Genomic DNA, 72,089 nt, shown 5'->3' on the forward strand with positions numbered 1-72,089 from the left:
TGCAATGAGACAATTGCCAACCTACTTATGGTCAATCAGGTTACTTGTAATGAAAACTAAATTGACTTATTGGATTAATATTAATGGTCTTAATAGTTCTGTACAGGTCGTTAACATACTGAAGATGTCAAATTTTAAACATGGATGAACAGCTAAGATGCCTGTAATGTTTAAATAATGACGTAGGGTTTCTTACACGACAATGATTGTGTTGGCGCAACTGACTTCTCTTGATGACTGTAACAGCTGATTAGTTAGTGTAACTTAAGGATAGCTGTAAGACAATACATTTAGGTCAGTGTTCTTGATAGCTGATATCAGGGTGAAATCACAAGTTACTAGACTTAGATTACTTGAATAACATTGACTGGTTAATTTTGACTTCACTAAACACAGACGACGTCACTGACACATACTTTTATGCTACACCATTTTTCATAATATTGATTTCGTCTGTAGTTAAAGATATTTGGAAAATGATCACGAATATGGCATGCTGACCATTTGTCAGTGACAATTTTCAATATTGGCGTGATGAAATATTTAAGAGTTAATGTTTATTCATAGCATAGATATTTAATGTCATCATTTGATTTTACGAGACAGATACCTACATTCCTTTCAGATAGGAATACTTATGTTATAATTTAGTTATGTACACGATGAATCGGGTATAACTTGGTCAACATTAAAATATTCTCCTATTTATATTTCTTTATGTTCAACTTTTAAATGCTGCAGATATAAAATTCCTAGCAAAGTTCTTTAGACCTGAGAATTCTATTGATGACTGTACTTGTCTGGTAGTGTTAATGAAAATAGAGGGGGCCCGAACAGTACGTTATGGATGGTCATATCTATCAGTATGATTGTGTGAATGATTGAAAAAGACTGGCCAGTCGAACGAATGTTTGTGATGTGATTGAGAAGTACACAATTCAATAGCCAACTCAGGATATAATTATTCTACGATTCAATTTTCTAATTATCTGTGATGTCTCTCTTTGATGTCATTTATTCATTAAAGTACATGTTGACGAAACAAGTATATCTGGTTCGGAATTTGAGATTTTAGCAATCTTAGTTTTCAAGGGTCGTATAAATTTTACATTTCTAACACTACATACGAAACAGCATTAATTGCTTCTTAATTACTTCTTCTTTTCAATTTTCCTTTATGAAGGGTAAATTAATTTTTTTAGATATTTTAGTCTGTAACGAGGGCGTTACAAATTTTGGAAAGAGGGGAAAGTGTCACAGATGACATATTTATATTTTCAGTAAACTTAATATTTTAACAACATCGCATGGCCTAGTTTGACTGAAAGGTCAAAAGACTGTCTCAAGGATATCGGATTTAGACCACACAGGATTCCAAGCATACTCGAATACATGAGACGACAGTCTGCATTTCATAAATATCTAGGATTCATAGTGATCATTCATCAATGTTTTAAAATTACTTTTAGGGCATCATAACGCCCATGAAAACTCTATATGGAGTGCATTAATTATTTGGCCATTGGCCATTCGTTATGTATATTTAGACTTTAAGGACGTCACAATAAAGCACACTGAGACAGGCACTTCAGCTCAGATTTGGCAAGAGGACTTGGCTTCGCGGGAAGTCAATGAACGAGGCACTATGCTGGGTGTTTGCCTTGTTTTCCAGTGTAGATCTTTAAACACTGTGTGTAGTCTGAGCTAATTCCCTTTAAAGTTCAAGTGTGATCCTGGTACGTACATACAGAAGTTGAGTCAGATATGAGATATGAGAGTGATTCGGGCGTTATTACTTGGTCTATCAGCTGTGTGCGAAGATCAGTAGTAATACAAGTGTCAAGCCATAAGGAAGAGTTTTACTCTAATATTTATGAAACAAATCTGCCTACATACAACATTTATTTCTGTTTAGTCTTTCTTTGGTGCACACTCATTATGTGTTTCTCAGTTTTAAGCTAATCTTTCTCTTTATTGCAGATGATGTTAAAGAGACAAAGTGTTTTAAATGGGGAAGAGGAAAGGATCTTTTGGAAGGGTGTAGTGGCAGACATGATGTCCGATGAAGAGGAGGAGAAAGATGGTGCCATTCCCATATATTCACAAACTTGGCGGACGGACAAATTTAATGAATTGATTCAGACACTCGATACAAGACTCACATTAAAACCAAAATCCAAATACTGAAAAGAAGTTGCAAGGGACCATGTCCAAGGACGTTGGAAGGAACACATCCCCCCCGCCTAGTAGTAGTAGAGGATTAAACAGACATTGTTATAATACTACTAGTAGTAGAATTGAAGGATTGAAGAGACATTGTGTAGAGCCAAATTTATAACTTTATTTTTTATTCCTAAGCTTAATAACCTTGCTTAAAATGTTCACAAATATGGGTCAGTGATGAAGTTATGATTGTGGGTAAGATATTGTACAGTGTGGTTAGGTGGATTTTCTTTCATCGTATGTCTTCCATCTGTCAACTTGTTGTATTTCAATCTTCTTCAAAACATAGTGTACAGGAAACATTTACAAGACAAAAAACAACAACAAAATCGTGCTGGGATAACACAGAAAAGTTAAAAACTTATTTCCACTGTGGTCCCACATAAAAAACAATCAGTAAAACACAAAGTCATCCATTACAATACGGTCCATTAAATCATAAAAATATCCCTTTAACCATTTTTAAAAAAGAGCATTTGAAGTTATGCTCTGAATAGTATTTGGCACTCTGTTCCATTCAACACTTGCACTGTAAGCAAAACTATTCTGATAAAACCTAGCCCTGCCTGGTATAAAAATAGAATAGGGACCGGTTCTATGAACATGATTATTATAAACAAATGGATCAGATAAATACTTCGGGGCCAGTACTGTTCTAACTCTATGTACATGGTTGAGTTTAATATATGAAAGCCTGTGGCTGACGGGTAGCCATGCCCATCCCAATTTTTTGTAATGGACCGGTTCAATGAGTCCATGGTGGCATATGCAGGACAAACCTTATAACCTTATTTTGAGAATTTTGAAGTTTTTGTTTGCTTTTCATATTTAATGCACTATACCAATATGAACTGGCATAATCACAATGACATTGAACTAGACAATTGGCGAGTAGTTGTCCGATAATTGTTAACTAAGAATTTCTTATTGCGATATAAAAACTTCAGACGAGATTGAGATTTTTTAACAACCTTGGCTGCCATAGTTCCACCTGACAATGATTGGTCCTTAGTCAGCTCTCCAAGGTATTGTACACGTTTCCTGGCAGCGATGTTGACACCCCCACATGAAACTTGCATCTCCGAGCATTGTTTGAGTTTTCGATTAGGGCCAAATTATGCATCTTTTCTGTAAAGAAATCTTTAATTCTTTAAAAAATACTTGTAATTTTTATCTATTTATTTTTTATTATGAAAATGTGAATTTTATTCTTTAATTTTTTGTAGTGGACCGGTTCAATGAGTCCATGGTGGCATATGCAGGACAAACCTTATAACCTTATTTTGAGAATTTTGAAGTTTTTGTTTGCTTTTCATATTTAATGCACTATACCAATATGAACTGACATAATCACAATGACATTGAACTAGACAATTGGCGAGTAGTTGTCTAAGAATTTCTTATTGCGATATAAAAACTTCAGACGAGATTGAGATTTTTTAACAACCTTGGCTGCCATCTCCGAGCATTGTTTGAGTTTTCGATTAGGGCCAAATTATGCATCTTTTCTGTAAAAAAAATCTTTAATTCTTTAAAAAGTACTTGTAATTTTTATCTATTTATTTTTTATTATGAAAATAAAAACCATGTGAATTTTATTCTTTTGTGTGTTAAGTCTGTAAAGGCAATGAATTGTTGGATGATTGTGAGAGAACACTCAGCAACAGTATATTGGTAATGGTTGTTCTGTGGAAAGGTTGTTTGTTATCTATCTAAATTGTTCTTGGGAAAGCAAAATGTGTATGACACACAAGCCTTTTGGTGAACCCTGATCAGTTTAATAGTTACACTTGATGAACAAACTATTGTAAAAATCCAGAGCTGTATAACCAAGTATTGGAAAAAGCTGATATATCAAAATTCCCTGTAAACCCTGAAAAGCCCAACTGCTACTGGAAGCATGTAGAATTCACTACCATATGTAGTCTCTAGCATTATGAATTCTACTTAATTCCATCATATTTTAGAGGTATCCACTACTAGAACCAAATTCATATCCTGTGTAGATACACAGTATCCAGTAGTGTATTCCACATTGGATTCTGCTGGAATACATTGGAATCCTGTTGGCTGGATTCTGTCACTGTATTCTGATGTTCCATCTCCAGTGTTATACAGTGTCTTTATTCTACATGGATTCTGGTAGTCTCCATTATGTATTGTGTAGAATTCTACTGGATACTACCAGTATCCATAACAGTATAAACCACAATACACTGTGTATTCTGGGCCATTTCACACAGTGACATCAACCATAATAAGGACGCATGTCGTATAAACCCTGTTGGTATAGTTGTTAGTTTTTATGAGTAATTTTCATAATTAATTTTTGTTCATTATTTGGTTATATCTTATGAATGCGAACTTCACATTTCATTTAAATTGGTACATACATCAGCATAACAAATAACATGTGTTTGGTGTATTTTTTAATGTAGTTTTTCATTGTGATGTGTAATTTACATAAATAATCATTTTTGATAATTTGGTAATATCTTTTTTAATGCAGATTTTTCAATTTCACATGATTTAGTATATGCATTGATGGTAAAGAAGTGCATTTCATGTTGTATCCTTTAAAGCTTGTTCACGTAGCTTATAATCGTACTGTTTAATTTGCATAATTTAGGACTTTTTGATAATTGGGCAATATATTATCTATACAAGCTCTAAATTTCATATTGGTTCATATAATTAATGTTCCAATTAATGTATACTACTTATAGCTCAACATTTTGCATTCCAACAAAGTGTGTAATGCAACGAAAAAAGTGTGGTTATGCCCTTAGGAGGCATTCAGTTTAAATCTGGGAGTTTATAATATAATCAACCATTGACAGGTACCTGTAGGATGTCATCATATTTTAGTAGTGGATTACTAATCCCAACACATTGGGTTTATAAATGGTCACTTGTACAAATTACAATGTATTTATGATGAACTTGATAAACGACAACAGGTATGTTTGGAACTATGAGTGTTATTAAGTTACAATGTAACCAAGTAAAGCACTAATATTAAGTTGAGTCTCTTGCTTAAATCAAGTAAAGAGTTTGGTTCTCATGCATTGGAAATTCAGTGTTAAGCGCCTTGTTTTTTTTTTTTTTTTTTTTTTTTTTTTTTTAAATTGTTTCTTTAGGTCCAACACGCTGCTCCACAGCATCGTAAGCTGTTTGAGGTCAGTGTTTCTTCAATTCTTACGTGTACAACTGATTATGTCTCTCACAAAATCCTCTTCAATATGTAACTAAGAGACGATCGCACACTGACCATCGCACAAACTCAATAAACGAACTTCATTTGTGAAGGACAAAACCTCTCCCCTAATTGAACACTCACAAGTGTGATATCTATACGTACGTTTTTATAGGATGAAAATTGTAGCAGTCACACCACTACGATCGATTCAATGTGAAACATGATGGTAAACACATTAAAATAATGGAAACCCAGTACTTTAGATTTAATGAATCACAGTAGTATAGAACCACGGCCATGATTTGAGATTTCACAGATCACAGTAGTATAAAATCATCATGATTTGAGATTTCACGGATCACAGTAGTATATGATCATTATCATGATTCGAGATTTCACGTATCACAGTAGTATATGATCATTATCATGATTTGAGATTTCACAGATCACAGTAGTATAGAATCATGCCCATGATTTGAGATTTCACAGATATATATGTATGACATACGTACAGAAACATGGAAAAGGGTATGATGCACATCATCACAGACATTGTGTGGGGGATGAGAAACAAGACACTCTTTTGTTTGTGCTAAAATAGAACAAACGTGGGGCTATTTTTTTTTTTATCTTAACTGCATTTCTTTATGCTTAAAGTACTTTCACCAATGCTTCATGTGATCTCTCTAAAATTTGAAAGTACATTACATTGGCATAAACTAGACCTATTATACACTGGAGCAAGGTATTGTGGGAACTACAGTTGGGCGTTTCACACCTCGGTCTTAATTACCATGTACTGCCGCACATTAGCTACAAGTATAGTGTTTGCTGTGATTTGGAGGGTTTCTTCTTCGATTTTTGTGGGGTTACGTTTTTTGATCCGATGTTTTACTGGAAGTAAATGCTACAATTCCTGTTGGGGAAACTCAAATAGACAAGATTACATTGAAAACGCGAGCGAGATGTCAGCCTACTACCCGTTTCAAAATGCTGCAGTGCGTTGCTACTTTTGCCGATTTGGACGGGAATGGGGTACCTCTGAACATTTTTTGACCTTTGAGGCTCCGTTATTAATGCCGGAATTAGGAAATGTCTGATTTTTTGGCAGGTAAGGCGTAATTTTGCAGAAAAGTCAACCCAACTTTGCGATTCACATCTGAATCGCTTCCGTCTATTTGCGTTTACATTACATGAATGGTAGCGTTTGCTTCCAGTTAAACATTGGAACGAAAAAAATGCACAAAAATGAAAGAAAAATATCAAAATCACAACAATTTCAAACGCTACAATTATTGCAGCTAGATTCGAGTGTAATTTGTTTGGTACTTGGGACATCTGATTTGTTTCTAACTGTTTGGTAATATCTAAAACAAATTACAATTTCACCCCCCCCCCCCCCCCATACCCCACATCAACGCGTGGATGTATGATTTAAAGTGAACCTTCCTTACAGGAATGATAGCACTTGCTTTCAATTAATGATCGGAACGAACAAAAGGACAAAATACGAAGAAAACCCCCTAAAAATCACAACAAACGATATAATTATTGCAGCTAGATTTGCGTGGGTTTTTTGAGGTACTTGGGACTTCTGAACTCATTCTAATTGTTCGCTACTTACAGGTTCTGCAAAACGTGCTAGGTATTGTAGTTTAGTTAGCTGGAGGTCTTCTTTGTCTTTAAATTGGAGACGACGTCAACTCGAATTGTGAAAGGAATCATTCAACTTATACCATCACTATCGTAATCGTTGATGTCAGGGAAGTCAGGAAATACGTGCATCCTGACTCAAGCCTGAGCAAGAATGGACGCTCTCATTCAATGTTGACTAATAAATGAAAGACAACTAAATAATTATATGAATAATGTTATAGAATGTCCACCTGGGTTACAAGTTTTAACTAATTACGTACACCTGATTAACATACATTATCTCTACGATGTTCGTAAGCGACCAATCAGCATTCACCATTCAAGACACATCCGTACGTTCATTGTTGTAGTCCACTCACCACCACTCTTTCATGTAGATGAGTAACCATATCGACTCAGTGAGAAATTTCACAGAATATCTAAAACAAAATAATATTTTCATTCCTTTTTCGTTGTACAAGTCGAAAATTCAACTCGGTGGCGTGAGGTAAACCCCACCCTTTACCGTCGGAACAAGGTAAATTATCGCGGCGCTACTACACGCCGTGATAATTTTACAGCATTTCTATACAAAGGTTAAGGTTTACACCCGATACCCTATACCAACTCGTTGGATTGATGACTTAAAATATACCTAAGCGGCTTCCTTAAAAGTAGTATAAAATAATGTAATGAATTATGATGGATGTGATAAGCGACGAATCAATCACCCATCCATCAAAAGAAAAGAAAATACACGAAACATGTAATAACATGTTATAAACAGGACAATTCTTATGCTTGTGTTTGCAGCGGGATGTACGTAGTTAAATTTAATTCTCCTAAAATAAGTATTGAAATATTCCGATACGTGTTTTGTTATTACTCATCCACGTAACTCATGCAGAAAGTGATAATTATACATATCTGGTGATACGCTCAAAAATGTTCCACGTTTCGATAACAGATTGTCATCAAATGGACACGCTAGTTTCCTCCTCCTACAACCTCAACTGATCTTCATCACCAGAAACATTGCAATCACCTGAAGTAGACATATATGATACACTGTCATCGTTAGTAATGATATGCACAGATACAGGATAGTACCGAATTTTTTGTCTGGTAATACGGAGATGTTCCACAAAACGATCGCCAAGACGACTTGCAGTCGAATCTATACATAAAAAATACCTTCGTGGAAGGTAATACAATACACTACATTAGTAACTGATTGGTATTAATAATAAACCGACATGTACTACATCGTGAACGATCGCAAGGAAATAAACCAGCGTTAACTTCTAATCCATGTTGTTCTGTATGGATAAACTATTCTCTAAGATTGGTATCACGATGCCAAGCTGTTAAAGGTGCTTCACAAAATAATTAATTGGTTACTCTGTCAGAACGTGAGATATAAAATGCTCGCATATAATGTTCTTAACTCTGGTGAAAAGGGTGGTATGTCAGAGCCAAGATAGGTCGTTTATGATTACTCTTCTGATCACGACATGTGAACTAATACAAGCTTCCCTAGACAAAGATGACACCTTCTTCAAAACCGCATTGGTAAGTGAAACAAGATATCCACGTTGATGGAAGTACGTGCAAAATTTAGGAGACCTTTCCCTGAAATGCAAATACGACGTAAACGAAGTAATTGTGAATATGGAAGGGAAGCTCTAAACTTATTAGCATGTGATGTAACCATATTGCTAAGAAGAATGTGAATCAGTAGACTTAGTATAAACAGATGTAGCTATGTCATCATCATCAATCCTAAGGGATCCTTAGTTTAGAATTATCATAAGTATAGCAGGACTAAAAATACATATGAATCAATAAATTGCATCAGTTCCTCAAGTTTGAGTTAGGCTGCACCAACACCATCATCAATAATTTATATAAATCAGGTGAGATCCCCTGATACGTGCTGAAAATAAGGTGTTCCTGATAAGACATAGATAAAAATAAACAAGCATAACTAGGACCAAGGCAACTTCCCCATAGCTGCGCCGCATTTCTGTACAACATGTACAAATAAGAAATATTTCATACAGTTTTTGTTTTTTTGCAATGTACAATATAGATTAAACAAATATAAATTTGATCGTTGTTGTTTTACATTAATTTTTCATATAGGAAGCCATGGAAAAATGCACACACACACACACACACACACACACACACATACACACACACACACACATACATACATACATACATACATACATACATACATACATACATACATACATACATACATACAACACGTACTGCATACTTAGTATGTGCGTACGTACGTACGAACGCACACACACATATTTACATAAAAATGTACATAAATACAGACAGACAGTGTACATTTGACGTTATCGTACGTTAAATAAACATTGTATACATTTATTAATCTTTTTGCAATATATTGAGTGACAAACAAGGACTTGGCATAGTGATAAAATTGTTTTAAAATTACTAATCCGAAATAAATACCAACTCCTCATGAATATGGCCATTTTAAACCTACTTCATGAGTCCTATTACAAATCTATTATAAATATTGCCATGACTACCAGACTAAACTCGTAGTTACTTATTTCAAGTGACTATGGAAAGCATTTTTCATTTATGGCAACACAGCATTTCGCAATATGTGCAACCGATGAAAATCCACCTTTTGTTTTGTCTGTCGATAACAAAAATGTTCAAACGTATTTGCTACAACTTTTCATCGTTGGAATCACATAATGTTAGTTTGAATAGCATGTCTCTGTACATCTCATTATTATCATTGCTATTTTGGATTGTATCAGCTACCTGCTTATGACTTCACTTTGAAATACAGGTTATTGCATTGCGTACATCAACTGAGTATGTTTCAGATAAATGTCGACAGATTTTGCAGGGTAGTTAGATAGTACAGGGTCAAGGCTTCCACAATGGAGTATACATGTAAGTAGTTGTAATTAATCTCTCGCTACAAAGGGTCTCACATATTGGTCGATGTAGATATTATTTAGGTAGCATCTAACTGACAAAGAGTCGTTAATCTTTCCTACATACCAAAGCACTTGACCCTGTGAGGAGTTTACCAGGTGATCGGTGATTTGCTTTTGTAATCTATGTTGTTTGTATGTCATGTAGAACGAACTAGCTGATTTGAATCTTAATGGAACTTAATCGATAACCAAGTATATAGCTGTCTCCCATTATCAAATCAGCTAGTTCGTTCGACACGACTTACAATCAGCAAAAATATATTGTCCGTTATGGTTACTTCTGTTGTGAAAGGAAAATCATGCAAAGTTGATGACGTCTTGGCTTTTCTCGAAGCAGCTTTCCGATTTTGCATATGAATAGGAAGTGATTAAAAGGCTGCATGACACAGTTTGAGGTCACCGTTATTAAGAAGTGCTAAATAGAATTACAGTTGTTTGTCATATATTAATACATGGATTAATTAACCTACGTCATCCTAATGACTTGGTACGGAAAAGAATTATGTAAATACGAACGTACACACACATTTACATAAGTATAGACCAACCTATATGCATATGAAATTATTCATTCCGCAAAAACCGTAATAATGCATCAAAATTGGCAAGTACAGACAGATCTCTCTCTACAAATAGTACTAGAACCAATCATGTGAACTTATGGTGCATTTAAAGTAGACATATGGATAAGGAATTGGTATTTATTTTATATATTTAATTTACAAAACAATTTTATCGGGGCTTCTTATATGAAAAAATTATGTTTTTGTAACTCAGTACATTGCAAAAAAACAAAAACTGTGTATTTTGTAATTATGTACGAAAAATAAAGAATTTACACATTTATTAATCTTTTTACACTTTATTGAGTGACAAACAAGGACTTTGCATATGTTGTTTCAAATTGATATTTCAGTGGTAAAATTGTTTTATTAATTAAAAGTCGGAAATAAATACCAAATCCTCAGAATATAGCCACTTTAAAACTACTTTCAGGAGTCCCCTTACAAATCTGTAATGAGTATTGCCATGACTACCAGACTAAGCCCACAGTAACTTATTTAAAGTGATAGTGGAAAGTGGTTTTTATACATGGCAGCATAGCATTTCAAAATATGTGTAACCGATGAAAATCCACTTTTTGGTCTGTCTGTCGAAAACAACAATGTTTAAACGTGTTTCTTGATGCTAACGCTTCTTATCTTAACTTTTTGATAATGTCGATTTGAATATAGCATGCTTCGGTATGTCTCATTATTATCATTGCTATTTTGGATTTTCAGACAGATAAACGGGCTGCATGACACAGTTTTAGGTCATCATTAGTACGAATTGAAGTGCTAAACGTTTATCTTAATACATGTATTGATTAACCGACGTCCTCCTAATGACTTAGGTGCGGAAAATTGACGATATAAGATATCTACAACTCAAGCCAATGTCTGTCATAACCTACGGTTGTATCTTCTAAGTCGGTTCATTTTAGTGAAATTTGGGTAATAGAAGTTAAATTTTGTCATAATATTGCCTACAAATAGTTTCGCAAAGGTTGTCATCATTAATGGTCTATTTTAGGTGTAGTATTCTTAGAATTGTGACGAGAGTGCTAACGGGGTGCCTTTTATGCTATAATATGAACATTCCTTAAAAGTAACATGGCCACATAATGTAATGATGTATGTGGTTAGTGACGGGTCAATCATCATCCATCCATCCACCTATTATCCACCAAGCCAATAAAGTAATTAATGGTACCTAATAAACTATTTGCTTAAAGAATATAAAATGTCACTATCCACTCATGTGTAACTTCGAGGATAATATTTATTTCCAGTATAAAGTTAAGCTGTACATTCATACTTTTTTTTAGAATTACCTTATTTTAGCCACCCCGTTTTGCTGTGAACTATCAATAAATGTTCGTAAGCTTAAATACTGGTTTTCAGTATGATATAATATAAAATAATGTAATATAATATAATATAATATAATATAATATGATATAATATGATATAATATAATATAATATAATATAATATAATATAATATTTATATAGTAAAATGTTAAATAATATATGTAATAAGTATATTGAATTATTTATACGAAGTTCAAATATATTGGAAAGCTTTAACAATTGTATTGTTTATTGATTAATTAATTAATTAATTTATTTATTTATTTATTTATTTATTTATTTATGTATTAATTAATTAATTAATTCATTCATTTATTTACTTATTTGAAATTTCTATGCTCCGGCTTCAAATTGAAAAAAAAAATACAAACATGTCATAAACAGGACAATTGAAAATTTTAATGTATGGTTTTGTACAACGTGAATGTGTAATTTATGTATCCTAAAATAAATATTGAGATATTCCGATACGTTCTGTGTTATTACTCGTCCACGTAAGTGATCACGCTGATACCATTAACTATAAATTGCTTTGTCCACCTCATCAAAAGAGAAGTGTTTGCCAGAAGAGAATCGGAGACAGGTAAGAAAACACTTTCAAGATGCTGTAGACACTTTTTTATTTTTAAGCTTTTGGACAGATATCCAAATTTAATGCAACTCGACAATCAACATTGCCACCTTATAGTAATCTGATTAAACCTGCACTGGCTGCAACTTGAGTATTGTTTTTTTTTTTCAACTTGACAACCAAAAATGTATTCACTGAAAACTGTTGAAATACCAATAAGTAGATATTTTGCATGCCAATTATCGGTCTATATTATCTTTATCTTATATATTACTAACTTAAACTCGGGATCTATTGAGAACGGTGATATTTGGATTCGCTTCCGAAAATCAATTTTAACGGACACATTGCACTATATTATATGTACTACTACACAAATATGTTAACCCACATGTAAACTGCAATGTTTGTAAAATGTTTGTTGAGCCGGGAGGCGTTCTGTTTGAGGTGAAATGGTTTTATATTGTGGCAATGACCATGAGTGATTTTTTTTCAGGATGAAGTTTTTGGTGTTAGCAGTCCATACCATTTTAATTTCTTTGTCCGTGGAAGGAGGTATGTTACCTTAATCTGTCAACAAAAAAATGTAACATAGTGAGACATGTCATCTCAAATATTGGTTGAAGTAACTGAAAAATAAAAAAGTTAAACCAAGGGGTTTGGTGAGGTGACGAGTATCCACGGCGACACCGTGGTGTTGTGTAATTCCCCATACCCCACAATGGCGTTTTTTTCAAATTTCGACTTATAATTTTCAAATTTTGCATCCATTTTCCGAGTATATTAGGCAAAATTCGTATAGTTTTAGAATTTGGAATTAATACTCTATATTATTGTAATCTGTATTTGAGTATGATTTTATCGACGAGTATTCTTAGGGGCGAAATCAATAGTTCAATGTAGGATAAAAAACTAAATTCCTTTAGTTAGACCTCAGACCCCCCCCCCCCCCCTCTAACTAAAGTGGCCAAAATTGATGTTTCAGCCAGCGCAATTAATATCAAATGAATATGTAGTAGTCGATAGCACTATGAATACAAGGCCGTGTGCTTTGAGAAAATTGCTCTTTTATTAACACTTTCTTGTCTTTGCAAATGGCTAACAGCATTGCAACATTATAATAACAGCAACAGAAGAAAACCAGTATACAACTGTGAACATTCTGCTAAGATCTCTTGGACGGCCTCAGAAATACTTTTATGGACGGCATTACTCTGTTATTTTTTAATATTGATCTCCCAGAGCTTGTTTGTTAGTCTCTCAAAATCACTAGATGGCGTTTTGTACATTGTGAGGAGAACAGAAATTATACATGTACATGGAGACTGGGACTGGCCAAATGACTTACCAAAGTTCCCTAATCGTCCGTCGTCCGAACATAGACACAGCGAAAAGTCTTTTAAAAGATTGGGACGTGTGCATGCATACACACAGAGAACGTCATGGATTTTGACCTTGTTCCCAACATGTCTTCAGTTTTCATGCATTTACTTGGAGTGAAAATTCTCACATTTCCTGATTGGACATTTTTCCGAATTTCTATTTCTGTGCTAGCATTGGGCTTAATAGCCACATTTCTCACATTTGGCTAATGTTGTCCACTTTCCATTAGCTACATGGAAAAGTCATTAGCCACAAACTTTAAACTTTGAAAATGTTACATTGTTTTTGCATTGCCTTAATTTATGATATTTGTCTTATTTAGTTATTATTGTTGTCATGAGCACTAACAGTCATACTAAACTTTGCCTACGTCAAAATATTGACACTATCATGCTAAACTAAATTTTGCCAGTTTTTTCTGCGTGTATTTATATATATACTATACACACGAACTTTCCAATGTTACTTGACAGTGGACGTATCAATACTGGAAATTGATACAATGTTACGACATGCTGGGTGGTCGTCTTTGAAAATAACGGCGCCAAAAATCCAAAACGCAGTGCAGACATAAATAAAGGACTTTTGCAAGAAAGTTATCCAGTTTAGGCATTTCCTTGATTCATAAACATTAATAAACTGGCACAATACTATGGTGACTGTCGCCATACATGTATATTTCGTGTGCCAGACGAAAAAATCGTTGTAAACCAGACGGTAATATACTGCCTTGTGAATTCATTAGTCGCTTTACCAAATTTGACCTCGGCGGCCGGCTGTTTACCTTTGGCGCACAGTTCGCGGAACAGGAAACAACTAGCTACCGCGGTTCGTCCCGCAGTGTAGTGCAGGTGGAACCATTGGAGTCTTGCCCGCAAAAGTGGCCTTAGAGGAAAATAGTGTACATCCATCCAGACAGTTGTTATAAAATTGAATTATATTTAGATTTCAATTAAGCTGGTATTTACCGATGGAATAAATGCTTTGTAAGATATGCGAATATACCGAACCGTATGACAACTTTAAATAGAATAAGTTAAAATGATGGTATAACGACCTTTTAATATTCTATTTAAAGTTGTCATACGGTTCTGATGAATAATCGCATATCTTAACACATTATTTTCTTATGTTACACCATCGGTCGAACTGATGTTGTACCTACTGGGGTCCTGGAATGAGATGCCTTGGAAAAAGTGTCGAATACAATCGATCATCAATTTCATTTCCTCGACAATTTGTCTCATTCCCTCAACAATACATCTTGCTCTCAGTACAACAATGTCATACTAAAACTGCTAGACATCACCGTAATCACATGTGGATAAAGGTTACTACTTTCAAGTGAATTGTTGTCTGCGCAAACTGCCGGGGAACAATTTGGCATCCAAACATCCAAAGCGAACACAATAGAGTGGGTTCTAGGCCTGTTTCACCCCCCCCCCCCTCACTCGGCCTTTTACGGTCTGGCCTGTTGGCCCCTTGCCTCACGGTCATTTTGCCCCCCCCCCCTCGACAATCAACATTGCCACCTTATAGTAATCTGATTAAACCTACACTGGCTGCAACTTGAGTATTGTTTTTTTTCAACTTGACAACCAAAAATGTATTCACTGAAAACTGTTGAAATAGCAATAAGTAGATATTTTGCATGCCAATTATCGATCTATATTATCTATATCTTATATATTACCAAGTTAAACTCGGGGTCTATTGAGAACGGTGATATTTGGATTCGCTTCCGACAATCAATTTTAACGGACACATTGCACTATATTATATGTACTACTACACAAATATGTTAACCCACATGTAAACTGCAATGTTTGTAAAATGTTTGTTGAGCCGGGAGGCATTCTGTTTGAGGTGAAATGGTTTTATATTGTGGCAATGACCATGAGTGATTTATTTTCAGGATGAGGTTTTTGGTGTTAGCAGTCCATACCATTTTAATTTCTTTGTCCGTGGAAGGAGGTATGTTACCTTAATCTGTCAACAAAAAATGTAACATAGTGAGACATGTCATCTCAAATATTGGTTGAAGTAACTGAAAAATAAAAAGGGGTTTGGTGAGGTGACGAGTATCCACGGCGACACCGTGGTGTTGTGTAATTCCCCATACCCCACAATGGCGTTTTTTTTCAAATTTCGACTTATAATTTTCAAATTTTGCATCCATTTTCCGAGTATATTAGGCAAAATTCGCATCGTTTTAGAATTTGGAATTAATACTCTATATTATTGTAATCTGTATTTAAGTATGATTTTATCGACGAGTATTCTTTGGGGCGAAATCAATAGTTCAATGTAGGATAAAAAACTAAATTCCTTTAGTTAGACCTCAGACCCCCCCCCCCCCTAACTAAAGTGGCCAAAATTGATGTTTCAGCCAGCGCAATTAATATCAAATGAGTATGTAGTAGTAGATAGCACTATGAATACAAGGCCGTGTGTTTTGAGAAAATTGCTCTTTTATTAACACTTTCTTGTCTTTGCAAATGGCTAACAGCATTGCAACATTATAATAACAGCAACAGAAGAAAACCAGTATACAACTGTGAACATTCTGCTAAGATCTCTTGGACGGCCTCAGAAATACTTTTATGGACGGCATTACTCTGTTATTTTTTAATATTGATCTCCCAGAGCTTGTTTGTTAGTCTCTCAAAATCACTAGATGGCGTTTTGTACATTGTGAGGAGAACAGAAATTATACATGTACATGGAGACTGGGACTGGCCAAATGACTTACCAAAGTTCCCTAATCGTCCGTCGTCCGAACATAGACACAGCGAAAAGTCTTTTAAAAGATTGGGACGTGTGCATGCATACACATAGAGAACGTCATGGATTTTGACCTTGTTCCCAACATGTCTTCAGTTTTCATGCATTTACTTGGAGTGAAAATTCTCACATTTCCTGATTGGACATTTTTCCGAATTTCTATTTCTGTGCTAGCATTGGGCTTAATAGCCACATTTCTCACATTTGGCTAATGTTGTCCACTTTCCATTAGCTACATGGAAAAGTCATTAGCCACAAACTTTAAACTTTGAAAATGTTACATTGTTTTTGCATTGCCTTAATTTATGATATTTGTCTTATTTAGTTATTATTGTTGTCATGAGCACTAACAGTCATACTAAACTTTGCCTACGTCAAAATATTGACACTATCATGCTAAACTAAATTTTGCCAGTTTTTTCTGCGTGTATTTATATATATACTATACACACGAACTTTCCAATGTTACTTGACAGTGGACGTATCAATACTGGAAATTGATACAATGTTACGACATGCTGGGTGGTCGTCTTTGAAAATAACGGCGCCAAAAATCCAAAACGCAGTGCAGACATAAATAAAGGACTTTTGCAAGAAAGTTATCCAGTTTAGGCATTTCCTTGATTCATAAACATTAATAAACTGGCACAATACTATGGTGACTGTCGCCATACATGTATATTTCGTGTGCCAGACGAAAAAATCGTTGTAAACCAGACGGTAATATACTGCCTTGTGAATTCATTAGTCGCTTTACCAAATTTGACCTCGGCGGCCGGCTGTTTACCTTTGGCGCACAGTTCGCGGAACAGGAAACAACTAGCTACCGCGGTTCGTCCCGCAGTGTAGTGCAGGTGGAACCATTGGAGTTTTGCCCGCAAAAGTGGCCTTAGAGGAAAATAGTGTACATCCATCCAGACAGTTGTTATAAAATTGAATTATATTTAGATTTCAATTAAGCTGGTATTTACCGATGGAATAAATGCTTTGTAAGATATGCGAATATACCGAACCGTATGACAACTTTAAATAGAATAAGTTAAAATGATGGTATAACGACCTTTTAATATTCTATTTAAAGTTGTCATACGGTTCTGATGAATAATCGCATATCTTAACACATTATTTTCTTATGTTACACCATCGGTCGAACTGATGTTGTACCTACTGGGGTCCTGGAATGAGATGCCTTGGAAAAAGTGTCGAATACAATCGATCATCAATTTCATTTCCTCGACAATTTGTCTCATTCCCTCAACAATACATCTTGCTCTCAGTACAACAATGTCATACTAAAACTGCTAGACATCACCGTAATCACATGTGGATAAAGGTTACTACTTTCAAGCGAATTGTTGTCTGCGCAAACTGCCGGGGAACAATTTGGCATCCAAACATCCAAAGCGAACACAATAGAGTGGGTTCTAGGCCTGTTTCACCCCCCCCCCCCTCACTCGGCCTTTTACGGTCTGGCCTGTTGGCCCCTTGCCTCACGGTCATTTTGCTCCCCCCCCCCCCATATATCAACATACTCCAAATCATAAATTTGGATTGATCATGAATGCCGTTACATGTAATACGTCCATGGATTGATCTCGAAAGCATTGTCAGGTCGGTTCATATTAAAAATCATAATTTATGATTCCTTGTTGTACTGAATCTAGTCCTGTATTGTTGTTGATCAAAAAGGTGTTGTCATTTTTATTCAGATGTTACCGCCTGTGTATTGTTTTAGTTTTGCAGACATGTCGCCTTTCCTGCTGACAACTTCACAAGACACTTGTTATGAAATAATTATGGCCATATCCCCTTTCATGCCAATGTAACACTCCAAAGAAAACCGATTAGACGGAATGATTCTTTGTTTTAAAGAAAATTATCACATGCAATCATTCAGTTTCTTTCACCAAGGGATAAGGCACGAATCGATTTTTGTTATGCTTTGTGGTTGGATTGGGTACATATCGTCACACTTCCTTCATGTAATGAAACCTCAAATCAGCATAATGGTTTGGTTTGGTTTTTACACAATTTACGGTAAAGTATTGCAAGTTTGTTCAGTCTGCTAGGATATGGTTACTGTGGTTACTATACGAGAAGAAGGGGTAGATAATGTAAATTAATGAAATACACACTGAATAAAGTAGAGACATATCAGCAAGATTTAGAAGAAGAAAAACGTTCTCAGGAGCAAAAGTAATCGGAATAAGTTAAAGCAAGAAAATATAAAAGCAAAACAAATTGTTTAAGACTATGTAGAATTTATTTCTTTGACAGAAAACGTCCATATCGGGTAGATTAGAAACGAAATGTTTGTAAACAAAGGCATACACCAGTCAAGTTGAATACATAGCCGACGCTATATGGTGATCATGAGGCATAATTTCCATAATAAAATCGAAGATTTGCAAAGAAGCTGCATACAGAGAAAACATGAAATTTAAGTGAAATTTCAAATTGGAAAGTAAATAAACAACTCTACCAAGGCTAGAAATAAACTAACCGACAATTTCTGGTATGAATGAATTGAATCACCAATCAAACACTTTATATTTAGTGTATTTCCTATCATCCAGTCAGGGCATGTGCATGAGGCAACAATTCCAGTGAAATCCGAAAATGATAATGATATACAGGTAATAAAGGCCCAAGTTAGATGAATATAATTATATGAGTCACATTTACATACTTACTTCTTTATTTATAGTATATACATATTTGTTATGGGTATAAGGCCAGAAATGGACTGGTTAAAAAATGTTATATTATATGTATGTACTTGTGTGCAATTTCTGGTCGTTTAAAAAATGAAACATTTTTAATAATCGCAGAAACTCCAAAAAAAATAAAGAAAAATAAAGTATAAGTATGTAAAGCGGTAGGCTCGAACACACATTTTATTCTGGCCGGGGTCTATATTCTTGTCATAAAATTACGTAAAAATATTCAATAAACATTATTCGTCACATCTGTGTCTCTTCAATATATACACTTTAGATAAAGGAGAAAACGTTACAGCATCATTTTTACTGATTAAACAAGTACTCGTGTTTGCCCAAAACAGTAATCGTCCGTGAACGAGGGCGATGTAGTATCACGCATATGTCGAAAAAGAAGACGAAAGTGACCCCCCCCCCTTTTTTTTTTCTTTTAGCAAATGAGCAAATTGAGCAAATGCTGAGCTCATGGAGGTTGAGTTTTCAAATGCCAGTACCCCATGGACGTTTGCCAAGATTCGAATCATTGGAGCTCGAGATCGCGCGACAAGACAGGGAAGTAAATTATACGACCATAGGGGGCGCTATTCAATCGGTACACGGGAGCTGCGCAGGCGCTGCGTCTCGTATGCATGCTTTGACAGCGTCCCATTCGTACCTTATACTCGATTTATATTCCAGCGCGATTCGATCGAGTTAATATAATGTATTTCTCTGTGCATTATAATTAGATATTAATTATCAGTTCAAGATACTGAAATACTTATAAACAAGAACTTGATAGAGCTTTTTCATATTGTCTAGTTTATGTTATTCAATATAGACACCAGAATTGCTTTGAGTTGCGTTCATTTCTCACCGTCTGTTGTGCATGTTGAAGCAGGCGCCTCGGCAAATTAGCATGAAGCATGTGTATTATAATCAAGTGACGGAATGGCGGATACCTAACATATAAAAGCTCTTTACTCGCTGCCAGATCCGTTACAAATCTTTTTTATGTATGGCGTGCGGTTTATTTAGCAGCTAGTCTCGCTGCCAGACTCGTGACTATCGTCCCTAATCTGTTTATGTATACCGAGCGGCGCAGCCGCGAGAAGAGAGGGACTAGTCCCGAGTCTGGCTGGAAGCGTTTGGATAAAAATACCCGCCAATGAAACTAGCGAATCGACAGATTGTTTAAAACATACTAGCTACTGAATATTCTATATCCAGGAGGAGTCTGTTATAAATAGCGACTAATCATGTGTTGAGGATTTATTTACTTCAATGAATGACAGCGTCACTCATTGTTCATTGCGTAATGTCAAGAGCTAGAGGAAGAAAACAAGCTGTCGCATAATACCATAAACACATAATTGCAACAGGCAAGTAACAAACACAACGCATGAACATGGAAAAAGTTACCGAGACAACCTGCCTTGCGATTGAATATGGTATGCAGCAAATGACGCTCACAGAATTGAAGCCGAAGCAAGTAGAGGCGATTGCGGGTATGGGAAGTCCATCATTTATCAGATTGCACCGTTTTGTCATGAATCCTGCTACAACAGAACACTTGGCAAGTCTGTAGCGATAGTTGTATCCGTTGGTAGCACTGACGACCGACCAAGTGAAATCGCTACAAGAGAGGCAAATCGGTGCCGTGTATGTCTCGCCGAGACTCGGCTGGCTGAACTGAAGCGACGCTTACACAACGGTGAATGTCAGCCCATCCTTGCGAGCCCGGAATCACTGCTACAAAACAAAGATATTAGACAACTGTTGCAGACACAACCCTATAGGGACATGGTTTGTGGCGTATTCGTTGACGAAGTTCACTGTGTGGCGAAGTGGTAAGTTTTTACTATATTGTATCGTTTCCTGATCTGAAACATTTTTTATGCACGATCGACGATTGAAAATAACATGCGACCATTTCCTTACAGTGCAGTGTTACTTTGAAACAAAAATCAACTGTAGCATGTATCATTTACTAGTATTTACGTAGGAGAAAACATGGGGGAAGGACTGCGCGTGTTGAGGATGTGAAGTCAACGGTGTACATTGTACATCAGTAATGTACATCTGAATGAAAGACATAGAAATTGGTATACTAAGATAGAACAGAAATAGAATTTGTATAAATAAGCTTACAAAAAATTCACATGAAATTGTTGCCTGCAGTTTCGTCTCTAACAAGCACGGTGCTCCTGTAGTCTCGTAATCTTAATGTGGGAATACATTGTATGTATTTCGAATTCGAAACGTAAACAGGAACATCATCAGAAGTGCACTATATATCAGTCTCGGCTATTTTAGTACATCGATGATTCTGTCACGGACCTTTTCCGCAACAATGTAAATGTTCTCTGAGAGATTGTAGATGCAAAACGGAGCTAAAAACTTGATTATCTAGACGTGTACGGCAAACTTTCAATTAGTGCTAATATAAGAAAGAAAATATACTTTACCTTTTCCTAGTATTTTGAGTATGTGTTACAGTATAGTTGGACAAAAGGTTACAATTGGTCACTTGTGAACCAATATTGCATTCACACCAAGGATCTTTTTATCTTCAGGTATAAAATAAAGTATTGTAGATATCGATTGGGATACATAACATTTACTGTACAGACTCTCTAGATCTGTGCATAGGGTTTACCATTTCATTTTAAAGGTTGTTGTTTTTTTTTCTCGGGGGAGGGGTTCTGTCAAAATTTTAACAGGGGCGTGCAGGGACCACTATGTTTTTTGTAATAGTCCGAGCTTTTATTTTGTCTAGTACATATTAGATTACCCTTTACAAATACAACTAAGTGCAACAATTCTCTCTCTCTCTCTCTCTCTCTCTCTCTCTCTCTCTCTCTCTCTCTCTCTCTCTCTCTCTCTCTCTCTCTCTCTCTCTCTCTCTCTCTCCCCCTCCCTCCCTCCCTCCCTCCCTCCCCCTCTCTCTCTCTCTCTCTCTCTCTCTCTCTCTCTCTCTCTCTCTCTCTCTCTCTCTCTCTCTCTCTCTCTCTCTCTCTCTCCAATCTGCACAGATTATTTTTAATTATACACAATATAGCATTTTGTCTAATACATATCAGATTACCTTTACAAATGCAACTAAGTGCAACAATTCTCTCCCTCCCTCCCTCCCCCCCCCTCTCTCTCTCTCTCTCCCTCCCTCCCTCCCTCCCCTCTCTCTCTCGCTCTCTCTCTCTCTCTCTCTTTCTCTCTCTCTCTCTCTCTCTCTCTCTCTCTCTCTCTCTCTCTCTCTCTCTCTCTCTCTCTCTCTCTCTCTCTCTCTCCAATCTGCACAGATCATTTTTAATTATATACAATATATCATTTCCACATCAATTTTACCATGTAGCAATTTAGGAGAAATAGTTATTAGTTATTGTTTTTAATAATGTGGAACAAGTTGATTTGAAGAAGTCTTACACATTTTAATAATAGTTGTGTTCATTCCAATTTCCCAACAGGGGCATGAATGACTCTAAAAGTAGATGCAACGCTTTTCGAAAATGGTATGGTCGGCTATCGGAATTAAGGTCACTGTTGAGTGATAAAGTACAAGTTGTTGCTTTTACAGCTACGGCCACTACATCTGTACAACGAACTGTCATTGAAGAACTAAATATGATGAACTACACCATCGTCAATCAGTCCCCCGAGAGAAGTAACATTCGTTACAGCATCATTAGAGTGAAGAACGATATAGAAAGAAACATTAGCTGGTTGATCACTGACTTAATGAACAAAGGAGTAGCTACTGATCGTGTCATCATTTTCTGTCGATCTCTTAGATATTGTAGAGAACTTTACTTTTTATTCAGAAAAAGATTAGGAGATAGAGGATTTGACAGATCTAGAAATCAAGAGGTTGAAGATGATAAAACCCGTATTTTTGCAATGTATCATTCACAAACCCCTCACACAGTCAAACAGTCAGTACTTGAATCTTTTACCAGAGAAGATGGTTGAGTAAGAGTTGTTTTTGCTACTATAGCATTTGGTATGGGGGTTGATGTGAAAGATGTACATAATGTAATTCACTATGGTCCTTCCAATCCAATTGATGATTATTTTCAGGAGAGTGGAAGAGTTGGTCGTGATGGAAAAGAAAGTAATGCCATTTTATTAGTATACAGTCAATCTTTATCTAAGCGTGTCAGTGAACGAAGAGATGACAGTCTGTCTTCCTTAATAGAAACCCTAGGCAGTCATGATATACAAGAGATTTGGCAACAAGTAGTCACTAGTATTGTACAAAGTAGTGATAGTGATGAAAGTACTAGTGAGTCAGACACATGCAGTGAAGATGAGAGTTGTAGCAGTGAAAGCAGATCAGATACACCAGACAGTGATACAGACATATTGAAGATATGATAAAGGAGAAAGTTCATCTTGGGTCTGATAGTGATGATGATTAACTTAGTTTTACCCATCTAATAGTAATATTGTTATCAATGTGTATTGAATGAATCAATAGTGTTATTGTAAGCGTAATGCATGCTGTTTGTCTGATGAAAATCTGTGGATTTTCCTGAAAACTGTAATATAAATGGTATTATTTTTGATGAAATGTGTATTTATCAAACATACTGATACTTTCATTAACTTTGAAAGAGCAATTTATTACCAGTGAAAAATTGTAAATATTAATTAATTTATAAATAAAAATCATTTTTGTGGACAAATAATGCCTCTGTGGAAGTATATTTTATGTGTGGTACTTCTGTATTCTCTTCATTGAGAATGGGATAGAGTTTATACAGGAGATCTCCATGGATACGTTTGGACGGAGTGATTTGCTGTGCCAAATATATTCATGAAGATTATTTCTTACTGACAGGGTATGTCATCGACGACTCTTCAAATCATTACCGAACAATGAATTTGGCCCATCTTGTGTACAGGTAAAAGTTACATTAGTCACAGTAGTTACACTGCACTGGCATTATGAATAATTTATATTCATACATACTCTTGTGGATTACTGAGGTGTTTTCACACTCATATATGTTTTGTGCACAAAACTGTTATTTACAAATGGCAAGTATTTTATGTCGACAGGGCGCCCTCCACGGTATAATGTCATACGTTTGATTTGACTATAAGTTATGTAAGTGCGAACAATTAGCAATAAATAAAATAATATCCTTAAACTTTTATTCATATAAAAAGCTTGATTGAGAAATGTTGCACAATTAGCTTTGTGTGTAAAATTTCAACCTTTGCACCCCTACCCAACAGCCAAAAGTGAAATTCCTCTAAAGTCATCCTTAACTTGTAATAATATACTAATAAGAAGTGGATGGACGGACAGACAGACAGACAGACAGACAGACAGACAGCGATAGATAGATTGTGCAGGTACGTTTACAATGGCGGCTGGCTCAGTGTTCACCAGCCGTAGGTTGGGGCATCAACTCGCCGTAACTTTCACAATAATTCATCATATTGGATACTATAAAAGCGAAAATCGCGACTGATATTTTCTCTCCGTGCTAGAAGAATTATTGATAGGAATACTGTGATTTCCCGGCGATTTCGTGAAGAATACTTGACCCCGCTGAGGTCGTAAATTTCGGCCCAGTTTTTCGCCCATTTGTTGTTTCGCCCAAAATTTACAAATTTTGCAAAGTAGATGGATTCTTGTGTACTTTCAAATGGCTATAGTTAGAAATAGACAAGGTCTACTCAAGATTTTCGGTAGAAAGTGGGTGATCCGCCAGGAGTCGAGGGTGACCTCCTTTGACAAGTGATGTGACGTGACAATGCAAACAGGCGAACTTCTCACAACTTGCTCAACTACTGCTGTAATTTAAATCACCACGCACACCCAATTTCACCATTGACCCTACACGAAAGGGTACACGATTTCGCAACGTTTGAGATATTTTCAAGTCACATGTAACTTGCAAATTCGATATCACCCTGCAATCGTGTGTAATAGTGACACCAGAATGAAGGCAACTCGTGTAAGCAAGTCGTATTTTTGAGTGCAGTGTCCTGAGTACAGCGCCTTAATTTTATTCAGTCTACCCATACGTGGGTGGAGTCTACCTGACTAAAACGTTAGATGTCTACCTTCCAAAATACAAACATTAGCTCAAAAACATAATAAATAAATAAATAAATAAATAAATAAATAAATAAATAAATAAATAAATAAATAAATAAATACAACTACAACAAGACTTCGGCCTTTGTATTATAAAGTTATCTATTGCCATAAATTGTGTGAGTCTCTCAGTTTCGCATTATTTTAATCCGACATGGTTTTGCTCCCTTGTCTGGCAACGCTACAAACATGTAGCAAAATGTGCTCAGGCTACATAAATTGTAGTAACGTATGATGAGGTATTTTTAATCATGTAAGCATTACGAAATATTATATAACTAGCAAGGTAGATGTAATATATGTAATTTTGAGCTGGAATGACGAGATTTGTAGATACCGACATATATAATATTTTTGAGTGATTGGCATGAAATCCATGTGAAGAGGAAAATATTCACTACATGGATCCGCAATACGAGTGTTTTCTGAACTATTAAAACTTAGACATAAAAAATAGGCCTTGGGGGTCTCAAGTGTCTATCATACAAATTTGTAACACATGACGTTGTTGTACATTATTTTTTTTAACAATTAGTTTGTAAGATGTAAGCTAAACTATTTATTTAGCTATCATCAGGGTGTAGGAAAGGGGATTACGTTAAATTACATTCAGGTCTTTTTCTCACACAAGACAAATTTATAGAAGTCAAAACAGAGATGGTTTAATACGAGACAAAATGTAACATGAAGAACAGAAGAAAGTCCAGATTTGGCACAGTAAATCGACTAGCGATAGCGACGAATCTGAAAATAAACGGAAAAATGACTTGATAAGAGTGAAAAGGACAAAATTTTAAGGATACAAGAGGAAATGCTGACAATTAGTGTTATGGGTAACAATCACTGCACGACACTGCACGTGTCAATAAGCACGTCCGGCCAGCAAGTGTAGGACAGCCGTCAACGGTCAAGCCACTTCGTGTGAACTACCTAGTGTACATGCACGCACAGTGGGTCGCTATCTTGAAAACATCGAAATTCAACAACAAGTAGTGACAATTTATATACATTATAATGCGGGATATTCGGGAGATCGCTGCAGAACAAAAAAAAATTCATGACGATATAATTAATAGAAAATATAGAAACATAATTTTGTGTTAAAACAACCGAGGTGAAAAACCCGGAAATGTAGATATCAATAACATTGACTTGTCGAGTACCAAAGTTTGAGTTCGTTTTAGACACACTATAAAAACTGAAAAAACGATTACCATGTTGCATTACACTCGTAATGGTCATTTAAAAAAATAGTTATCGTCTGAACGAAAGACTAATGACGCAAATGGGAATAAAACGGATAAAAGCATGATGTACTCACCGAGGTCATCAGCGTACGCTTTATCACAAAACGGTCACATGGGTGTCACGTGAGACCCTTCCGGCCTCCTCTGGATAGACAGACAAATGGATAGAGGGAGGAGGAGGAGGGTGGGTTGGTGGATTGATGGATGGATAGATATTAGATAGCATTTCCTGTCAATTTATAACATTTTAGTGTTAGTAATTGATATTTAAAATATTGTAAACTACTCAAAGTTTCTACATTTCGAAGGAAAACTACTTTAATTTTATTTATGTTGAAATCAAATGCTCATAATTTGTGACATGCTGGTGTTTTGGAGTGCATGCGATATTTAAACGCGTTGTTTGTGGGCCTGAAGTACTTGTGCACACAAGTCAGATCAAATAACAACTTCACAAAACTGTACTTTGGGCAAACACAACTGAACAACGATTCCCAAACCACAAACACACATTTACTCTCCAAATGCCGCCATGAAAACATTTTTCCTCACCAACTATAGATATAAACCTCCGTAAGGCATAGTGTAGTCCAACCATGTAATGTACACACACACACACACACCTGAAGTAATACTAATCTCAAATTTATCAGTTTCCTGATGATCGCTGAGATACACTCTGAGTAATTACTTATAACACCATCATTTTGGATTTATTATATATATATATATATATATATATATATATATATATATATATATATATATATATATATATATATATATATATATATATATATATATATATATATATATATATATATATAACCGCTATTAATTTGTCACTATGTCTATCACATCTAACTATGAACTAATATCACTCCTCTTTAGGAGAAATATTCCACTCTGATGGCGGAGAAACGTATAGTTTGAACTTTGAGGAAGCTAAACAAGAATGTACGAAATACAATGCTGTCATAGCTACATACGACCAACTGTATGCAGCCTGGGAGGAGGGTTTTCAAAAATGTCGAGCTGGATGGCTTGATGATGGAAGTTCACGTTATCCAATGCAACAGGACATCAACGGTTGTGGTAATTTAGTAGGAATTGTTGATTTGGGAATTATGGACAAGTCAGATAGCTACGACGTGTTTTGTTATAAAGGTAAGTATTGAAACAATCCTCACACGTTCATTAGATTGCACGATAAATTAATAAAGTTCCAAATAATCTCTAAACATCAGTGTCTTATGTTTGTACTGTTTACCTTCTAAAAGGGTGGGGAGGGAAGTGAGTAATACACAGTGAAGAGGACATGCACATGACAGCCTGACCAAATTGCCGGAGGGGGGGGGGGGGCAGAACTTTGTCTTGGTGCAATCATGCACTTAAAATTCAGAAAGGTAGCTAATTTATATGAATTTGCATGCAATTTACATGATATCCATTTTAGCATACGCAATTAAATATCATGTGTAAGGCCAAAAAAAATAAGAAAGCTGTTCCACCACATTGGATAAGTAGGTCGATTTTTATTTTTTTTTCTTCATTTATTTACATCCAATTTACAGAGATGTGATGATAGCAAAATATTCCTGGTTGAGTTTATATAGAACTTATTCAGTCATTTTGATTTTATCTCTTTGTAATTTGTCTGCATTGCAATCGATTTCCATCAGTTCTTCATTTGGGAAATGTACACAATTTATGATTAAACAAATTTTGTAGCCTCTCACCCTCACCTCTCAAAAAAAATGTTAAGCCCCGCCAAATGAAACTCAAGCATTGTTTTACCCAGCTCTTCTGTCACCTACACTATAGTGGAGATATAAAATCATATGGTACAATGATGCATTAAAATACAAGTGATGACCAACTACAATAATACTCCGAACGAGATTACTTCACAAAGGATGTGGATTTCACATACATAAGGAGATGTCTCATAATGAGCTCTAACCTATACGGGGGGGGGGGGGGGTACATAGCCAGCTACCTTTTCCCTCTTGTTTTGCGAGAATGACAATTATCACCTTGATGGTTACTGATTGGAAGGAGACACATCCAAAAATGTATAAAAAATGAAAATAAGACAATTAGAGGATCAAACTATATAAATGATTTAAAGACTTACACTGCTTGGATATATTAAAATACCTGAATGTAGACAAGTATGCTATGCTGTACATATTTCCTGGAAGTGTATTTTGTTGTGACAAAGCTGAAAGATATTTTGCGGATAGGCACTTGGTAAATGACCTCTGGAGTTTAATTTGGTTCCAAAAAAATCACGAATGAAGAACAAAACATTTAAAGACTTTCAGACTGCCAGACGTGTGATGGCCCATGACTGTTCAGCGCACCTCCCATGGTCATAAACTTTTTCTCAATTATTTGTTAGTGCACATTGGACTCGCAACAGCAATTAATCAACACTTGTTTCACATCTGACAATTTATAGCTTACCTTGTTTGATACGATGCACGTTTCCAGAGGTAAAACAAAAATAGTTTCTGATGTGTACGTAATTTTTAAACACTTCCTTAGTTATCTTAATACATACTTGCCTATCAAAGCACATACATACATACATACATACATACATACATACATACATACATACATACATACATACATACAGACATACATACATACACAAATAGATATACGTAGACATATAGACAGACGTCACACACGTACACACAGACTCTCTCTCTCTCTCAAAGACACCTATATTTCTATATCATTAATGAGTTAAAGTGTTGTAAATATCATTCATGACAAGTTAATTTCATTTTCTTCAGACATTCCATCTACAAGTATTGTTGGAGGTATGTACTGCTACTTTTTATAAGAATTGGGAAATTCACCGGAGTGGTGTTATTGAATGACTGTTCTGTGGGAGGCATTTGTTCCTAATAAATCTTACTTACGATTTGTAAATAAAACATGCATATATAATACGTATTAGGTCAAGCGAAGGATCTAGGTTGCGATGATTTAGAAGAGGTGAAATTTCTATTAAGTACAAACTGTGTGTGTGTGTGTGTGTGTGTTTTCAGTGATACACATGAACGTCACTTAAGCATGAACAATTCCTTGAAAACGCTGTTCCTGTTATGCTTTATATACACAGGTATTTGACAGAACTGTTACAGCAACATACCGTACCGTATGTGTGTAGTTAACTCGATCTAAACTAGTATGCCTCTGGATTTCAAATCAAGCTTTCGCTTAAGGGTAAAACGATTTGTCTATGAATAAATTTTAATTAACAGCTCGAATTTCTATTTTTCACTCAACATTTTCATATATATATATATGTATATATATATATATATATATATATATATATATATATATATATATATATATATATATATATATATATATATATATATGGTTACTTGGGAATAATATATGTTCAAATATTATATAAAAGACCTATTTCTCTTTACCACAGGCGAAATCATCCACTCCAATGGTGTAGGGCGCTATACTTTGAATTATGAACAAGCTAAGGAAGAGTGTACGAAATACAATGGAGTCATAGCTACATACAACCAACTTCATGAAGCCTGGGAGAATGGTTTACAAGAATGTTCAGCTGGATGGCTTAGAGATGGAAGTGTTCGGTATCCAATGCATGAGGTAATCGAAGGCTGTGGTATTTTAGTAGGAATTGTTGATTGGGGATTTAAAGACAAGTCAGACACCTACGATGTGTATTGCTTTAAATGTAAGTTCTACATCAATTCTCTTACTTATTGTTTTTCATTGTTACCATCTTATTACGCGTCAATTCATTGGTTATTCATAGTGGATAATGTACTAAATAAGTTGCTAAGTCAATGACATCTTGTTTACACATTATGGTTTTAATAATATAATAATGATAATTTAATTTCTTAAAAAACGCACTACACTGCGTCTCAGTGCTCTTTACAAAACTCAAAACATGGTTAAAAGGTAAAACAAAACATTACAGAGTAAACAAGGCTAAAAAGGCTGCGACAGCGTGAAAAACATCCTATAAATGATTAAAATTACAGTTTACGTTGCACGAAAATCACATGTGGTAATATTACCTAAAAAGGTGAGTTTTAAGATTGCATTTAAAAGATTCAAGTGTAGTATCTAAGTGAATATGAAATGGCAGCTGATTCCACAGAATAGGAGCCGTAATTGAAAATGCCTGGAAACCATAATTTTTTGTAGTTCTAGTTGTATCAAGTCTCTTTCAAATCAATATATCAGCAGAACGAAGTGTGCGCGTCGGGGTGTAAATTTCAACCAGCGCGGCGTCCGCATGCAGTCTGGGAATTCGCCAAGAAGAATCTTGAACGTGAAATGAGCAATTTTGATCTTGATTCTCTGCTCAACAGGCAGCCAATGAAGATCGAATAAAACAGGTGTGATGTGTTCAAACTTCTTTGTTCGGGTAATGAGGCGAGCAGCTGCGTTCTGTATAGATTGGGTTTTATCAAGCTGGAAGGGGTTCATTCCATGAAGGAGGCTATAACAATAGTCCAATCTTGATGTTACAAATGCATGAACTAATTTCTCCTCCATGCCATCAGCTCTTCGTTTTACCATGGCGCTCTTGGCTTCTCAATGAACGTCTTGGAAGTTGATGGTGCTAAATCATCGATAATTCTGGTCATAGCATGATCATAAAAAGTACATAGCTCATTTACATCTAGATTTCTTGGAAAGGTGAAAGAGGATGCATCTATCCTGGTGTTCAGTACTGTGCGATCGATCAATCGAACATCTCGTCGCAAACGGGTCACTTGCGGATGTAAAACATTTACATTGAAATGAACAAGACTGTGGTCTGACAGAAGTACGTCAGAGACGTCAACACTACGAATTAAATGATCAGATGTACGCGTTATGATGACATCGGGCGTATGTCCTAACACATGGGTTGGTTTAGTTACATGTTGTTGGAGGTTTCTGGACCTAAGTAAATCAGTGAAATTAGCAGCGTCACGTGATTCCAGGTCATTCAGATGGAAATTGAAGTCGCTGGCAATCAATAGATGTCCAGGTGATGGAATAATATTTCTAGTAGAGCTGAAAATTCTGAGAGAAATTCATTCATTGTGCTTGCATTCTTCTTCGATTTTGGCGGTCGATGAATCACGATCATACGTAAGATTTCACTGCGAGATCGGAAACAGAGCTCCATAGATTCAAATGATTTGAAGGCATGCATTAATTTACCATCGACGGTGATGTTAAAGCGTAATAAAATTGTAACTTCGCCACCCCTGCGTTTACCACGCGGCTTTTGATGGAAATTATAACCAGACACAGCTGAGCGAATGTTCGCAATAAGGGGGTCGTCTTTTTTTTAGCCACGCTTCAGTCCAAATCAGAAAATCCAGTCTTTTCTCAACTAGCAGTGTGGTAGCGATACTACCAATCTTACCAGTCAATGACTGGGCCGCAGCGGCCCGTTGAGTAATGTTAACAATGTTCCACCTCATTCACGGCAATTGAGAATACGTGTTTGATGTTGCCATGTTCAAGTTGATACAAGTGACTAACCCTAATATGAAAGAAGTCCAAAAATGGCTCTTGAAAAGTTCAGTCCAAGGAATCCCGTCTAATCCGGTAGCTTGAAACACAAATAAAAGTTCTGATGAAAAACTTTAGTGAATAGATGACGACATTCTGGTTAAAACTTAAACAAATAAAATTGTAGAGTGATCAGCGCCACTTTTTTCTCCTCTCTTGTACTCTTTCCATTTTACCCATGTACCTTGCTCAATCTATCCGCTCTGTTTATTGGCTGATAAATACAGTTACAATAGTTACACTGACAAGTGACCGTGTGTCATAACTTTTACGAGTAAACAACTGCTGGTGATAATACATGTATCTCAGAACTGATTGCTCAACTAGCTTGATAAGATTCACGTGTTCATAAAGACAGGACATTTGGTTAGCTACGATTAAGTACTTCTTAAATTTACCACTTACCTAACCTTCTACTTGCCTACCATGCATATGTGCATGCATGCATGCATACATACATACATACATACATACATACATACATACATACATACATACATACACACACACACATACATACATACATACATACATACATACATACATACATACATACATACATACATACATACATACATACATACATACATACAGACATACATACATACATACATAAATACATAAAGACAGACAGACGGACGGACGGACATATACATACACAAAGATACAAAATCATGTAAACACAATCTCCCTTCCCCCCCCCTCTCTCTCTCTCTCTCTCTCTCTCTCTCTCTCTCTCTCTCTCTCTCTCTCTCTCTCTCTCTCTCTCTCTCTCTTCTCACATATATTTGTGTCGTTAATGAGTCTCAGTGTTGTAAATGTCAATCATGACAAGATTATTTCCTTTCTTTCAGACAATCCATCTGCAAGTCCTTATGGAGGTATGTATTGCTATTCACGAAATTAGTTGATGGAGTGGTGTAATTGACTGTTCGTTCTGAGGGCGACATTTGTTCTTAATAAATTTTACTTATGATATGTAAATAATACGTTAATATATAAACCAAGGGAGGGAATATGTTGTAATTTAACTGAGGTAGAATTTCTGTTAGGTAAATTTCCGTTTGATTGAAAAACGGCCACAGCAACATATTGTGTCACAAATTACCTGTAGCATTATAGCATGATCTTACCTTTAATATACATAATACATACATACATACATACATACATACATACATACATACATACATACATACATACATACATACATACATACATACATAGTATGTAGTCAAGATTAACAGTATAAATGACAACTTCGTTTTATTTCCCCCAGAAATCCCAATTACAAGTATTGTTGGAGGTATGTACAGCTACTTATTTTTGTTAAAATGCTAAATGCACATGGGTGGTTTTATTGAATGTGTGTTCTTTGAGAACACAGAAGACAAGTACATAATTAGACAATCACATATACAATCAAATTCAAATGACCAGCATAAAATGAATACACAACACTGTGATATTCAAGATAAACTAACTTCATAAGACTCCTGTATATAAACAATTACACTCTTTTGGAAAGTCCAATTCAAACAATCAATGGCAAGTGTTGTATCTTATAACATGAGGTCATAAAATACAAGCCACCAACATCTAGACTGACTGTTACTAAGCATGCTATATATATACCGGTATATTGATGGCGCAAATCGGGAGATCTGATTGGTCTAGACATCGAACTAGCGCGTCTAAAATGAGCGATAATGCACAGTTGGCATGCGTCCAAATGTTGATGTTCACTGTTCGTCTACGAACGTTGTAGTCCGTGCAGGGATGGGGTGCAAATGAAACCAGAAAATGTTGCGTCTTATCTTGTTTCTGATATTTTCAATATACTGGTATAATATAATAGCTATAAACCACCCCTGGGAATGGTATACCACTCGGCTTTGACCAGTGAACTCAATATATGCACTCGCTATCGCTCGTGCATATATTTCGTTCACTGGTCAAAACCTCTTGGTATACCATCCCCTGGGGGTGGTTTATTGCTTAAATATACGGTGGCCCACAGGTGACATAGGAACATTACATTTGTGGAATAAATAAGTCCTTTTTCTGAGATTAAAGTATTTAATACAAGATAAAACTTTTCTTTCACACGACAACACATTACTTTTCTTTTGTTGAAACTAGAAATATAAAAGCAAAAATATAAAATTTCTGAGAAAACACCTTTCTTTTTACAGCGCAGAAAATGTATTAGCTGATCAAGATTTTTAATTCTTGAGGCCCAAACTTTTTTTCCGAGAAGAAACTTTTAATTCTTAAAGGGAAACTTGTATTTTTCAAGAGTAATTTTTTATCCCAAGAACAGATTTTTGAAATTCCAAGTCAAAACTAAATTTGATGGTACGAGTTATGTTTAATTGGGTGGCACCTGCCAGATTCCCACTCAGGACACCCTGGAGAACAAATATCAACCATATAACCTTCCCTCTAACATGTGCAAGGTTGGGTTACCTAGCAACGTGACTAACAGGCAGTTTAGATATGTGTGTGTGTGTGTGTGTGTGTGTGTGTGTGTGTGTGTGTGTGTGTGTGTGTGTTTGTGTGTGTGTCTGTGTGTGTGTGTGTGAAAACAACTTAAAGTAAAAATCCACTGGACCAATTGCCATGATATTTTGTGGGTGTATTACCTCTTGGGTGTCTAGTTGGGAATTTGTTCAAATCAAAATGCACTTACCACCGGTGTTTGATTTGGGTCAAAAATGTGTTTTTGTCAAACTTAAACTCAAAAACTATCGGCTAGATCAGTTAGAAAGTTTGTAGGAACATTTTAAATTGTAGTTAGATTAAGAATTGTTATGTGATATGCAAATTATGGCTAAGATGTGTCTGTTTGGCTGAAAAATCTTTAATTCAAAAACTACTTAGCAGATTAGGCTGAAATGTAACGGGGATGCACCTGTGGGTGTATAGTTCAAGAAATATTAAGCATATAATGATTTTATCAGTGATATGCAATAAGATGTAAAAATGTGAATTTTGGTCGAAAACTTATATCTTAAAATGTGATTGGTCAATATGACTGAAACTTAGCGAGATGTTTCTAGAAGTGTTATTCTTTAGACTTTCTTCAAAACATTTTGATACAATTGGCCTTAGCGACCATAACCACGCCCTTAGCAACAACCAAATGGCAGTATACTTTGGTTAAATAGCAACATCATCCGGTGAATAAACATTCAAAAAACGTATGAAACTATCCCTAGTAACCATGACCACTCCCATAGCAACAGTCAAACGATAGTGTATTTCACAAAGAATAACGGATTTATAGACAAATGAATAAATGAAAAAATGAAAATTGTAAATTTCCCTAGCAACAATACCACGCCCATAGCAACAGCCAAATGATCATATATATTACAAAGGTAACACCAGGGATTCATAGGTAGGGAACGAACATTCAAAAAATGTAAGCAAATATGTCTAGCATCATGACCATGTCCTTAGAATGATCACGTTTAGATAGATAGATAGATAGATAGATAGATAGATAGATAGATCTTATTCAAAAGAATAAGGATGTAATAATTCGTTACTCAGAGTTTCACACTTTGAGCGATCTTGAGACAACTAAATTAGGATTGTCAAGGTCGGTACGTACATTTAATGTTTGTATTTATATATTGCGTAAAGATGGCTGGACTAAACTATTCCTTCCATGGGTTTACTTCTATAGTTGGTGAGCGAGTATCTGCCTTCATGGTGACATTCCAAACTACTCAAATACTCGCTCGCCAACTACAGAAATAAACACCCATAGGGAATAATTTAATCCGACCATCTTGTTACGCAATATAAACATACAAACATTAAGTGTATTAAAACGTTCTATCTATGAATAAATTCTAATTAACAGCTTCAATGGCATTTTTCATTTAACAATTTCAGCAAACATGACTTTGATTACTTGATAACAATATATATAACAATATAAATGCCCTTTTCTGTCCAACACAGGAGGAATCATCCACTCCAATGGTGGAAAGCGTTATAGTTTGAATTATGGACAGGCTAAGGAAGAGTGTACCAAATATAATGCAGTCATAGCTACAGAAGACCAACTGTATGAAGCCTGGGAGAATGGTTTACGGAGATGTTCAGCTGGATGGCTTAGAGATGGAAAGGCTCAGTATCCGATGCATGAGGTCCTCACATCTTGTGGTAGTACGATAGGAGTTATTGATTGGGGATTTAAAAGCAAGTTAGACCACTACGATGTGTATTGTTATAGAGGTAGGTATTCAGCAGATAGCAAGTTACAGTTATAGAGCTGCCAAACGAGTTCCAAGGAGTTGGCAATTGTTGACCTTCTGTAGAGGTGAAATAGAGGCGGGAGTCCAATTTGGAACGATGAAATCATATACTAAGGCAAGAAATTATCCCCTAGAAACCCATAAGTCACAAACCAGTTTCTCTGAATCACCATGTGGGGGAACAACTTTCCAAAATGGCGGCATCCATCGAAGGGAAGTCTTATGTAACTTCTCGTACGAAAAACAGAATTCAGTTTTAGATTTGATATCATAATGTGTCCCATCCAATGTCAAAATACATGGAGAGAATTACAAAATCATTACTAGGTTCAAGAAAGATGAAATAAGAATTGTAGTACCACACTGGAGCACACGTGGTCATTGCATGTCCATAGCATATGTAGTACTAGTAGAATGTACTTGGTGATACAATTTTCATATTGAATTGACTAATACCTCAAATGTAAGTGAACTATCACCAGGGGCATTCCTACTAGTACTACTTCTACTATGCGTACACATACACTCCAGTACATTATGTGTCAGGCCTACCTTTTTTTTGGAAAATCAATCTTTCTTCAAAATAAGGTTGAACTCGGCAATAATTTTTGTCGTGGATACTCTCCATGTATTTTGACATTGGATAGAACACATTTAAGCCATCAAATCTAAAACTGAATGGCATTTTCAAAATAAAAACTCACTAGCGAAGGACTTTCCTTCGATTGCACCCGCACATAGTGAATCAGAGAAAACTGATTTATGACTTATGGGTTTTTCGGAGATGATTCCCGATTTAGTATCTGATTTAAGTTGTTTCAATATTTGACTTACGTCCCTGTCCTACACCTGTTCTGTAAGGGGGGAACGGGAGGATGGAAGTAATGCTCAGCGTGGAGGTAGTGCACAGGGGGGCATCAAGCATTTGATGCAGGCATTGACTGTGTTTGTGATGGATAGCATTGTTTGTCTTTCTTTCCGTCTTATTCCATGTACGTTGGTTGGTTGTTTATTCATTATGGCCCTAATCTACTACATAGAAAATTACATTGTGATTCTTTAGTCTATTAGGACCCTTTCTTTTTTTACATTACACTGGCTGAATCTACCCCAGCTAGTTATTGGCTAATGAAGACACATGTAGTATTCATATATGAATGACCACATCTCAAATCTTATACATGTACATAAGTACTGCTATATTAGTTACACAGACAATATACCCGTATCTCAACATTTGGCACTTTAATGATGCTTTTATAATGACACCGATATTTGGTTGTACGCACCACCTACATATTCACATACATACATACATACATACATACATACATACATACATACATACATTACATACATACATACATTCAGACAGACAGACACATGCATACACACACACACACATACATACATACATACATACATACATACATACATACATACATACATACATACATACATACATACACACACACATACATATACACACACATACATACATGCATACATACATACATACATACATACATACATACATACATACATACATACATACATACATACATACCTTCACAGTCGTACGCAATGTAGTAAAGATTAATAATATGAAATCAACTAAATTTTATTTCCCCAGAAATTCCAACTACGAGTACTGTTGGAGGTATGTACAACCACTTATTTTCACTAAATTGTTAATAAAATAGATGGTTGATTGTATCGAAGTTTGTTCTATATGAAATGTTTTTCTTAATGATAATAACACAAAAGGTAGTTACATAATAAGACATGCATATATCAAATGTAATAAAGCAAACTGGGAGTGGGGTTCTACTTCTGTGACGTGAACTGCTTGTGCTTGTGCGTGCGTCTGTGACTGACAACTGAACTGACGACTGACTGACAGACTGACTGACTAACTGATGTACATGTAAGTGTGTATGTCTGTCTGCATTTATGTATTTATTCATGTATATATATATATATATATATATATATGTGTGTGTGTGTGTGTGTGTGTAAGTAAGTAAGTACGTATGTGTGTATATGTGTATGCATATGCATGTATGCATGTATGTATGTATGTATGTATGTATGTATGTGTGTGTATGGATGGACAGGTCACTTTTTCTTTAATCATCAAACTGTATTGAGATGCTAATATTTACACACAAAACAAAAGATTACAGGAATGGTGCAATCTTAATCTTCGGTTGTCTTTGCTATGGTAATTGTGATATCCTTCAAATATCCTATGTTTAAATGCTTTTTGACTTCAATTTAGAGTTCAAAATGAAAATTACCAAAATATCCTGAATGGATATAATCTAGATCTGTGACTCGTAACACTTGCTATTGCTGGGTTTCTAGTTGTCTGCTAGGTTTGTTTACAAGGGGACGTGCAGTGATCATGTGATACATCAAGCAAAAAACGGCAGTTGGTGAAAATACGCCTGCATATCTGCAGGGCTCTCGACCAATCAGAATGCGAGATTGGCGACAGGTGACGTATACTGTTGTATATAATGCTTTTGTTCTGTCCATATCACCTACCGTCCCGAAGTGTGTGGCAACACTTGTCCGACATACCTAAATGAAACATTTTAATTAGTGCGCACTGAGCACCATAACAGATAGTCACTGGTGTACTCACTTGGCACCATTATTTAAGAGGTTGGATATTCTTGACATTTTCAAACAGTACAGATTACAGCTTCCCGTTCTCGTTCATGACGTTTTGCGCCTCAGATTACCGGAAACCTTTCAGGATTTCTACACCCCCATTCAACACTCCTTCACAACATGACAGAGCGCCAGAAACGATCTTGCCATCCCAAAAGCAAACCATAGGACTGACCAGTTCACTCTTCAAATATGCAGGTGTTTAAATTATGAAATAGCATCCCTTTCAACATTCGCAACATCAATAGAAGTCATTTCCAAATCCCCGATCAATGTAAACTACATGTAGTTATGCTTCATATTCATGGATTGATTACCGCTTGTCTGTATATTTAAGTAGGTCAATGTTTTGTTTATATATATATATATATATATATATATATATATATATATATATATATATATATATATATATATATATATATATATATATACATATATATATATATATATATAATGTATTTTGTAAATTCTTTCAATGTTGCAATGCATTCAATTTGATCAGCAGCCCAGTAATTAGTAATTCCTAAGGTTGTAAACGGGGATGGACTCGAAAAGTTGCAAAGACATTGTTTTTCGTCTCCCTTTCCCATGTTGAAAATATATATATATATGTGTGTGCGTGTGTGTGTTTCTGGGAATAAAGATTATTATTACTATCCCTAGCAACAATACCATGTCCATATAACAGCCAAATGCAGTTGTGCTACAACACCATCGGCGCTACTTTTAGCGAATGACAACCACATTTGTAGTAGAAAATCTATAGTACTGCACAACTCACAACCTTCAGTACATAGACTTTATTCATGTGCCTAACCGCATTTAATCACCTGCACCTTTCTTGTATGAGAGGTTGTTGACATTTAATTTGACCTACAGTGTAGACCATCATAACCCCATATTGCCAGGTTTATACTTTCTTTTGAAACACTGACCTCTGGCTTTTTCTTTGATCTTCAGGTTCAGTTATCGAAATGCAGCAATTCCCTGCATTGTCAAACAATTTGTACATAACTTTTGTAGTATTCATTTGTTGCCACCAATTTCATTTCAATTATTTCTACATTTTGTCATAGAAAAGTGAAGTATTTGATGGGGTCTGCATCTTCTATGAAGACTTCTTCCTTCTGTTTTTCTTTGTTTCACCTCTATTTCTCATCTCTCGACCATACTTCCGAGACTAATTTAGCAGTACATAATCGCATTTAAAAATCTGTCATTATTATGAAATTGTTGCCTGTCTATAGGGGCACTTAGCATTTATTACCCCAAGGGCCGTTATGCAGCACCTATTATACTAAATAGTTACTAGATAAAAGTATGAGGGGTAATATGACGTCTACAAGTGAACGAATAAGGCCAGGCAGTAAGGGTTTTCATAACACATCACATTATCTGGCAAAGTTCCTTTCCAAGAGTCAGAATACACCTTTGTGCAACTGTAATAGCGCCCAAGGTCAAAAACGAATATTGCCCTCTGTATGCAAAATAATGTCAATTTTGGTTAATGGTCCATACCACGTGAATACGATCTAAGAAAATCACTAATGGCTAAAATGATATATGACACCATTACACGTATCCGTCAGTGAGTATGTGCCAGGTAGGTGTCTGATATATAAATCTACGTTTTTATAATTGTGTATTATATATTATTGCATGTTTTCCGATTACAGCGGTTTTCCTTGTTCGAGAAACAGCGACTGCACGCTACGAGTTAACTTTCAGTGAGGCTGAGTTAGAGTGCACAAAGTATGATGCTGTCCTAGCAACTAATGAGCAGTTAGAGGAAGCCTGGTTAAGGGGATTAGGGTACTGTTCAGGTGGATGGCTGGCAGATGAGAGTGTTAAGTATCCAATGCAGTACGAGCGGTCGGGATGTGGTAACAAGGCAGGGATTATATCTTATGCAAATCCGACAAAATTGTATGATGCGTACTGTTATAGAGGTAAGTGGAACAATTCACACGGGATATATGTTCATAACATAATATTACGCACAGATACATATACACACGCGCGCACGCACGCATGTGTAATGCACGCTCGTTTTTGCAAGTTACTGAAGTAATAATAAAAAGGTTCCAACTGCTATTTTTCCTATCAACGGTTAGCAATGCAATACAACACACTTTGTATTCGAGTGCAAGAGGCAAACACGGAAAGCTGCTCAACGCGCCCGTCCCACTAGACTGACATGTTGGTGATCTCATTTCACTAAAACTTAAAAATTAGAAAGACTCGATCATTTTGTAATTCAAGCTCAGTGGTTGTTCATTGAACAACTTTCTTTTCGCATATTGAAACAATTTGATGTATGTTGTCTTCTCATCCATGTATACGTCTGTCAAGTTACATCTTGTAATCTGTAATCTGTAAGTAGTTGCATAGTAGGGAATTAGTTGGCTACAATTTTGATTGCAACTAGATATTTTGTAAATCCAGTGTCAAACATAATGGTTCATGTATTCTTATTATTATTTACAGATGTAGCTCCGAATCGGGAAGGAGCAGGTACGATGACACTATATATGACTTTCGAGACAAGTAGTTTGTCTAAAGTTAACGCAGTTTCATGACTAAGGTCAAACCTGTTCTTTTTTCGAGGGTTGATTGCATATACACGGGGAAAAATATTGTTGCAAATGCATAAATCTGAACATCGGTTTTGTATATCATGCATTATTCATTTTGTAATGATTATATACTAGTACGTTCACAAATCTGTTAGTGTATTGAATTCTGGGGAAATTATTATCTCCAACTGCTCTAGATCAATTTGTCTGTCTACAAAAGATGACTGTTCGATCTATATCTCTGACTATCATACCCACTCTACTCCTCTCTTCATTTTTGAATCGGTTTAACATCTTGACATTTACAAACCTTGTGAACTTCAAATTGTATATTCATCTTCCACCTAAAACACTGTGTTATACACATTCTTACAGACCAGTTGCCCCATAGCTATTCGGCCAGAGAACATGCCGATCCCAAAGGTTAACCTCTCAATTAGTCAACGCATTTTCAAGTATGCAACTAACAAACCCGGAATTCCGCTTCGATGAAATTAAGAACGTCATACGTGCAATAGTATATAGTCTATAGACGTAGATTTAAAGCAGTATCTTCTGAGGGAGTGAACTCTATCTTTCAATCCCCTTCAACTTGGTTCTGTAATGTTATAGATAGATAGATAGATAGATAGATAGATAGATAGATAGATAGATAGATAGATAGATAGATAGATAGATAGATAGATAGATAGATAGTTAGATAGATATACAGATAGATAGAGAGATAGAGAGATAGATAGATTGGTAACAAAATAGTTTATTTTTCTTATTTGATTGGTTAATGTACTAATCTTTGTCCTCATTCACAGTTACGTTTCACGTGGAATCTCCAGAAGGCCGATATCAACTAACATTTGCTGAAGCTATCAAAGAATGTCAGAAATATAATGCAGAGATCGCAAGTCTTGCCCAACTTTATGAAGCCTGGGAACAAGGGTTGGGTATTTGCCGAGCTGGCTGGTTATCGAGTGGACAGATTAGGTTCCCTACTCAGGAAGCAATCGAACATTGTGGTAACGCAATAGGAATCATGAAGCCGGTCTCAAAAAGTAACTTCGAAAAGTATGACGTATTTTGCTATGGAGGTAAGAGAAAGACAAACACAAATTCTATCCTTAACTGTGTGTAAGTTGGATTTCTTTTGATTTGGTGCCAATAGTTGCAAGCTTCAGCAGGTACAGCCTACGGATAAGCAAGGATAAAATCTTTCCGTAATGTTGAATATCACTACTTCCAAGTTCATTGTAATTGTGCTACTTTATAAGTAAAATACTGCCATGTGATATATATCTGCAATTAATAATTTATAACGTGCACATTAAGCTTAAGTGTAAAAGTATAATTTTATGCTTGCTTTAATTAACATCCCAGTAGTGATGTCTCTCAATGCAATCAATATGTAAACAATATGTTAACAGTACAACAATGCAAGCTAGTCTTAAACCAACTGTAAAGTAAACATAAATATCATAATTATGACTACTACATCTCGCTTAGATTTAGAGATATATCATAGTTGTGGCATTCTCATTACATTGTAATCAGTTTGCTGTTTGAAAGCTGATAACATTGCTTATAGATTGACTACACGTGGAAAAGATCTGCTAGTCATTCAGTTAAACAGTGTTATTTTACACATGATACTGACTCTACCAATGGTTGTGGCAAGCAGGAAACACGGCTTAGTTGGGTGCTAAGAGTAGTAAAACAAAACTACTTGTGACACATTGATGACTAGTGTCACCACAACATACATAATTACAATTGATTGTATATTAGCTGTTGTATTAGCGTATGAAATCGTTACATAAATCTAGTTTTCCAAAATAAAAATAATAAATACGTATTTGTATGCTGGCATGTTATGACCATTTCCGGAAATATTAATGATTTTCAATTACTACATATGAAAGACAAAACAAGGTAACTTTAATATACTCTTAATATCATGCAGTGGTAAACCTTTAACCAAAAGCAAACTGTGATTTCTTTATTTCTATTGTTAGTTCCTGAAACTACTGAAGTTATCCCAGAGATAGAGATTCCAGAGCAGCCAACGGAAGTTGGTAATATAGTTTTTTTCAGTTCGCCCTTTAGGTGGGACTATTACAAAGTGTTCCATCCATCTGTTTGTGTATTCATATGTGTGTCCGTCTGTAATACGAAAACCTTGTAACGCCCAATTTTATTCAAGCCTGGTGGCAAGAGGATGGCATATGATATGGGACATATGCATATCACTTTCTTTCGCGACGTATGCAAATTTGACGGCCATATTTGTCGTTAAAATCACATTTTACTACATATCTCAACAACTGTAAAACGCAGAGGTCCTATTCAAGTGTCGATGCCCATATTATCGAATACAAGCTTTTTTTAAGACCTTGACCTTCAGGGTCAATTATCGAAATTAAGAAATTTCATGTAATCAAAGACACTTTGTAGTATTCATATAGATGCCACGTACTTTTAAATCATATTCACATGAAATATTGTAGGAGATAAATACTTTGCTCTTCATATTACTTTTTACTGAATAGAAAACATATTTGTTGTAACAAATCATGTATTGCATAACTCAAAACCCGAAGTACACAGAGAATCCATTAAAATGGCTACGCCCATATTATCAGGCAATAGGTTCTGTTAAGGGTACATTATCAAAATCAATTAATTCTTGCATATTGTAGATACTTTGAGGTAATTAAGTGTGACCAATATTTGGTAATAAAGGTAATAAATAACTTCACATAATACGTTTGGAGCTCATATAAATTTTTCACTAAATGGCAGCCATATTTTGTGTACAAAATGACAATTTATGTAACATTTCTGGGGAACCATATCAGACAAACCAGACATATAGACTTCTACATCGAAATGTTTACTCCTATAGTATAGGATGTTACCTTTCTGCTTATATGACCTTTCTCTTAGTATCTTTATATTTGACCCTGACCTTAACAAAATTTGACAAAATAAATCAGGCATTTTAGTCACACAGAAATAAAGTATATGTATGTATGTATGTATGTATGTATGTATGTATGTATGTATGTATTTATATGTATTTATATGTATGTATGTATGTATGTATGTATGTATGTATGTATGTATGTATGTATGTATTTATATGTATTTATATGTATTTATATGTATGTATGTATGTATGTATGTATGTATGTATGTATGTATGTATGTATTTATATGTATTTATATGTATGTATGTATGTATGTATGTATGTATGTATGTATGTATGTGTGTGATTCGTTCTTGTGCTTGTCACTATATAGGTGTATAATTCAGTAGGTATGGAAATATTACCTATTTAGTTCGAATCATTTTAGTTTATCAACGTTATTACCTTTAGGGTAGGACAAAATGAAATGACAGTACAGAGTACAGAGACGTGTGGATATTTCCACTATTTCGATTATGTAACTAACTACAAGAAAGAAGTTATACATACATACATACATACATACATACATACATACATACATACATACATACATACATACATACATACATACATACATACACACTTGCATGCATACTTGCATACAGGCAGACATGCATACAGACTGACTGACTGACTGACTGACAGACAGACAGACAGACAGACAGACAGACAGACAGACAGACAGACAGACAAAAGAATAACATGAAATCCCTTTAATAGATATACTGGAGATAAAAATGCGAACTTGTCATCTATCAGGTACTGAAACACCAACATATTCCTCTGATCAAATGAGTGTTGTGAAAATGTGGGTTATTGCAGAACGGTAAGGTTATTCAAGGTCCCTGCTTGATATATTTACTTGTTCGTTCGTTCGTTTGTTTATTTATTTATTTATTTATTTACTTGTTGATTTTATCTATGTGATCTTTCTTTTCATACTTGAATGTTATTGCTTTTGTATACATAGTCTGTGTGGATCCTGCATCTTTAAGCAATGTGGCGGGGGGCAGACCCGTCAAACAGAGTAGCACTGACACGAAGGCTGGTGGAGAAGCCGAAAAGGCTGTTGACGGAAATAATAATAGTGACATGATAGTTGGCCAGTCCTGTGCCCAAACTGAAAAGGAGTCTGAACCATGGTGGGTGGTAGATTTGGGTGAATCATATGACATCTACCAAGTTCTGATAACTCATAGACAAGATTGTTGCTGTAAGTGGAAATACTATATTTTTGTTTTCTAAATGAATATGGTGGTAGTTTTTGGGACTTGAAATTGGCCTATGCAGGCTTTGAAATTGTAACTAATTCGTTATTCCTATCTATACATTATTGTACTGTTTTAGAAGCATTTTCTACAAAGTGTTGTATGACTTAAAAATAAAGCGAATGGTTTCATGCTGGTTGACCAACAGTCAATATTTGCACTGGAAGTGATGAACCTTTGCAAATGTCAACCCCTTACAGTAATTACATGTAGTGCAATATATACCATGTAGAAACACAAATCAATTAACAAATCAATACGCCAGTTTCTAAATCCTGTGGATAATCATGTGACATTTGCAATGGCAGGAGGGGCGAGGGTATTATATATCGTGTGAAGGAAATTGCTGTGGCAATGACATTCCTTCTGAACTTTCTAGACATGTATGGTTATGTATTTCATATCTTTTATTTCTACCAGTAAGCTCATATTCAACTGTTTCTGTGAATTTTACATAAGTTTCAATTTTGAAAGCATCACAGGTCTTATTATTGGCAATGATGTTAATTATTTATTTAGAAATATATAATAAGCGAGGATAATCATTATATATATGATATTATTTATATATGAATGCATGAAACACTTTGTACTGTCTCCTTGGTATCTTGCTTATATTGTATTATTTATACCGTTCTACATACATTTATACTGAGCGCTGTTTACTCCAGCATAGACATTTTACATATGAGTTTGTATGTGTGTGTGTGTGTGTGTTTGTGTGTGTATACAGCCATACATGCATTAGCATTATTTATTTCGTTCAATTACATATGTACATATAAATATCTTTCAGTGAGACATATCCTGAACGCACAGGTACGAGTTGGTGATGATGAAACATTCAGTAACAATCCTAAGTGTGGTAATATGGTTACAAGAAAAATGATGAAGGGGGAATCCATTCCGATTAGCTGTGGATGTGATACACCGATGAGAGGAAGATATGTGAGCATTGAGATAGTTGATAAGAAGATAGCATTGACTCTGTGTGAAGTTGAAGTATTAGCATGACTTCTTTAAATTAGTTCCCGATGCTTCAGAGACTAGATTATTATTATTCTGAGATGAGATAAGATAAGATAAGATTAGATAAGAAATAGGATAATATAAGAAATAAGATAAGATACGATAAGATAAGATAAGATAAGATAAGACAAGAAATAATATAAAATAAGATAAGAAATAAGATAAGATGAGGTGAAAGACAAGACAAGACAAGACAAGACAAGTGTGATTTTTTTCCCATGAAGGTCAAGGTAAACTATGTCCAACGACCGCTGACATTTTCAAGTCACTGCCCACGACTTGTTATGATTGTATCATTTCTGGATCTTTAAGTGTTGTAGATATTGTGTAATAAGAATTAAAATTAAGTATACCGGAAATGGAGTTTTAAGTATAGGGTAAAATTAAAAGTTGGGTATCAGGTAGAGTTAGCAGGTATGTAGTCATACCAAAGGTAACGGTAAACATTTTAAAAAATACTATAGAACAGAAATCACAATTGCAGGAATGTTACATTTTGACGTAGGGTCGATCGCACAATGTTGCACAATAAGCGAACATCGTTCGTTTGGCACCCCCCCCCCCTTAAATGAACGTTCACAAGTTCGACATCACATTTTTATAGATGATGTAAACCATGATGCAAAATATATCGGTTATAACACTACGATCGTTGCAATGTTAAAACATGGTAAACATGAATTTCAAACCTTATGAACATGTTTACTGAGATGATGGTAAGATAAGCACATCAAAATACTACTGTAAACCCAGAAGTGTATCTCAAAGTAGAATTAAATTGTTATCATTTTATGAACATCTCAGTAGTATATATATAAGCTGTGTCATTGAAGGCATGAATGTTCAGCAGTCTCATTAACGCCAGACCCACCCCCCAAAAAACAAAACCAAACAAACATACAAACAGACAGACATACACAAACAAACAAACAAACAAAGAAACAAAACACGAACCAAGTTCGCTTTTTCAGCTAGTTTGACATCGTGCGATCGTCTTTTTTTTGGCGCATGTTATTGAAATATGGGTTGTATCAAATGTATGCTGTCTTTGGCTTCGAATTATTGGTAATACAGTATCACGCAAACAACCATGGATTATTCATCTGTGAATTGAAATTCATTGGTGTATATGTAGGTGTGAGTCGCATGATGATTGAATATATAACAAAACAGAACGGAATCCACATGTCGAGTTGGATGCCAAATATAATATCATCAAATGGTTTCGTAAATGCATTTTGTAAAGAACCCAAAGCAAGTGTTCCAGCTCTCCAAATGCATTCAAATTATCTTTTCGTCCCAAAACCTTCCCCAGCCCTGCCTTCCATGCACAGGAAGGTCCGGGTGTATATTAGATAGACGGAAATGGCCGCCAAAATTAATTACGGACTGGTGACACTCGCTTCTATCGTACTTCTGTAGAACATTTTTTTTAAAGTTGTTGTGCAGACTCTATTAACCAGATGAAATATATTTAAGGAGGTACTGCGTCGCATGAAGTTTACAACATGTGCCGTGTGTGATTGAACATAATAGAATGTGGCGTAATGCATTGTAAGTGTTCTTAGCAATTTATTCGACTTACTTTGGTCAACATTTAATTTAAACCATTGAACTGAATGTCTGAACAAAAAACAAAACAAATGGTGGCACATTCCGTCAAGACAAATTTTAACCCCTTCATGTATATGTTAGGAATCATCACTCCATACCTTTTGAAAATAACTGTGATGTTTTATGTTTTGATTACAACATACAGATAAATGCACAATGAAAATAAGACAATATTAATGAGATTTGTAAATCAAGTTGTGTTTCGAAGTAGAAGTAGTAGATTAGGAATACTATGACAGGCACCTAGTGTAATTTACGTGATGTTGTTATCCTCAGTAGTCAGTCCGATGGATAGTGAATTGGAGGTTTCATCTCACTCGAATGGAAATGCTCATGCGTGCGTCTCATAAAGGGTACCTTCTTTTGTTAAACCAATCACTATACTTAGTACTTTACAAGACGATTACGAATTATGGCATTTACGAACGCAAACATAGCATTTGTACGACATGAAAATAAGCTGATCATGGATTCATATATGATTTATAAATAGACAAACCGCCATTTCTTGTTAGAATCGCATACTATATGGATATATCAATACACGAAGATTTTGTTTTAAAATGTAATATTTTGTGACAACAAATTCAGTAGAAGTTGTTGAAAGAAGCACGAAATTGATTATAAGAAGTATTGATTTTTATCATGCATGCAAGAAAAACGATTATAAATTAGAAATATACTCTAACCGATGACAACATTAAATGTATCAATACAAACATGATTCAATGTTTTGAAAGTACTTTAAGGAATATGACAATACATGGTCTGCCATTCTCAGTCTGCTAGAATGATTGAGGTCAACGTGTGGAATGAGTTATTATATATGATCGCAATGTGATACCGGTATGTCAATATCTGAATACTATATTATTATTATTATTATTATTATTATTATTATGATTATTACAAGTGAAGGGGTTTAAATAGTATATAATAATAAAGCATTATGTGAGAGACAATTTAGAGGAATGGTGCCTTTAGGTCCTATTTGTCAATAACATGTATCCGTTTGAGCATATATTTGTTATGCTGGCTGACGTTTGAGGGTGCCCTTTAACAACTTTAACTGTAAATACTTAATTCTATTCGAAAATGATCTCATACTTTCGTACTCGCGAACTTACAGAGATCGGATGAGAAAGGGCTTTACGATAAGACAACACATCCACTGATTATGGATGGGCTATGACTAAGTCTCGGAAATGTCCGTTTTTATGTGTACATGTATGTACTCCAAAATCTATGGTTGTCAAAATCACTACATCTCTTTGATTTGCTTCTTTTAAGAAAAATATGGCAGGCTGATTTTCCATGGCCACGTCAGTATCAAACGCTAGGCCCCCCTTTGATAATGATAATAACTGATGTGTTGTCGCAGTACAGTATACTATGATTACTCTAGTGTTATAGCAAAGTGGCTAGCTAGCCCCACAAATAGCAAAGTTGTCGGAAAATTTTGTCAGATTACTATCTGTTGAAAACTGTGTACTCACTTTTTTTTAATTATTTCATTTTTCTTCCATACGGAAGAGATTTATTAGGGGGTGAAAGTCTGTGTGTGTGTGTGTGTGTCATCGTTTTCTCCGAAAACTGGCTCAATTCAAACGAAATTTGGAACAACTGTTCCATTGAGTAATGGCAAGAACTAATTAGGTTTTTGTAAAAAAAAAAAATTCCATAATTATCGATCGATCGTCTGGTTGCACACACGCTTCATTTCGAAAGTTCGCCACCAATGTCGATGTAAGGTAAACTAGGAAGCTACGGAATGGATACTCGCTGTCATTCTGAGAAAGACTCTGTTTTCATGAGTTTCAAGTGTTTGTATTGATACTTTCGTTGCATATGAAGATTATTACATCAAAGCATGGAGGTGAGCACTGAAAATACACATCATCTGTAAGCGTTATTGCAAAAATATACAGTCATGATCGTCTGCTCATATGTACATGTTTACGTTTTTAGCCTGATCGCCTCCTCTACATCTGAAGTGGTGCCCATACACACGAATTTCTGCTCTCTGAGCCACACAGCCAATCAGGTTGTGTCTTACTGTTTATAGTGTACACAATGCAATGCAATGCAATGTGAGGTGACAGAAATGTTCACGATAAGGACGTTTTTTTAGAAATCATTTATTAAATTTCCCCCTTTCAGAGTTCATATAACACAACTGTGGCAAATATTTCTATGAATCGTACAATATTTCATGACTACTTTACGTTCGAGGAGAAGCGTACTACAGAGAACGCCTACGCGTTCACTCGATGGAGATAAACATGAACACTTCCCGGGAAACGCGTTCCAATGTAGCTTACATATACATAAGACGAAATGCATAGAGGTACATCTAAACAAGAATTCTTTAATTACCGTAAATATATAACAAAAACTGAATGTTTTTACAGTTGAAATACTTCGTAGTTGTCAGTTGGCTGTGTCCACAAGTAACGCCATGTTTCGTTGATATTCAATGCGTATGCCGATGACAAGTAAGACGCAACCTGATTGGCTGTGTGGCTCAATGAGCAGAAATTCGTTTGTATGGGCGCCACTTCAGATGTAGAGGAGGCGATCAGGCTAAAAACGTAAAAATACGAAGGTCAATTCAAGCAAAATAACAAATGTAAAATAGCAATGAATGATTAACCGACATCTACATCAGATACTAATCAGATTGGGACTTATCATGCCTGGCTGACGTCACCAACGGTTTGTTTCTGTAAATCAGACACTATACATATATTTCATTGTAAAATGGCGGGGAGTTTCACACTATATTTGCCACTCACTGTCGCAGTTTTCAGACAGACTCTGTTTTCGGACAGATATCGACTCGTCTCGCGATCCTTGCTGTTTTCTCCGGAACTGTCATATTGTCATGCCGGAAATCATTTGTATGAAAGATCAGGCGACTCTAAAGGTTTGATTCAACACCAATTTTTGTGGTGTTCGTTTTGAGAGCACTAATATCGGCGATCACAAAGTTACTGTATGTAACAACACTGCCGTAGTTGTCTCTGTTTTCGCTAAAGCAAAATACGCGGAGATCCTGGACGGAGATGTTGCAAAATCACGTGAATATCATTTCGATCATATTTAAATCTACAAATATCTCATTGATATTTTTCTCCAGGTGCTCAGTTCAAACTAGATGACATTTCTTTGAAATCCAGCTGTTTATATGGTATGTATATGGAGCAAAGAAGTGGCTCAGATATCGGACAGTGTTCATGTTTGCGTGCCCAAGACTGCCAAGCGGTGCGTTATTCATGAACTGTGATCGAATGCTGGGTCGGGTTCGGTAGTAGGACAGTGTTCATTATCATTCCTTTGCAAAAACAATCATATTTAGGGAGGTATTCGTATTTTTGGCAGCTGTTCACAGTCACCATCTGCCCGCTCTGCCCGCAGTTATATAACATATGTAAACATCTATTGTCATGATTCTGAAAATTTGGAGTCGATCTTTTAAATCGACTATAAACGTAGCAACAGATCAAAATACTCTCCAAGCTTGCCTTTTTCATTTTTTTGTATTGCACTTTCTTTGTTTATGACATCAGTTATGTAGTATTTAGCTGTTTTCTTGTGTATACATGAACTTCTAACAACAGGTGAATGACTTGGGTTTACTAGTTGTATATTGCGAGTGCACAATGTCATGTACATGTAACTCTAGAGGGTGACATCAAAGGTAGGTCAAGTGATGTCCTCGTTCGGATGTGAAATATTTATTGACAGAGGCAGCATCAACCGATGTTTCTTGGTAGGTACAGTACAAGCCGGAAATTGGTAACACGCGTACAGCTATTGCGTCTTGGGCGTAGACGAGTTCTCTCGAGCTGTCCATTCATCCACAGACAATAGAAACCATTAAATCGTAGATTTAGATAAACGATATTTTAATTTCAACTTAAACTAGGCAAATGTGGTGGTAATATGACCATAGGTATGCCGTTCTGTTTGAAACAAATGAATGTAATTTGGATTACAAAGTAATTAGTCGGGTTTTTGTGTCGTTCATGATACTGTTTATTAATCTTTCCATGTGAACCTCCGGACTTCGACAGAGGTATGCACCATGTACATGAACAATGACAATAAATATATTCAACTTTGTTGAAGCACCACTAGTAATCAGAGTATTCACACACATTTATGAATTTGGAAAGGTTATTTTGAATTGTGTAACGGTGATTGAATTTATAAATCAAACATAGTGGCAACATTCATACTTTACACTACAAATAAGTAAATCGACGTGGAAGTTCGTGTCTGATTCCTAATACATGTACTGTTGTCAGAATACTAAGTCATTGATGTAGGGGTTACAAATTAGAGGACAATGTAATCCACAAAGTTATTTCTGACTTTAAATCCTGTTGGAAAAGACCCTAAGAAAAATGCATAAGCAGCAATTATGAGTGTTACTTTTTTGCAGTGTTTATCCAATAACAATCGTCGAATAACATGACCCTGTCCGAAAACTGCGACAGTGAGTGTACATAGAGGAGTTGTGGAAATTTGACGGAATTTAGAGTTCTTCGATTCAAACTGAAATAATCATAAAACAAAAATCTACAGTGCATCAAAAGTCTGAAAGTCTTGAAATGTTTTGCTCTTTATTCGGGAATTTCGGAACCAAATTAAACTTCAGGAGAAGTCATTTTAATTGAAACTCAAGCATTATTTTAGCCACCCCTTCTGTCACCTACACTATACTACAGTGGAGATATAAAATCATATGGTACAATGATGCATTGGAAGGAGACAACTCCAAAGGTGAAAAAAAAAATTGAAAATAAGACAGTGTAGGAGGCCATTTAGAAGCATAAAATATCAAACCATAGACATAATAAAATACCAGAATTGAAACAATTGCCATTACATATTATTTGAAAGTGTATTTTGTTGTGGCAAAGCTGAAAGATATTATTCGGATGTGCACATGGTAAATGACTTCTCCTGAATGTTTATTTGAAGTCACTATAGATGTATCGCTTTAGGTCAAAATTACGCATATTCGGTTATATGTGTATGGCGAAAGATTGTGAGCATTAATATCCCAAATCAGACACTTTTCAAGTTATGGGATTGCACTTCAAAAGTTTTGATTTAGGGGAAAAACTGTTCACTCGTTTTAAACGCACTATATTAATAAGTAGGTATAAGATTAATGATTAACAGTGTTGACGATTGAAGGCAATCTATTTGTTATTAATTTGATATTCAACATCTACAGTCCAAGATAGGTAGCTTACTCTAAATGTATGCCTTCTGAAATCATGTACAACCTTTATTCAAACTACTATAAAATAATAAAACTGACATCATACAGTTTGTCGTAACAGAATTTTCAAACTCATCTATTTGAAATGTGAGCATCAAAAATCCATACGATATGGTGATTTGGTTACTATGGCAACTGATTCATGACATGCTACTTTTTAATCTTGACATGACTCTCCAAAGGGTAAGGCCCTGGCAAACACTTAATATCATAGTTTGATGAGGTAGATATGTTACCAAAATGTAGCATTTTAAAACAAACTGTATATATCTACTTTGAAAATTTATCCTGTTGTCGACAACTTCTTTTACAATGTATATCAAAGACTCATAAATGTCATTAGGAAGGAAACGTGTTCTTTCACATTTTTAATATTTTATATCTATCTTAAGTCAAAAACTCATATAAGATGAGGATTCTTTTAACATTTGCAAGTGATGTACATGAGATGACTATTTCTTAAACCCATCCTGACCATAAACAATGTGTTGATTTATAAGTAAATAACCCCGATTATTTACGATAAAATTATGTTTTCTATACCACATTATTTAATCAAAAAGTATCACTGTTGGCTAGTTGGCAACTATGTTCACTTTCTCTCCTTCATTAGACCTTCTTCTTGTCGACAGACTTCGGTAAGAAGGCACTGACAGCAGCAGTTATGTTCCAGATGACAAATAAAGTATAAAATGTCAGGTGATAATTCAGTGGCCATTTTAAGCCTGGAAGAGAGAGAGAGGAACAAGAGATTAGCAAATCAATCTGTACAGATACTTTGCACTTGCATATTAAATGAAAAATTCCCACTTTGCACATCTAACCATGCAGTAAACCGTATGATATGTGTTTACTCACCGTTTCTTTCACTCCAGGCAAAGAGCTGCCCACCAATAACAGGACCAATTGATTTCGAAAACGCTGCAAATGATTCCGTTACACCATACACAGTGGCTTTATCTTTTGACTGTAAATTGATTTAAACACATCTCACTCTTAAAATTGAAGAGACAGTAAAGCTTTACAGAAAATAGATACAGAACACTAACATTATATCTCCGTATTTCAGTTGATATGATTATAATAACTCACTGATTAACATTTACATCATATGTGTGATCTGACTGGAATCTGGTGGATGTTGAGAGGCCGAGTCGTTTATTTATTACCAAATTATATCCCATCCTCTACCTTCCACGATGGGACAATACAATCACATCATGTCATATATCTATGATTGCATACAAATGAGGGTGCAAAGGAAGGAGATATGAAGACATGGTACATCTTAGAAATATTATTTACACCTTCTTGTGTTTAAAAGTGGCCATATGGGTGACAAATGGGTGTTTATTTTGGATTTATTTCACAAGAACTTTGCAAACAGTTTTCTATATGAAAAAATCCACGTGAAAGAATATATACCAAGCTCGTGTTTTTAGATCAATAACAAAAAATTGAAAGGTCTGGAATGTATAAAAACACACACTAACTTGGTCTGTTCTGTTGTACATTGATTTTCCAATTTGGTAAACATGGTGGAGTTGTTTAAAAGACTTCATATCAAACATAAATACCCATTTGTAATTCTTATGGCTGCTTTAACCCTATGTTCCCACTCCGTGCTAGTATTGTGAGTGTACTAGCAGCTCACCACCATTATGTTACCAGCTAATACCTGCATCAACCCTAAGATAACCCCAGGCAAGGTTGGTGCTAACACCAGGCGGGAACTAGCACCTCACTGATGTGTTAAACTGTTGATGAGTTAATGCAGACACCAACCCGATAACCATAACCATTAAAAATCTCAGGCAGACACAAGGCTAGAAACTGAAACTGATTTCTTGGAGGTGTATGCTGTGACTTGCAAATGAAAAAAGAAAATGTTTTGGAATGTTCACTACATTTTTGCGACGAACAACTCAATCACCAATTGTGTACTTACCAGACAGGAGTTTCCAACTATCACATTTAAAGATAAAGTGGCTGTAATTCTAGTATGTGAAATGAAAAAGACTAAACATAACACAATTGCAGTCAAAGAATGAAAATGAAAATTGCATTGAGAAGTGAACCATTACAAAGAAGCATAATATGGAGTTTAATTAACAAAATCCTGATTAACTCCTATTTGTATATCTCGAATATATTATTTATGTGTAAAGAGGTAATTAATTATAGTTATAATTGGAATACAAAAAAATACAAAATAGCATGCAAATGCCAATGAGTGCTGTACCCCTGTACAAAAAGTTTAACTTTGAGAGTGGATTTTACAATGAATTTTCAACTTAACATCTGAGTTCATAGACTATGCTGAGCACGTCAATGTTACATAGTCCTTACAGGTATTTAGGAGGTTTGTGGTTGCGTTTAGGTCTGTCTGGAGCAGGATTGGTTAGGCTTGTAGAACTAGTGTACAGTCTGTCTTCACCTGAATACTGACTATAGTAGGACTAGTATACAGATTGTATATCTGAATACAGACTATACATGTAGTTGGACAACTGTACAGACTGTCTTCATCTGTACACTGGGTAGTAACACTAGTGTACATACTGACTTAATCTGAATAGACTATAGTATGACTTGTGTACAGAACTGTCTTTTTCTGAAACAGACTATATTATGACTAGTGTACACAGTGTCTTCTAGTAGTACTACTGATTCAACTTACTTTCCAAAGGCACTTGCCGTGACTATTGTGATTAAAACCCCCCATACTTTGGTTGGTACTCGGTTGTGTTCATCATTTCCTTTTCTCGATTTTATCTTACATTGTTTCACCAAATTATTAGTAACATTTCTCCATGTCTGTGATGAGTTATTGTCTGTGGATCGTGTCTCGAAAGTGTCTTGAACAGGCACAGAGGAATTAACTGGTATAAGATTTTCTAGTGTAGTAGTGTGAGGTAATTCATCAACGTCTGAAGTTACATGTGGGATCTTTCCTATTTGATTTTGAAACTGTAGATGGCGCTGTGTTTTTGGCGCAGTTACTGATGACATATGAGGGACAGGCTGAGTTGTTAGAGGGCGCTCTACTGTAAATGTGGTCAGTGGCATAGTTGTATTTATTGGAACGTCTGGCACAATGATAGGACCCGTGATTTTGTTCACATTTGGTATTAGTGCTGTAAACAATGCTACTATTACAAGGCCGATCTGCAGTGTACGCTTGAAGCCTAGTAGCTTGGCTAGTCTAGGATAAATGAATATCTGTGTAGAAAAAAAGATAGAAAATCAGTTAGTTAGTAGTAATCACTACTGTAGTTAAAGCCATGTGCCTTCACTTATATTGCGCTAGGAAGCAAAAATAGAAATTAATGAATCAGATTTAAAGGTAATCTCATTTTAGGAAAAAAGTTGATAAATAGGACTCAATTGTTCTACTCTTCTGTATTAAGATTAATATGTATATATACTCTGCATTAATTTCGGACACTACATGTTATGGCGAATATATGTTACAAGTACTACCAAGTCAAATCCCACCAGCGTCTAGAGTATACATACAGGATTGCAGTTTCAATTATGCACACACTAGGTATGGGCTCCCAAGTTCTCAAACAGACCAAAGCAACCTTACAATATATGCAATAGTAGTGCTATTTAATATTAACGCCATGGACACTATTAATTTTGTATGACATACGAAACTGATTATTAGGACCTGGTTATGTTCTACAGTCTATAACACTTTTTAAGAATCCAAAAATGAACACCCAATTCTTATCCCTGGTACCACGTTAATCCTGAATATATGAATTCCGAGGCAAATTACCAACAGTATTGTAGAGTAACCTGTTGTCAGTGAAACTTATTTTGTAACTCATTGTAGTTGCAACTATGCAATTGATACTAATGCAAGAATATTTCATCTGATGTGAAGCCAAAAATTTACCTGACAAACAATTTCCGGTACAGCCATCACTGCATACAAAAAGGAGATTTCACTTGTGCCAAAACTATAACCTCCATGTGCGTGGTCTGTAATTAGTAATAATGATAGTATCTGCAATGATATTCAGACATTCAAGAAATTAACAGATTCAACAATGATATTTATATTTAATATATTGCAAACTCAGCTATTTGTCTTTCACTGAAGTCGTGATATTTTAAAATTCCTAGATTATAATACATTACACGTGAGTGTATTGAGGTGCAACTAGTAGTATTAATTTTGTTAATCTAAGAAATTAACCCAGACTTATTTCCCAATGGGATCAGTGTTCAACCTCTTAAATTTATGGACCTCACAATATTCCATGTCTGTGACAATACCAAGGTACAAACATATTAGTATTAATTAAAGCTATGGGAACAAGTCATATTAGGAGACATGGCCGGCCAAGGCACCCTATTAAAATACAACCAATATATGCTCGGTATTGGAAGACAATAATATTTAATGGACTCAATGTTTTGCAATGTTCGTATGCCCAAGACGACATACACACAATGAATATTGAGACCAGGGGTAGCTGGGGTATGGTATTGTATGGCACCATATTATACTTTGACAGAGCTAGCACAGACCAATTAGGAGTTTAGTATGAATCAATACACTATTGTCAATTCCTTTTTGGCAGTATTTTTATATTGTTTTTTTTTATGCCAATACTGTTACCCTTTCTGTTGTACATGCGCAATTGTGGCTCCACTGTATCCTGTCTATTGCCCTAGTATTATCATTCTGTCTTTTGTGCCTGTTTTGTTTCTCTCGACTTTGTACTTTTATCCTGTTGTTCAGAAACTTTCAATGCTATTATGTCCTGCAATGTCATTGACATTTTATTTGCTTCTGGAACTCTTAATTCTGGTTTTCATTCTCCTAATCAATCCCAATGTATTCATTTTGTTTATATTATATATATATATATATATATATATATATATATATATATATATATATATATATATATATATATGTAGTTCCATGGATGCACATCTGTATGGCTATCATATGGCCTACACTAGCTGCAACTGGGACATTGATATTTACATCAAATAACCAAAGATATATTCACTAACATTTGGTCAATTACTTATGAAAAATACATTGTATCTGTTAATTATTGGACAACGTTATTTGTGAGTAGTACAGAGGCAAGTTTTAAATCTAGAGCGAAAACTCGAGTTTGAATCTGTCATATTATTTTACCATATTACACACAGATGGACGAACAGGCAGAACCCATTTCAATAGCCAACTCTTCGGCTGGTTAATGGATATTAAACAGTTTTATTTAATTCCAGATAGAATTAGCGTTTTGTTAAATTTACACGAGTGAGTGCATAGAGCTACACAAATACTCTGATTAGGTAATACTTTAATAGAGCTATGGAAATGTAGAAAAATGTGTTTCTTTTTCAAGTTAATGATTTGTTAGAGTCATGAGAGCGTATATTACATACCTGTTTGTCTACAGAGAGACTAAATGAGAGTGTCGATTGTAAAACTATTGCCAACAACACAGCTTTATCTCGCAATGGATTAAGAGTGTTATAAATCAATTTCTTACACCTTTTACGAAAGGATGAAGAATCTGAAACACAACAATACAATAATGTCGAAAATATTCCTTTCTTAGGTAGCTAAAAAGTTAAACAGTTTCTATCCATTTTATTTTGTATCTCCTTCTCGATTAGACGAAAGTACAATCAAATTAAAAAGGTAACTGTGCTTTTCAGGGAAAATCATTCAAGTGTCTAGGCCTCGTCATCATTTTCATACACTAACTCCGCTTCTATGGGGGGTTTCTACAGATGTCAAGATTGAAAATGGTCTAGTGAACAGTTTGATATACTTGCTGAAATGCAATTGGCATTGCCCATATACCTAAACAAAGCTGAAATAGCCGATGTCCAGCGATTATACGTCAATTGCCGTTGCGCCAATAGGCCAGAGTCTCTTCTGTGTAAGTGCTTGCGTCTTTGTATATGGCCACAACTGATAATTGTACAATGAGACTAAGTAAACAAACACTTCCTATATCAGTGTACAAATGCAAACAGTGCGATAAATGCCGAAAGATACCGATCATATCATTTGAGCTGATATTTAAAAAAAATTGGGCTTGGCAGGTTATCGGCTAGTACTTTTGTACCTTTCTCCGTACAAATAACTCTAGAAGTAGGCATTGGATTAAAACAAAATCAGTTTTGGAAAAAGATAAAAAAGGGCTAAAATGTCCCCGACGAAGTATTATGATATCAAAATAATATAAAAACAAAGCATTACAAACTATAAGAATCATATCTACCTATCAGTATGAGAACACACAAGCTATGCACATTAGACACATGTGTTACAATCCATTTGAAAAAAAATATCCTGGACACATCATCCACAAAATTATTACAAATCGTCATAACCCCACAAGTACCTTGCATAAAGAATTATGTATTTAATATCATAAATTTTAAAATTGTCATATTTTATTTGCTAACAAGCCAACAAGCGAGAATAAAATTACCCGGTTTTATATGCAATCTATCAAACGTATAACCCGTTTTCCTCCAAGGACGGATATAATAATTACAATAACTCCATTGTGACTTGTCTACTTCACACTTATCATGACTACCACTTGCATTTCCGTTTTACCTGTTTGTTGGAATACGTCATATAGAACTAGATGCTACATATACACCTTCACCATCAGATGAAACTAGACGTGACATACCTGTTCTACTGTGCGATTCTTTTAGTAAGGACACTATCTCGCGATCGTCATGACTTGATTCTGGAGGCAATTCTTCTGTTGTGCTTTGATTTATATTTTTATCGTCCTCGGAAGAGCCTATTTCACTGTCATCAGAAGAACTGTCAGCTGGAGACTTTTCCAGAGTTTCTTTCAGGTATAAATGAGCACCTTCATATAAACAAATTAATAGGTATACTTAGCATTTGTTTTAGTAATTATATGAATTTGGGTAGTACGTATCATAACCCGATATATAAAATAATATGTATTTTGTCATTACTATCTACACTAAATTTGTGGTTCACATGAAACAAGCAGGTTGATAAAGCTAATGGGTAATAGCTATATATTGTAACAAGGATCATCTTAAAAGAGAACGCAGAAGGAATTTACATTACATACAGAGGAGGACTTCTCACAGCTATTGCCAGACTCTGTTTTGCTTTGAATTAATTGTCAAATGATAAATTCTTGCGAAAAATCAATGATGTGTGTGTGCGCGCAATTGCAACCCCGTCCCCTGAATACTAGTAAAAGTGCTCTAACCGACTAAGCTGACCAGTAGAATACGTATGTCGAATTTCCAGTGTATATTCCAAAACCTTGGACAGTGAGAAACCAAACACATTAAACTTTAGATTTTTAACCTAAGGATACACATTGAATTTACAGGGACTCTGCCTAAAGAGATCACCAAGTTGGGAATCGGTTTACTAAAAGTAATGAAGGTCGTGAAACGTGATGATAATAGATTTTATTTTAAATTTCATACGAAATTATAATTAACGAGTTTGACTTCTCACCTGTGTATGTGTGTGTGTGTGTTATGCATATTGAATACAAAAATTGATACTTTCGATAAGATATACTATGAACCATATACATGTACTAAACGTATGGACAAAGTAAAATGTATGATAACGGATGCGCTGTATGCAAACCTACCTATCAAGGGGATAAAACACAAACTATATATTGTACACTAAACATGCATGGTAAAGAAGAGACCATGATACGGAAAGTATTGTAAAATTTCTTACCTGTCCACATAGCAATATAAAGTATAGCAGTGATTACACATGGTAAGAGATAGGGAAACTCTCGTATAATGGCTATATTTAATACTTCATATCTGACAGCAGCACAGCTCAATGACCCAGCTACAGCGTGGGCCTGTCAATATCAAAATAAAAATATTATTTATGATAACATTTACCATAACAATGTTCACAAATACCTTTGGGATGTGATAACAGAGAATATCACTGAGAGCATATAAGGTGAGTGATGAAAGAGGTATTTTAAATTGCCACAGTGCAAAACATACGCTCATGCAGTCATAGAAGATCCCTGGACCTATAAAGGCTTGTAGAATTATCACACCGACAGTGCATTAAGTAAAAAAGTAGATAGGAGAAAGTCGCGGGTCTTATAAAGTCTTGTCAGAGTCATATCCTTGTAAGAGTCGAATTCTTGTAATATTACCACAGTGCGTGCCAAAAACTCAGTTACAAATGATTTTCCATGGTCTACTTCCAATTTCAGGAAATATAATGATGTAGACATTTTGTGGTATCTGCTAATACTGTAACTTATGAATGAATGAATGAATGAATGAATGACTGAATGAATGAATGAATGAATGAATGAATGAATGGATTTACTCGGGCTTTCGAAAAAATGTATATCATATTGTACACGTTGATATGTCTAGTAAATCTGACATTAGAATTCTATGCTTGGTATGACAAATGCAGAATCCAACATTATACCATGCACAAGCCAAGTTATTGTTTTGGAACAGAAAATATGGATTATATACCCAAATCTTTTTACGTCACGACATCCCGTATCTACCCAAAGGTTCTGCAGTGCTCGAAATATGAATCAAAATTTCATTATTTTTTCTCCTGATATTTCATAAATTATGATTGATGAGGAATAATTATTCCAGAATATTTTTCCTCGTTCAACCGGAAAATACTTGTGAACTAAGGGTTGTGCCACTACTCGTCTAGTTATTTGTAGACATACGACCCCCTTTAAGTCACTTGTATTATCCTTGGTTAATCGAGGAAAGGAATACTATCGAATTGTACTAGTCGCATAGATTAGCAGGGTTGTGTTTGACAGTGTGCTTTTGGTACTAAAGTTAAAAGATATCCAACAAAATGGATATATGGTATACTTTGAAGAGTTTCCCACACAATTATAATAGCAATGTTTGATACATAAAAGTTTTGTGAATGAAAAGAGATACATGTATAGTACAACTTACTGGTATTGTGGCCATAGTTGAAAATACCGCGAGTAGTGAAAACCCTACGGCCATGTTACTGTCATCACAGATCTCACTAAGGCAGGTTTTACAGAGAATTATGGAATCCACAAGACCCCATACTAAACGAACTGAAACCGCCCAGATGTATGACATGCTGTAAGTAATGAAATGACATATAATAACAAGTGACTATAAGTTACAAGGAGTTGCTGTAAATAGGTGAAATCTCACTAACTGAAGTATACGACTAAGGTTGTAACTATTTTCAAGACTGTCTTCAAAAATGGTAAACTGACCGTAGGGCAACTTCACAACATCTCCTCACAGTCGTAGATAACTGGACGAAGGTAATATATATAGGTGGATATATTGATGCAGTTTACATGGACTTTGCAACAGCCATTGACAAGGTGCAAAATCAGAGATTGATAGGGAATGTGAAACGTTATGGAATAACACACTCTCTGTTAGCATTGATTTGATTATTTCTTTCAAATAGATAACAACTAGTTACTGTGAATGGCTCATCGTAGCAATGGGCGAATGTTACAAATGGCATTCTGCAAGGAAATGTGCAAGTCCCATACTGTTTGTCATCTGTAAATGTACAAGCGCTGACATCGTTTTTCTATTTGAGGATGACGCAAAGCTATCATGGGATGTCTCAAAATTTGGAATACACCAACAGCTACAATAATGTCCTTAAATAGGCAAGTAAATAGTTACTGAAATCCAACTCTGAAAAGTGCAAGGTGTTACATATTAGTAGAGAGAAAAGCAAGTATATTCAGGTCCAATATACACAAGGATCAGAATTATTTATTTGCACAGAAACTAGAAAGTTATTGGTGTCCATATAGACACAGCCTTATCCTTCTAGGATAAATGTAAGGAGAGAGTCAACAAAGCCAATAAAATAATGGGACTAGTCAGAATATCATACACATACTTTGATACAGATTGTCTGATAGACAAGTTTATATTAATGTTTCTTGACAATGATCAGGATGAGGAAAGAATTAGGCAAACTTCCCCTCGTAGCAAATGAGGATGTACATATAAACAGTCGTATTAGTCTATGTGAGATTTATACTAATCATAACTTACCTAAAACCAAAGCATAAAACACACACAAGTGTTCCCGCAATACCACACAACAGCGCCGGTCTTCGTCCGTATGTGTCAGCAACTCTACCCCACTGGTGAAATAGGTGAATTAGATATTATATTTGATATGTAAAAGAACAAAGAGTTCGAACAAAGTCTTACTATCACAACAATCAGATAAACCGACAGACAGACAGACAGACAGACAGGCAGATGGTCATGTTGTGAGGAAAATAATACTTATATTAGGCCAAAAAAAAAATCTGGTTCTGGTCAGGGTAAACTTTCTAAAGTGGTGCGACGACGCGCTTTTTTTTTCCTAATATTTTTTTCTTTTCAAATTAGTAAATACACATTTTTGACACTTTACATGCTCTCGGAAGATGTCATACAACTCTGGAAGTTGGCACTGTTGTATGGCAAGTTTTGTATGATGCGGATCAATCATCGATCAGGGCATCACTAGTCACATTTACAAATTTATCTTATCGCCCAGTGATCTGCAGTAACATATAAATCCCATCCAAGATAATAATGAGTCTTGCCTTGCAACCACTATATAACGTCATTGTGCAACTTAAAACGAGAAATACGTCTGTCCAACGGACGTAGAGGAGGCAGTGTTTTCTTTCGAGCACCGTCCATCATCAGCCTGAAGGCATTTCTCACTGGAATTGCCCGAACTTGCTTCTCTTGTTCCCCATTTATTTTAAAACGCACATCTTTACTAAATTCAGTCAATGCAGAAACCTGGACTGTTACCGGAACAGACTGGAAGTGACCTGTCAACACACTGCTTACGTATAAACTCTGGATGTATGCGCTACGATGTTCGACACCTCTTTCCATCTCATCTCAAATGGAAAGACTTGTCGAACATCGTAGCACATACATCCAGAGCTAACTGCTTACGCTACAGGAAAATCTTTGTATTCAGAAGGCAGAACGAAACGATCACCAGAACTAAGAACACCTCGAAAGTCAGCTGAATTGATATCAACATTTCGATTGCTCACGACGTACTCAAACTTCAGAAACATGTGAGCGGTTTACCACCTAGCACAGTGAACACACTATTTCCCATGATTCCCATCAACCACGCTCATCGTACATATTACGTACACATATCGTACGGGGGGTTATGGGTATGCAACAGTACTAGAAGAAAAGGGTACCCGTTACCAAATAGAAGTGCGCCATCACACGAGTTAAATTGTTCCGCTAGCCTTGCATACAGTGTTGATCGACGGGGAATTGTAAATAAGGAACGGGAAAGCAAAAATTATCGGAAAAAAAAGGATCGACGCGGGGGTATTCAGGGCACGCGCGCGCTGACCAGAACCAGACATATTTTTTTTTGGCCTTAGAGAGGTTTAGCTGCATGTAGTTACGTGCGCCCTATGATATGCGTATCGTCATCTTCAAGTAGGGTAGAAATATGTATACATCACCTGTCGCAAAATTGCTAGGCCGAGAGCCCTGCAGACATGTACGGTTACACAGAATCCGAATTCGACGTGTACACATCATTTCAAGTTTCAGATGAAGTGTAAAACCCTTAAAAAATATCATGGTTCTCTACTTTGTAACGACATTTTGAAACTTGGGTTGTGTGTCACAGAAAAACAATCAGAAATTCGACATTAGACAGACAGAGGTATGGTGTCGAATAACGCTTATTGTCACGTAATCGTGAATTGGAATTCTTAAATTTGATAAGATATCAAAGTTACGGGCTCTGAGGGTGCAAGTTCTTCTTAACTAGAACAACGAATCACAATATGTACATTTACTGAAATACTGTGTGCAATACAACAACACACTCGTTTTTCATGAATTTGACTTAATTTGAGATAATACAAATACCAAGCAATACGTCATTAATACAGAGCAAATTGGATTGGATGATTAAGATAAGATATATACTGTAGGGCAATGCGTGACACTAGGATCAAGTAATACAAAAGTTATTTGATTTTGAAATGACATTGTTCACACAAACGAATTCGTTATCGAATGTACAGTTGTCAACTGCAATATTTTTTCCAAATACTCAAATTCTTGCTACTGTATCTCCGGTATGATGGAAAATGACCTCTAGCAGCAGGATGATGTGAACGCTATTTTTCACCAACAGATCCATGTATGTATGTATGTATGTATGTATGTATGTATGTATGTATGTATGTACGTACGTACGTACAGAAAATGGTATTGTACGCATATCTGTATAAGGTGTTTAGTCTTTGTGTTTTTGTCATTTTTCTTTTAGAAAATGTTGTAATTCTGATATTAAAGTCCATGAATATAACAGGTAGACAAATGATTTGATTTTGATGTTTTCTATTTTGCATATAATGCAGACATATTTTGTAAGCAATGACGTTCCTTCTAAACAGAAGATAGCAATTATATATACTCTTTCCATACACGCGAGATCATTCACTATATATCACCATATATAAAGGCATCGTCTCTACACGTCATGAACAGTTACACCTCTCTAATAACTGTGAAACTCTATTGCTCAGAAATACTGTACATTTCCATCATATTTTGTCTTCACCAAAATGAGGTATATATTACAGTAATTCAAACAGCATACATATATAAACCATTTAATAGAACTGAGGTGTACCAGTTAAAAATAACTTACCGCATAATTGCCATAAAGTACCAGTAAAATAACTGATGTGTAATTCTTACCTCATTGACAACAGCTAGCTGAAAATCCCAGCGGTTAACAACTGTTTTAATACTTACCATAATATTGCCATGGCATTACCAGCTAAATATGATATGTAATATTCTCCATGATATCGCCATACAACTATAGGCTGAGTATATCTGATATACAGTGCAATACATACCATAATAATTGCCATAAGTACCAGCTGATCAAGAAAACGAACTGGTGTTATACTTACAATCACATTACCATAGCAACTAACAGTTAAAATACTGAAAGGTGTAATACTTACTATGATATTGCCAAAGAAATTGCCAGCTGCAAATACACCAAGAAGTATCCCAGAATACAAACCTACGCAAGATTAAAAGTAAATATATTACCTGCAGTCTACACTTCAATATTACATGTCGTACGTGTGATACAAGTATGAAAACAAATCATATATCATGAAATAAAGGGCAGCAGTGGGGTCTTACCTAACTGTGATACATTGAAGTATGGAAAGAAATCATGTGTTATAAAGAGCAGCAGTGAGTCTTACCTAAATGTAGAAATCATGTATCATAAAGGGCAGCAATGGGGCTTACCTAACTCTGATACATTGAAGTATGGAAATAAACCATGCATCATAAAGGGCAGCAGTGATTCTTACCTAACTGTGATGAATTGAGGTACGGAAAAAAATCATGAATCATAAAGGGTAGCAGTGGGGAAACAACAATGTGACTGAAGGAGCTGGTAAAATGCAGCAGACATATCAACAAAACCTGTCAAAGATAAGAAAAGAAATATATAAACATAGTGTGACTGAGTAGTGTTATCGCAATCTCCAAGTATTTGCAAAATTTTCATTCGTTACCTACATGTCAGTCAAAAGACTATTTCCTGAATTTAAATTACAAATATGATTATACTATATGAATAAATCACATAACGAATTATATTTACAAATGAGATGAAATGCTAGCGCTGTTTTAACAGTAATGGTTCTTAGAATGGGAACTTCACCAATCCAACTCTGTAGGCAGGGATGGGGATTTGGGGCACATCTCTGAGGGACCATTAAGAGAAATTCATACCTTTTGATGCCAATAGCAAATGCCCCATGCTTATTTGTGGATATATTGATAACATCTAAATGCAACATGTCCAGTTTTGATTTGTGACTGCAGTTGTGGGTTGTAATATGTGTAATCTTACTTAATTAATTTGCAGCTAAATGTAAACAGAATGTGTTTCGTAAGAGCCAATGCCTTCAATTTTTGTGCCTACACACAGTAATTGTTTGAAAGCAAACTTCCCAGGCATAGATATCCCATATGCTATACCCCTTGAATGGTAAATTATTTATACCAACCTATGTGACATGTGTATGCTTAAGATATTGCCTAATTACCGAAAATCATTCATTATGAAAATACATTTTTAAGACAGCTGCATCAACCTGGCTTACAACCTTTGAATATTGTCTAATTAATAAAAATCATTAATTATGCAAATGACATTACAATTAACAACTACGTCGACAAACCCTATTAATCTTCTGCACGTTATCACCATCAGTGCATGTACCAAATGATGTGAAATTTGAAGTGCTTTATAAACCTCATTAATTATGCAAATGGGGTGAATACCATTAAACATTCTATAAGCTAACTATGTGCTTTATCATCTTTAACTGATGTACCAATTTATATAATTAGGCTATATCTCAAGAATGCACGCTTCAAATTCATTATAACACATTTGCGATACCAAAGCGCACCTGTCCTGAAAATATTACTAATGTAGCTTTTAGTTTTAATAAGATATAGGCATATTTTCGGTACATTGTACACAAGATCGTCATGGACATTAAAGGATGCCCTCAACGGTCGTTGTTGTGCAAGTGAAAATATCAAACGAGTTTTTACCACAGCGTCTGCACTCAAACACTGAGTCCATCATATTTCAAGCATTTGGTAAGTACTCGTACATATTATTTATAGTGTTACTTTCAACTACATGTAAGATGATTGACTTCAACGTTTGGACGTTACAAATCAAATTTTCGTCCACAGTGCAAGGTTACATACATACGTACGTACAACGGTACATGCCTTATGTCATGATGGACGCCATATTGAAATACAAATGTCTGTCTGTATGTTTGTCTCTCTGTCCGTCTGTCTGTCTGTCTGTATGTATGTATGTCTGTCCGTGTGTGTGTCTGTGTCATCATTTTCTAAAATTCAACTGGCTCAATTGTAATGAAATTTGGAATATATAATCTTTAGGGTAATAGCTAGACCTGATTAGGTTTTGATCCAGATCGGTTAATGTTTAATTAGAGAAATTTGCATATTAATGAAATCAAATAATTAAGCAAAATCTTATGACTCCATTCTGCAATTTCAACAAAAATTAGTATATTCATCAAACATAAGAAAATACATTTGTCCTATAAAATTTGTTGGTGTACTTTAAAGTGTTAAGACAATATGAATTAATATAATTGCGCTATATCAATTTGAGTAAACTCGGAAGGCTGCCCTCAGCGGCCGGTCGATGTCAATGGTTTTATATAGCGTCTAGTCTGCCCGGGCCCAAATTAGCTGTTCGAACAGACCAAATCCGAAACGTTTGGTGAGTATACAAATACTATATATTTTTTAGATCTTCCCTTTGGCTCTAGTGTCTACATTTCAATTGAGTTATACCTTTACGAAGTTCAATCCGTGAGAGACTTGCCAGCATAACTATAGCTATTTTTCAGCGTAATTCCATCTACGTTACTGGAATTGTGTTGTTTGGTTCAGAATAAACATCGAAAACTCAAAAGGATCAAAAATAGAAGACAAAACGTTCAAAATTATAACAAACGCAAAAATTATTGCATAGCTGCTAGTTGATGGCATTACTATTAATTATGTACATTTGTTAGACGAAAGCTATACCTGAATTAAAAGCTGACACAATTTGACTAGAACATAATTTAAATTTGTGGTGGGAGAAAGGGTTTTGGATTGATCACAAAAATAATGTGCTTCATGATGTGGATATAAGTTGACCAAGGTTACACTTGGCTGTTCAGTACTAGATTAGTAACTTTTTATAGATCTTGTTAGTGATTACAAAAAACAATGACAACAATAAAATATTGTATTCTCAATATCAAGCTCGAGGTATCCTGAAATTTTTCAAAATGAAATATTCTACATGCATTCATACAATTTTGATCCCATAAATTCATGATTTAAATAAATACATCCTGATACAATTGTATTTCATTTTGAAACCTTTTTCTTTTCAGCTTCGTTACCGGATCGAACACATTACGTGAACTTACAGTTCACTTCATGCTCTTCGAAGATTCATTTGAGGTTAACCATGGTTCACACGTACACATCGTTCAGAAATAAAAATTGTCATGGACATGGTGTATACCAAGTTCATAGTTCTCCTCAGCAACACAAATTTGTTTATACCATAGTTTTTTCAGGTTAATGTTAATAATTGGAGGTTCCCTTACGGGAGGCGCTCAGTTTACATCTGGTCTTTAATCGATCAAGAACGAATAGATTACTTTCCATGTAATATTACAACACGAAGCGTTGTCATTATGCCAAAAATATAGGTCGTGTTGTTATTGTGCCAAAAATATAGGTTATGAATGTATGTAATTATTTATGTATGTATGTATGTATGTATGTATGTATGTATGTATGTATGTATGTATGTATGTAAAAAGGAAAACATAGTTTCTCGTCAGGAAATGTTGTCTAAAGTGGTGCGACGATGAGATTATTTTTTTTACATTCTCAACAAATGTTAATCAATCTACTTATCATTGCAGTTACTGTTCTTTATATTTAGTACTTTACAGCGAGTGTGTATGTTGGGCATGCCATGGGCTAGTTCATGATTAGTTCTGCAGCTGTCTTCATTGAAGTGGCAATTAATGTAGGCAGAGGTACTTTTGTGTTTTCCCTTTCGTCTGCAGACTGAATTGGCTTACGCCTACGGAACTGAAGAAAAAAATAACGAGGAAAGAAGGTACTTAAGTGATGGGCGCTGACCAGAAACAAATTTTTTTTGGCCTTTAAATCTCTTTCTACGATGAGTGCTATGCTACAACGTTTTATAAAGCTTCACGTTACATGTTGTGGTTGGCCAGGAGATCACTAATAGCAATGGGCAAATAGCAATCAATGAGAAAAATAACTTATTGCAAATGTTCTGTTGTATTCCAACAATAAATTGTCTGTAGGAATCTCAAAACTTTGTTCTTACGGAATCCATTCAGTTTAAGATATCTGGTTAAGATATAGGTTAAGTAACGACACTCATTAATTATGCAAATAAACATTAGCTACGTCAACAACCGTTATGGGATACGTTCGCTTTGTTATGGTTGATGTGTGATCAAATCATGTGGAATTTTAAGCGTGAATTCTTAACGTATGTCCAATTACCGAACACCATTAATAGTGCAGGGGCATATGGGTTTTCGTGTGAAATGCATGTTAATTTTATGAAACATATATGGTTATGTTCATTATAGGACCACATATAAAAATATACATGTTGGCAATTTTTATCTTCAAAATTAGTTTGAGGGGGCTAAAATAAAATTTGGCCCCAAGACCCTATTCTTAACAATTGGTTAGGCAATGAAAACCCATGAATCCATGATTATAGTCAACTTCCATTGATATGGCCTTAGCAACAGCCAACAATGCCAGTATATTTTGCAAAGATAACAACATTTTTGGTTAGTCAGGCAAAAAAAAATATCAAAACATGTATGCAAATATGCCTATCAACAAGACCATGTCCATAGCAACAGTCAGAACATTATGTATATTGTAAAGATAACAGTAATTGGTAGGTATATGTAAGGGCAGCCTGAATTCTGTTTCTCATGACCCAAACGACCCTAAATGTCTTCAATGAGATGAAAAAAATTTAAATTGACGCCCTCTATGGCAGGGTTAGGAAACCCATGAGTGCGTATCTGAATGAAAATTATTGTTTATCGCTGAAATTTGGGCAAATTCAATAAAAGAAACAGTTCAAATGTTCCTTCTGACTTTACTTGTCATTCAGAATATTAAAATATGATTATAAAATTGAAAGTATCACCAACAAGTACTCATAAACTTACTATTTTTAAAAACAATTATTTTTAATTGTTAACAGACTCACAGACCAATCATTTTAAAGGTTTTACAATGGCAAACATAGAATTAAGGGCA

The 72,089-nt window shown here is 35.3% G+C and overlaps 1 protein-coding gene across 1 annotated transcript; it reads left to right on the forward strand.

Moving 5' to 3' along the window:
- The first annotated feature begins 12,528 nt into the window (after window positions 1–12,528).
- Window positions 12,529–49,279, forward strand: LOC144441189 (aggrecan core protein-like). Its single transcript, XM_078130743.1, has 15 exons — window positions 12,529–12,558; window positions 13,043–13,101; window positions 27,660–27,935; window positions 29,576–29,602; window positions 30,235–30,510; window positions 33,212–33,238; window positions 33,637–33,663; window positions 36,333–36,608; window positions 38,262–38,288; window positions 40,987–41,259; window positions 41,798–41,824; window positions 42,696–42,971; window positions 43,893–43,952; window positions 45,820–46,062; window positions 46,914–49,279. The coding sequence occupies exons 2-15, from the start codon at window positions 13,044–13,046 to the stop codon at window positions 47,129–47,131; spliced, it is 2,091 nt and encodes a 696-aa protein (XP_077986869.1). The 5' UTR covers window positions 12,529–12,558; window position 13,043; the 3' UTR covers window positions 47,132–49,279.
- The last annotated feature ends 22,810 nt before the right edge of the window (window positions 49,280–72,089 follow it).

The sequence above is a fragment of the Glandiceps talaboti genome, chromosome 1 (assembly GCF_964340395.1).
Source record: "Glandiceps talaboti chromosome 1, keGlaTala1.1, whole genome shotgun sequence".
NCBI classification, from domain to species: domain Eukaryota; kingdom Metazoa; phylum Hemichordata; class Enteropneusta; family Spengelidae; genus Glandiceps; species Glandiceps talaboti.

Coding starts and splice junctions, on each gene's coding strand:
- LOC144441189 (XM_078130743.1), top strand. CDS start 13,044: ATGAAGTTTTTGGTGTTAGCAGTCCATACCATTTTAATTTCTTTGTCC. Junction 36,609..38,261: donor CGATGTGTATTGTTATAGAG/GTAGGTATTCAG, acceptor TTATTTCCCCAG/AAATTCCAACTACGAGTACT. Junction 42,972..43,892: donor TGACGTATTTTGCTATGGAG/GTAAGAGAAAGA, acceptor TTCTATTGTTAG/TTCCTGAAACTACTGAAGTT.